Here is a 72089-nt window from a genome sequence, read left to right on the forward strand (position 1 = left end):
TCATTATCATTACCATCAATTACAAATTGAAATTATTATTCTTTAAGGAGAACATTTCAGACAGAAAAAAACTGACAGTCCAGAACTTTGTGATTATAAAAGCTTGTTTTTTGGGCATGCATCATTGTGATTGGGATCTATTACAAATGTCCTTACTTGATGAATGTATGGGAGTGAATGTCTCGAATCTGTTCTAAAGTCAGCAGAATTAGTTAATAAGGTCAAATGAATACTTCATTAAATTTAGCAAAGATTGCTCAACCCTTGAAACAGTCTACAGGGCTCTTATTTTTAATTAAGTTTTAACGGCTGTTTATGTAAATTCCACTTGAAATCTTTATCAAAGGACTACCTAAAGACGCTCATACTTACAGCTAATTTATTCTGCCACTGACAGACTTGTAAAATAGCTGATTATAGTACATTTTGTTGTGCCTCATTTGTAGTGTCTGGTCAAATTGTTTTTCTACTATTAGTTTTTCTGACGTTAATAAGAATTAACAACTGGAACATTACTATGAGATATTTGCATTAAAAAAGTTGGGTAAAAAATAGATAAATAATAGATAGAACATAAACAATATTATAAAGAACAGATTAATTAGAAAGCGTAACCTAACTGATTCTAATTGTTTGTCAAAGCCTAATAATGATTGGGGCAAATTTGCTATTAGTGTCTAAATGTATGACAGCCCAAAGTTGGACTGGACAGTCTTGCAAACAATAATAATAAAACTGAGGGCTTTTGGGTGAAACTTCAGAATAAACCGTAAATAAACTGTAACCTTTACAGGTGAACTTAATGGGGCAGATTTACTTACCCGGTCCATTCGCGATCCAGCGGCGCGTTCTCTGCAGTGGATGCGTGCGCCAAAATCCCGGGGCAATACAGGGAAAATCGGCGCAAATCGGAAATATTTGGGTAACACGTCGGGAAAACGCGAATCGGGCCCTTAGTGAATGACCCCCAATGTGACTATCTTTAAACTATTGAACACACATATTTAATGTATCATTACAGCTTACAGCTTAACTCACAGCTTACTGTTTTCTAACAAGGAGCTTAATGGCAACATTCCTAACAGTTTGATCCATGAATGCTTAATAAATGTCATGATTTCATTAAATTTGGAATTGAAACAGTCCTGTTCATACTTTCACATAATGAGACCAAGGCAACACGTGACAATTAAGCAACAGTACCTGACCACTGCAAGGCTTCTAGCAGGATGTTCTCAGATGGAAGTGGCCACCAAGCTTAGAATGTAATAGAATGTTTTCAGCAGTTTGCAACAGAGATACAGAGAGACTCGAAGAGTTGCAAAAAGGGATCATCCTTTGCCCTCAACTCATGCTTGTGAACGGTGCCCCCTGTAACCAGATAATGAATGCCTCACAACCTTTTTTGAGCCGCTGCACACTTTTTATACTTAGAAAATCCTGGGTCACACCACCAACCAAAACAGCACAAAATGACACTAAAACAGTCATATTATACATATAGTTAATTATATAGATTCTAAATTTATTTTACTCACTTAGTGAAACCTGGGCCTGTTTCGATAAACACAAAAGGGATATCCTGGCAGGAATGGTGGAAAGACACACACGAAGCTCTTCCTCAACAGTTCTAAGTTTCTCCCTGTTTTTAGTATATGGTGCTGATTATTATGTGGCTCATATCCTGCAAAATAAAGGGGTACAATGAGAAGTACTATGGCCATGAGGCCAGAGAACAAGTGCAAGCTCATATACTCAGCATATGAGCTGGTACTTGTAGTACTCCAGCCTCATGACTATAGTATTTCTCATTTTACATTTCTCATTGTTATATACCAGGGTTCCCCAAACTACGGCCTGCGGACCGTTTCGATCCGGCCCCCGACACTTGGCGCACCAGCGCCGGGCCCTCGCGGCCTGCAACAGTCGGGCAGGGGCCTCCGTCCGTCCGGACAGGAAGCTCCTGCCCGTCACTGTAGAGTACTTGGTGCGGCCGGAAACGGTCGCTCGAGCACTATTACTGGAGCGATGTGGCCGGAATACAACCCCGTCGTGGACGCGCGATGACGTCATCACGTGGCCGCGCACCCCTTCCTGCCCGGACGCGACAAGAAGATGGAAGACTTAGGTGAGTACAGGGTTTTTATTTTTTTATTAAAAAGGGCAGTAAAAAGATTGTGGTGGCTGGGGGGCCAATAGTTAGTTATGAGGGGCAGAATAGGAAATAATTAATTATAAGGGGCAGCTTAGGAAATAATTAATTATGAGGGGCAGAATAGGAAATAATTAATTATAAGGGGCAGCATAGGAAATAATTAATTGTGAGGGGTAGAATAGGAAATAATTAATCATGAGGGGCAGCATAGGAAATAATTAATTATGAGGGGCAGCATGGGAAATAATTAATTATGAGGGGTAGAATAGGAAATAATTAATTATGAGGGGCAGCATAGGAAATAATTAATTGTGAGGGGCAGCATAGGAAATAATTAATTATGAGGGGTAGAATAGGAAATAATTAATTATGAGGGCAGCATAGGAAATAATTAATTATGAGGGGTAGAATAGGAAATAATTAATTATAAGGGGCAGCATAGGAAATAATTAATTGTGAGGGGTAGAATAGGAAATAATTAATCATGAGGGGCAGCATAGGAAATAATTAATTATGAGGGGCAGCATGGGAAATAATTAATTATGAGGGGTAGAATAGGAAATAATTAATTATGAGGGGCAGCATAGGAAATAATTAATTGTGAGGGGCAGCCTAGGAAATAATTAATTATGAGGGGTAGAATAGGAAATAATTAATTATGAGGGGCAGCATAGGAAATAATTAATTGTGAGGGGCAGCATAGGAAATAATTAATTATGAGGGGTAGAATAGGAAATAATTAATTATGAGGGGCAGCATAGGAAATAATTAATGGGGCGGGTATAGGAAATAATTAATTATGAGGGGCAGTTTAGTAATTAATGGGGGGGAAGCATATTCAATAATTAATGGAGAGAGGTCCCAGTATATTAATTAATTAATTGGGCCAATATATAAAATAGTTCACAAGGGGGTGCAGTACCAGTATATTAAACAATTAATTGAGGGGGGTGCCAGTGTATTATGGATGTACCGCTATTTATTTTTAAACTTTAGTCCGGCCCTCCAACGGTCTGAGGGGGACAGTGAAAGTTTGGGGACCCCTGTTATATACAGTATACTGCTGGAGTACTAAAAGTACCAGCTCATATGCTGAGTATTCTGCCAACAGTTCATATACTCAGGCAAAAGCTCATATGGTCAGCATTATTGGTGGGCATTACCTTGGCGGTGGGCAAATGCGAGAGTCTCTCCGCTCTCAGGATGATGTGCCAGCCTCGGTGACGTCATTTTGTCACGCGAGGTTCAAAGCTTGCACATGTGTTATTGTACACGTCTCCTACATTGTAAGAAGCCGTGACTGCACATCGCTGCGCATTGCCGGGAAACAAAACACAGGGGCACCATAGTTTGGGGAACTTTCCCACGGCACACTGGTTGAAAATCACTGCCTTATGGAGCCATTTAAAGGAACCTTTTATCAGGTTTCAACGATTAAACTTAATGACAGGTTCCCACAGAAGTCTTTTACTGTTTCCTATTCAGTTTCAATTGATTTAATGAAGATATGAGCAATGGCTTTTTATAATAATAACTGAATAGGGAACAGTGAGAAACAGGTTCTTTTTAAGGCTGCCTCTGCAGGCTTGAGGAGACTTACAGCCAAAGACAGGAAAATCAAGGCTGGACAAGGGGCTAGTGGGCCACAGTGCTGTTCACTGATGAAAGTTAATGAAAGTCCTGCTGAGTGGATTTGATAGCCTCCAAAGATATTTAAGAGATCAAGGAAAATGCTGTACTTCAGCCAGGGGTATCACCAGATGAATCTTTGGTGGTGATGGTGTTGCAGTGAGGACAGGTTTGCCTAGTCAATGCTGAATTGCACTACAGTTTGTGAATGGTATCGTGACTAACCCATACTTAACATCATTAATCCAGTCATTGTACCTCTACATGAACAACAGAGGCCAAATTTCATCTTCATGGTAATCAATGCACCAGCTTAACGAGGTCGCACTGGAGTTCGAAGGTGGGTACAATGGGGCAGATTTACTTACGGTCCATTCGCGATCCAGCGGCGCGTTCTCTGCGGTGGATTCGGTTCCGGCCGTGATTCATTAAGGCAGTTCCTCCGACGTCCACCAGGTGGTGCTGCTGCGCTGAAGAGCATCGGAACGCACTCAAGTTCACCGGCCTATTCCTAGTAAGGTAAGTGCAAGCTCCGTGACACATTTTTTTTTAAAATGCGGCGGTTTTTCCGAATCTGTCAGGTTTTCGTTCGGCCACGCCCCACGATTTCCGTCGCGTGCATGCCAGCGCCGATGCGCCACAATCCGATCGTGTGCGCCAAAATCCAGGGGGAATTCAGGGGAAATCGCTGCAAATCAGAAATATTCGGGAAACACGTTGGGAAAACGCGAATCGGGCCCTTAGTAAATGACCCCCAATGTTTTTATTTTCTTGGGGTGTCATGGCTGTGCTTGGGCTGTCACTGCTGGGGAGGTTGTGTATACAGGGGGTAGGAGGCTGTGTATACAGGGGTGGAGAGGCTGTGTATACAGGGGACTGAGGCTGTGTATACAGGGGTGGAGAGGTGGTGTATACAGGGGGCTGAGGCTGTGTATACAGGGGGGATGAGGCATACCTCCGAACCGTCCCGGTTTCAGCGTGACAGTCCCGTTTTTTGAGCTCTGTCACGCTGCCATGGGCAGCTGAGAGAATGTCACGGGCCCCGCCCACTTTTCCCGATTTGTCCAGTCTCCTCCAGACCCCGTAGTTTAGAGCTGCAGAGCAGCCGAGGCATGGGGGCCAGGAGGAGGCGGGACCAGCCCCTGTTACCTCCTCACATGATGTCTATATGAGCCATATGAGGAGGTAGCTCCACCCCCGGATGGCCACATCCCCTCCGCGAGTCATTCAGACTCCAACACGGGAGAAGTTGAATGACTGCAGGTAAGAGACTGAGGGGAAAGGGGGGACTGGGGCACAGGAAGAGGACAGGGGGGCTGGAGCACAGGAGGAGGACGGGGGGGGGGCTGGAGGCTACCGGAGGCGGACAAGGGGGGATGGGGCACAGGAAGAGGAAAGGGGGGACTGGGGCACAGGAAGAGGACAGGGGGGGCTGGGGCACAGGAAAAAGAACAGGGGGGGCTGGGGCACAGGAAGAGGACAGGGGGGGCTGGGGCACAGGAGGAGGACAGGGGGGCTGGGGAACAGGAAGAGGACAGGGGGGGCTGGGGCACAGGAAGAGGACAGGGGGGCTGGAGGCTACAGAAGGAGGACAGGGGGGCCGGAGGCTACAGGAGGAGGACAGGGGGCTGGACGCTACAGGAGGAGGACAGGGGGGCTGGAGGCTACAGGAGGAGGACAGGGGGGGCTGGGGCACAGGAAGAGGACATGGGCCGCTGGAGGCCACAGGAGGAGAACGGGGGGCTGGAGGCTACAGGAGGAGGACAGGTCGGCTGGGGTACAGGAAGAGGACAGGGGGGGCTGGAGGCTACAGGAGGAGGATAGAGGACAGGAGACTACAGGAGGACAGGGGGCTGGGGCACAGGAAGAGGACAGGAGGGGCTGGAGGCTACAGGAGGAGGACGGGGGGCTGGAGGCTACAGGAGGAGGCTGGAGGACAGGAGACTACAGGAGGAGGATAGAGGACAGGAGACTACAGGAGGAGGCTGGAGGACAGGAGAATACAGGAGTAGGATGGAGAATAGAGGAGGAGGATGGAGGACAGTAGACTAGAGGAGGAGGCTGGAGGACAGGAGGCTATAGGTGAGAATAGAGGACAGGGGGGCTGAAGGCTACAGGAGGGGGACAGGTGGGGCTGGAGGCTACAGGAGGAAGACAGGAGGGGCTGGAGCCTTCTGGAGGAAAGGTGGAAGCTGGGGGGCAGGTGGAGGCTGGGGGGCAGTAGGAGGAGGCTGGAGGACAGGTGGAGGATGCTGGAGGACAGGAGGAGGAGGCTGGAGTACAGTAGGAGGAGGCTGGAGGACAGGTGGAGGCTTTGTATACAGAGGGCTGGTGGATGTGTATACAGGGGGCTGGAGGCTGTGTATGCAAGGGGCTGGAGGCTGTGTATACAAGGGGCTGAAAGCTTTGTATACAGGGGGCTTGAGGGTGTGCATACCAGGGGCTTGAGGCTGTGTATGCAGTGGGGAGGAGGCTGTGAATACAAGGGGGAGGAAGCTGTGCATACAGGGGACTGAGGCTGTGTATAGAGGGGACTGAGGCTGTGTATACAGGGGGGAGGATGCTGTGTATACAGGGGACTGAGGCTGTGTATACAGGGGGATCTGAGACCGTGTATACAAGGGGGCTGAGTCTGTGTATACAGGGGGCTTGAGGGTGTGTATACAGGGGCTTGAGGCTGTGTATACAGTGGGGAGGAGGCTGTGAATACAAGGGGGAGGAAGCTGTGCATACAGGGGACTGAGGCTGTGTATAGAGGGGACTGAGGCTGTGTATACAGGGGGGAGGATGCTGTGTATACAGGGGACTGATGCTGTGTATACAGGGGGATCTGAGACCGTGTATACAAGGGGGCTGAGGCTGTGTATACAGGGGGCTGAGGCTGTTTATACAGGGGGCTGAGGCTGTGTATACTGGGGGAGGGGGCTAAATTAGGGCACCTTATAAGATGTGGGTGTTGTATATACGATCATTTATTACTACTACTAGTGTGTGAGGTAGCTTCTTCGGGTGCACAGGCAGCAAAAAGACTAGAACCTTGTTCCTTCTCATTCTGTAGGCTGCAGGCTTATATTTGTTCAGGCTAAAACTAAGAAATATACTGTATATGTATTTACTGTGTATATATATATATATATATATATATATATATATATATGTATATTCCCTCTTTGCATCCCTTAACCAGTTCGCGACCGCCCCCCGTGTATTCACGGCGGCGGTCGGGTCGCGCTGCATGGAGAGGGCTCACGGGCTGAGCCCTCTCCATAGCTGGTAAGTCTTTGCTGCATATTGCAACAAAGGCTTACCGGTAACATCCGCAATCGGTGCTAGCAACGATCGCGGGTGTTATCACAGCGATGGCTGCCGGCAAAGCTGCCGGCAGCCTCAAAAAGATAGCGGCGCATTGGCGCCGCCATCTTTCCTGGGATCGCCGCTCCCCGTGACGTCATCGGGGAGCGGTGATCCGTCTCCATGGTAGCCTCGGGTCTTCCGAAGACCCGAGGCTATTTCGTCCTAACCCCTTCATCACAATGTGCTATAATGAATGAGGAGGAAAATCCCCATATACTGTAGTATGGCAGTATATGATAGGATCGATCAGACAACCTAGGGTTAAAGTACCCTAGGGAGTCTGAAAAATAGTAAAAATAAAAATAAAAAAAGTTAAAAAAAATGATAATTAAAAAACCTAAAATTTCAAATTACCCCCCTTTCCCTAGAACTGACATAAATATAAATAAACAGTAAAAATCATAAACACATTAGGTATCGACGCGTCCGAAAATGCTCGATCTATCAAAATATGATAACGGTTTTTCAATGCGTTTAACCGCGTAACGGAAAATAGTGCCCAAATTCCAAAATGGCACTTTTTTGCCATTTTGAAAAAAATAAAAAAATCTATAAAAAGTGATCAAAAGGTCGTACAGTCCTAAAAATGATATCATTGAAATTATTATCAAATTTCTCAAAAAATTACACAACCCACAGCTCCATATACCAAAGTATAAAAAAGTTATTAGCGCCAGAAGTTGGCAAAATCAAAAAAATTATTTTTGTACAGGAGGTTTTAATTTTTGTAAATGTATGAAAACATTATAAAACCTATACAAATTTGGTATCACCTTAATCGTACCGACCCAAAGAATAAAGTAGACATGTCATTTGGGGAGCTCAGTGAAAGACGTAATATCCAAGCCCACACAAAATGGCGCAAATGCGTTTTTTCACCATTTTCACTGCATTTGGAATTTTTTTCCCGCTTCCGAGTGCATGACATGGAATATTTAATACCATCACTATGAAGTGCAATTCGTTACACAGAAAACAAGCCGACACACAGCTTTTTATGTGTAAAAATAAGAAAGGTATAGATTTTTGAAGGTGGGGAGTGAAAAATGGACATGAAAAAACAGGAAAGGGCCCAGTCCTTAACCGGTTAATCAGATTTTCCCATCTTCCCTCTTATATTTTCAGATCCGGATGAATGATAACTATATACATTAGGAGCCTCTTCCCTCTTACTAAACATGAATAAAATACTGTATATGATCATGTAAGATACAACTTCTATAATCGTTATAAATGAGAAAAGCAAATGATGAACTTTGAATCGGCATTCACCAATTACTGCAAATGATTTTGCTTAATTTTTTAATGATTCTGTTTATTTTAATTTAACAATATGATTTATTTCAAGGAACCCGCTTAGTTTAAATCGGATGCACAAAATTCTACTCAATGCTCTTGTCCTTGACCAACCAGAGCTGATCCTGGAAGAGTCCCCCACTTAATGGCTTCACAGGGCACAATCATGCCTCCTGCAAAGCTCGCTTCAGCCACTGTCGATACTTGGGCCCCTTAGCCTACCCGGACCATCCAGAGGTTCAGCGTCATTTCCAGCCTCGATCCACTGCCAGGCCAGCTCCAGCCCGCCTGGAGGGAAGGCAGGGAGGGGAGGAGGAGCGGCCGCATTGTCTCTCCTATGTCATGCCGTCATGTGTCCATCAATTTATTTCAAGGAAGATATAATTTTTATACCAATGAAAACAGTCCTGCTGTATAATAAAATCTAAATTTAGCATGTAATGTAACAATTTATCATTCTATAGTAAGTCTATTCTTCATCTATTTTATTGGTATATTAACCACAATTGCATTTACTTGTTGTCAAATCTCTATTATAAAAAACCCAAAGCACATTTTATCCTCTATCGCGCTTTATAATAAATCTGCCAGCATGTTTAGATTTGTGTTCCTGATAAGTTACAGAAAACTTCAGCAATGGATCCTTCTCCATCGCTCGCTGTCTCTCCATGTTTACTAGTTGTTGAGAGTGAAAAGCGAAATAACTTGAAGGTCAGGCAATTGTTATCATGGACATAAGGGGATTAAGCTTCTGCCATAAGGAATGATATTAATGCTGCCTAGAAAAGTTTGTGCTTGAAAATTGATTGCGAAGAACTGAGTTTTCTTTCTGGCCGATTTCCACACAACACAACGTGTGAGGCGGGAGAGGCCTCAGGTGCAGCCTTATGTATTCCATGTATTCAAAAATTCTGATTTAATGCTGTTGTTCCATCTGATTTTATTTCTGGATCACTGCATTGTTGTCAGGATGAAATATCTGCCATTTTCTAAGATGAATTATAAAGTTACCTTTCTGACAGAAACTCATATTTTCCAATATACTTTTTCATTTTCCTAATAGGCTCCGGCGTTGTCATACATTGTCACCTTTATGCATTTTTTGCAATTTTTCTCGCAGTGAGAGAGATTTTGCAGGACTAGCATTTCTAGAACTAGTTTAGCTTTGAAACAGCCACTGGCAACTTTTGCCACATATTTTAGTCAGAATCTGGCTAAAAATAAGTGTAATTAAATCTCCATTTAGAAGCCTTTATGTACCTATTTTCTGCACTTGCTGATGAATCTAGGAGCTAAAGGACAATATAAAATTGGGATTTCAGGCTTGAAATAAGCTTACAGTTGGACTGAGCTATAGTTCTGTTCTCCAGTGCACCTGTAATACAGGGAGCAGATATAAGAACACAAAGGGAAGAGATTCCTGACACTGAACCCACCAAAAACCCTACCTGCTTGACTCACAAAGCTGAGGGGGTATGTAACAACTAGAAGGTAGTCCAAAGACCAAAGTGCAAAACGCTGATACAAGTATGAAATTGTACAAACAAATGTTAGAGTATCTGAAGAGGTTGTATTCCATCTGTAGGTGTGGATAAAATGTCAGTCCCCATTACTGAAGAAATCAGCAAAAAAATGTCATGCTCAAGTGCTCTTCAAATATTTTTTGACCGTATGGTGGGAACACAATGGGGCAGATTTATAAAAGTGTCTAATGCTGGATGATCTCATCCTATTAGTTGGCTTACTTTATTCCAGAAAGTTAGGACACAATTCTATGGGGTCAGCAGTATTTCTGGCGACAGACCTTTTATTACTTGCCACAAGGCCACACCCCTTTTCTTAAACCACGCCCCTTTTGTCGAGCTAGTCGTCAGAGAGTCAGAAAACTGTTTACAACCCTTTATAAATGTGGTGCTGACAGTTTTTTTTATTGCAAACTACAACAGAATCCTGTTGTGGACAGATTAATAAATCTCCCCCAATGTACTTCACAATGCACATCCCCCTCCCACGCTGTACCGAAACTTCCTCTGCTGCAGTGAGCTTTCACCAGGAAGAGGGAGCAAGGAAAGTGCCAGGGGAAACACTGTAACAGCCTGTGAAGCTGCAGCACGAAGGGGCTCTAGGAACAATCCCTGGGAGCCCATGATGTTCATAAGCACAATTTTAAAAGTTTTCTCTAGAAAGAAGGAGGCAATCTATAGCAAATATAAGAAAATTACCCCCTCATGTTGCCTGGGTCTATGAGTAATGGATGATGGTAGATCTCCTTTAAGAAATATGCCTGCTTAGGGACACATCAATTGCTAAGTAATGGGGACTTGGGCAGGTATACTACAATAAACCAAAGGTCTAAAGCAACATGCTGGTGGTGCAAAACATTTATAGGTGGTATAAATTAAGACCATTTTAAGGTCATTTATTATCCAGCAATAGTCCCTGTTATCCACAAAATTTACTGTACGTCTTCGTATTTAAGAAATAGCAAACCAACTGTTATGCAAATGACTTACTGTTAATCACCATGTGGGGCCAGCTATGAATGCCAGCCACAGTAATATCAGGAGCTAATTGTCCATCAAACATCACATTTCATGCAGTGCTCCGAGAAGGAAATACGTTGATACATTTTGCATACTGCATATTTGCTTTCTTCATATCACACGAGAATATATTTGTAAAATCCTTCTCCATAGTATCTTGTCTTCCAGATGTGTAAAAAAGTTGTATTCTAGAGTACAGTCTATTCAAGGACTCATTGTGCCGCCCGCTGTGTAGAATTGCCAAATCATTGCTTTCGAATTATATCTCTCCATCTAACTGCTGTGTTTTATAATTCTAGGTACTATAGGTAATATAGGAACTATATGAAAGACTCCTACTAGTCAATGAATATTAGTTAAATGTTGATGCAGGATATCCTGAGCTTTAATTAGGCTGACATGTTACAATTGTGCTGAATTTATTAGTTACACTTTATCTTGTGATTGAAGCACAATAAGGTAGACAACCTGAAGTTGATGTACGATAATTGAGCTGAATATAGCAACCACACATATCAGTTCATCAAGTGTTGTGTTCTATGCCACCATCATATATCAACTCCATAGTGACTCATTATTGAGTGTCACAGATATAGCCAGTTCCTGTGATATCCATTTCTATCGTTTTTATTTATTTATGGTGTACAAATTCTTCCACACTAAGAAATCCCTGCCTCTGGCACTCTGTCTTTTCCTACAATATGAGTTTATTCTCTATGTATAGTTAAAAATAATAAATAGCAGTAAAAAATAGTAGTGGTAAATGGTTTTCACTCACCAAAGAGCAGCTGCTCCAAATATTACATACTACTAACACTGAGCCAATGACGCGTCATTTGGCTTGAGAATGCGCTAGATTAGCGCGAAACGGCCCGTCGCCGCCTGGCCCCGCTCTGTACCTGTACACACCTCAATAAAGTACTCTTCGCACTGAATGGTGAGTGCCGCTGAACTTCTTTATATTTCTACTAACACTGAACTACTATGGATTCACTCAGTGGGCAGAAATCTAGTATTGGCCAGTTTACTGAATACTCGTTCTAGTCTGATCTGTGGTTTTGAATTTCATATGCACCATTAGTCATTTTTATTTTAGTCATTTGAAAGCAAAGATCTTTGACTGTTTTTTTTTGCAGATACTTGAATTGAATGCCCTTCCGAGCTAGTGGTCCGTTATATAAATTTTGTGAAAAATAATGGCACGCTTTACATCTTTTGAATAACCATAGTATGCAGTGAATGAGGTTTATTCTAAGAAAAAATGAGCAATAGATGGAGCTTATGTTGAAGGGGTATTTCCTTTACAGCAAATTAATGTTATTGTTTGTATTACAAAAAGTTATAAAATTTTATACAAACATACTTTCTGTATCATTTCCTCGTGGTCTTCTAGATCTCTTCTTGCTGTCATTATATAGAAAGCTTTTTATGTTTACTTCCAGGGTATAGAAATCCGACCACGGTTAGACGGGTGCACGGCTCATTATATCACAAGACTGTGATTATTCTCTATAATACTGTCACGGGTATCCCATGTCCCGGGTCGCAGGAGTACCTGTGTAACACCCTGTGCCCCCTCACACCAGCAGCAGGTTCACTTACCTCGCCGTGCTCCAGCGATGGTCTCCTCACGGTCTCCAGCGCACATACCCACCTCCTAGGACGGGTGCGTTGGCCGTCTGAGATTTAAAGTGCCAGCGCACTGCTAATTGGCGGTGGCCACCTGGCAATGTATAAATAGCCAACCTCTTCCCTCATGCCTCGCCGGATCTTTGTGCTTCCATGCTATTGAGAAAGCTGTGTCCCATACCTTCTGCGTTTAGACTGATTTCCCGTTGTGATCCTGGCTTTGTTCCTGATCTTGCTCCCCTGACCTTCTGACCTGCCTCTGATGTTAATCCTTTGCTGCCTGTCCCGACCACGATTCTGCCTAACAACTCTGTACCTCACGTTGGCCACCACCACGGACAAAGTCACACCTGTGGAGCAACCTGGTGGTATCACGCCACAACAAGTCCAATCCGCTTTGCTGGTGAAAACTGTGTACCACTTAGTCTCCGGTCCCAGGTGTCCGCATACGTCATCGTCTGTGGTAGTACAGTGGGTCCACTACCACTGAATCCATAAAAATGCTAATAAGCCGTGCACCTGTGTGACCATGGTCAGATTTCTCTCCGCTGGAAGTAAACACAGAAGCTTTCTATAGAATGACAGCAAGCAGAGATCTAGAAAACTGTCAGGAATTGATACACAATGTATGTTGAATATATGCATAACTTTTTATCATAAAAGCAACCACATTAAATTGCTGTAATGGGAATACTCCTTTAACCCCTTCACGCTCTGTGACGGATATATCCGCCGCAGAGCTATGAAGGGTATGAAGAGGGCTCACGCGATGAGCCCTCTTCATACAGAGATGGGCTTTGCGGCATATTGCAGCAAAGACCAATCGCTATCACCCTTGGTGGGTCCTTGCACGGGTCACGGGCATTAACCCCTTCTTTGCTGTCGGCAAAGTCGCCGGTGGCACTTAAAATGTGGCGGTAATAAGCCCTCACACAGCTCTGTATACATAAACATGAAAAAGTTATGGATTTTTGAAAGTAGAGAGCGAGAAATGAACAAAAAAACCCTGCGTCCTTAAGGTTGAGAAAATCCTAAAAAGCATGTTTGTTACAAACACCGGAGAAGGAAATAAAACAGTTAATAAATACCCTTTTGCTCTCTTTAGGAGGTAAATTAAAATCTCCCTGTAAACCTCCGCACATTGACTACTAATGTGATTGGATTCTCTCAGAAAGAGGAAATAAAGTATTTAGCCGCTGATAAAGCTAATATTCGTCCTCAATAGACACAGTAATAGTGATATATCACATTGCCCCAAAATACATCTGCAATTACATTGCACCACATTTATATGATCAAACTTTAAGAGTTTTTAGACACTTGTCAGGATAGTAGGGTGTGACCTCAGAAAAAGCGAGTGCCATCCAAGGAAAAAGTCTGTGTACCAAAAATTATGCAAATTTATTACAAATTTGATGCAGTTTTCTGAAGTGAAGTAGACCAACTAATAGATGGTGCCAAATTGTAATTCTGCAGTCTTAAATTACCCCAGATTTCTCACCCAGCATCAGATACAGTGGTAAATCTAGTGCAGCTGCCTCTAGCAGTCTTACATTGCAACACATTTGCTAAATCTCCCCCAGTGATTTTACCCAGAACAAATTTTAATAGAGAGCAACTTCAAAACACAGAACTTGTGTTTTATGTCAGTAGAACAGCTGAGTAGCAGCAACACCCACCAGCTCAGAGAGAAACTTAGAGTATACCTAGGAATACCTTTATATTTTATACATTGGCACCTAGTATCTAAGCCAAGGCTCAGTATAAAATAATGATTTACAATGCTTGATAACTTTATGATATCTGCAGTTTGGGCTTCTGCCCACAGAGCCGCACAACTTTGAAATATAAATAGCCAGGAGCTATTAGCACTGTACATGTGACCTCTGCTTTGACCTATTATATATCCTGTGCATATGGCACTGCATATTACCTTTGTTGTATGTGCCCACTGCACATTATCAATTCTTTTATCTTAACCTTGTCAGGCTCAGAGGTAGTGGATCCTCTGGACCACCGCGGACAATGATACAAGCCGACACCTGGGTCCAGAGTCTAAGTGGTACCCGGTTTTCACAAGAGCCCATCGCAAAGCAAATTGGATAGGCACGACTTGTCCGCAGTGGCAGCGAAGGTCGAGGTACAGGAACGGCAGGCAATCTCGTAGTCGGGGAGAGGCAGGAGGTCAGGACAGGCAGCACAGGATCAGAGTCGGGGACGTACCAATAGGTCAGGGCAGGCGGCAGAGGAGCGTAGTCAGGAACAGAACCGGGGTCACGACAGGAAATCTCAATAACAGCGCAAGGCATAAGACACGGCTTTCTCTAAGACACGAAGCATGAAGATCTGGCAGGGTGTGTGGGGAGAATCTGGTTTAAATAGAATTCTGGGTAAGGCCAGCACCAATTAACTGCAGGCGGCCCTTTAAGTCTTGAGAAGCCGGGGTGCGCCAGCCCTAGGATGTGGGAATGCGCGTTTGCGCTCGAGGACCTGAAAGCAGGAGCGGGAACGGGTAAATGCATCGGCCGTGGTGTGGGGGTGCACGGGGGAGCCCGCGACCCATATCTCGGACCACCCCTTACAACTAGTCATGAAGATGTGTCAAATAATTGGACCCGTCTGCTGTTATTATGTATGCAAACACTTCCCTATGAACCAATGTGACAAATGGAAGAAGCTAGACCTGAAATGACAGTTTGGGTCTTTATTATTATAAAGTAATAGTACTTTACAGATATGTTCAATGGATAAATATCATGAATTGGTTGAGAGTTAATGGAGCAATCCTTTTAATAGCTTAATTTTTCAATGCATCATGTTATTTCAAGTAATTTGACTATTGTTTTGGACCCATAACAAAAGAATGTTAACCTACTACATTACCCAGCATACTCTTGGTATGATGTTACTACCAAATATGATACAATATCTTAAGGTAACAGAACTGAACTGAGATGATTGATTTTTATAAAAATGATTTCATTTTGAGGGACTTTAATTTGATCATGATAAAATTCTTACAAAAATTTATTGAGATCAATTTAATTTATTTCAAGACTTTCAACCACCAGAGTTTCAAGTCCATATTTACTGGTAACAATGATTATTTGTTCTTATAGATGGAATATTACTTCCCTTATTTGTTATTTCTTATAGATATGGTATAAAATCCACCCATTCGTCACTTTAGTCAGAGTCCCTGGAGCTACTTTAATAAATCCATCTTAATTTAATATGAGAAGAACAAGAATGAGAAGTTTATAAGAAGATTTTGTTATACGGTGCATTGGAGTCCAACATCTTCACGATGGCTGCAGTTTGTTATTCCCCATCCTGGGAATTTACACTCAGTGATGGAGCGTTCAAATCCGAGACACTGAACATCATCCATCCATATTCTTCCAGTTCCTACATAGAAAGCAAATATTCATTTATTGAGAAACCAACATCAAATCAGGGAAACAATCATATTAGCCTGTGTAATATATATAGGAGAGGCAAAGCACACGGCTGCTGTAGGATCCATACTGGGTGGCCCAATTCATACTGGTGGCCCAATTCATACTGGGTGGTAAAGAGCTTACAAAGGGCTAATTTTTCCATTATTGTCTAGCAATCTAACTCTAATTAAGCTGTGACTGACTGATGGGATGAAGTCCTTATTTCTCCTATATATACACATTTGTTATTTAGCTATGTTGTGCCCTGTCTCTAACAGGCACTGCTATGAAAAAGAGACAGGACTTAAAGTGTAACTTTGATGATATAGGGATTTTTACCAAGTTGATTCCCCCTTTTCAAACAAACGGAATGATGCCCATATTTTGTTGCTCGCCCTTTTCTTTCCTTAGTTAGGCCATTTTCTTCTCTAAAGCTCCCTGTCAAAAAACTTTCTCAGCTGCAATGAAATGGGCAGAGACAAAACTTTTCTTGTATCATTCCTACAAGTAAATCCACTTAAAAATTCATATTGTACTTAAAGGATCTATGGGGTGACAAGCCTGACAGCTGTCATCACATGTAGCATGTAAGAAGAAGAACAACCCAGCAGTGATTCAATTACATGATGTGCATAGTCTGTGCTGTGTGAGCAGTAAGGGTTAATAGCTGGTCTGATGTGCACAAAGTGAGAGAAACTGAGAAAGTTCTGCAGAATCACAAACTGGAAAGAAGACCTTTTACCTCACTATTATGTGTGGTAGAATTCTACATCCACAACAGCCAGACTCAGCTACATATAGAGAACACTGTCACATGACCTCCACCTCCTCCCTCCATAGTGAGCAGGAAGCAGCAGCCCCTCCTCCCCCCCTCTGTCCATAGAGTTATTTACATGACAGTGATAATCAGCACAGCCAGGAGAAACACCTACTACAATATTAGGCTAGACTAAGGCGGATAGCAAATAAACTGCTGCACATAGGTAATCAAGATAATGGGGCACATTTAATAGAAACTGTGCCAGGGTGCCAGATTCATGATTGGTGGTGCCTGTTCTTCATGCCCTGCAGAATGCACCACTTTTGGGTAAACCTTTAACATGGAGCATGCAAAACACTTCTGTCGGACTTTGCATGATAAATGGGGAGCGCTGTCTGACTGGCCACCAGAATGCCCATTTTAGTGCAGAATTTTGTGTTGCAAGAATAGGGCAATATGCACCACAAAGTGGCTAGAACACTTCTTAAATGAAAGCATGTGCAAAGTCCGACAGAATACTGGTGCAGGGGCTTTGGTAAATCTGGGCCAATATGCAAAGTTGTTATATACCCCAGGAGCTATTGATTTGTGAAAAAAATATTGAAGCGACACATTAAGACAAGTCCCCCCACAATTATCCACATGTTTATGTTACTTTGCAGCATAAATTAAACAAATTTGTAAATTGAGTAACGCTCTACTAGACACATCCTCTAGATAAAATTATTGTGGAACATTTTAAAACTGGTCTAGTTTAAATTTGCAATTTATAACTATTTAAAAATATTAGTAAACTTTCCCAATTGAGCTTTGTAGGTGTTGACTATTATTAGAAGAACCGTAATGTGTTTCTGAGCAGTAGGCTCTTTCTGATTCACATTAACACTGTCTGCATCTGGTAATACAATAATAACACTATAATGTCTGTCTTTTCTCCTGTCATGCCTTTCTGTCATGGTCACATCATTTATTCAATGAAGGCTGCACTATAAGTGAGAAGCAGAGATAGTAGATAGCGTAGATAAAGTGTACTTTGCTAGAAATTAAAACAGTGAATTTTTACCTGATCCAAACCTTTGGTTAAGCATGACAATAGAAGCTCCTGAATATCCCAACATCCTGCAAACCACTTGACCATCTTTTTGATCCCAATGATCATCACACACGGTACCCCATTGTCCAAGGTGAAAAACTTCAACTCTTCCTTCATTAGGAGTTCTCCCACCAACAAGTCGTACAACAGCATCTGTACACCAGACAATTTAAAAATGTTATTTCATGCGGCCAATACAAATGCACTTTCTATTTTTGTCACATTTCTGTCAAAAACTATGGAGCAAATTTACTTAGAACAGTGTAAACTGGACTATATGCATTCTGCCTGAGTAATGTGCAGAGAGCGCTAGATTCAGGGTTTCTGGCGCACATTCTTCATGAATCTGGCACCCTCTGCACAGAAACAGAGTGCACCACTATTTTTGGTGCACTTTTAGCATGGGCCGTGTGACACCCTTCTGTACTTCTGTCGAATTTGCATGTTAAACGTGGCGCATGGTCCGACTGAGCACCGGAAAGCCCCCTAACTTGTGTCACATGGTGGCTAGTGAAGCCATGCCAGAAAAGGGTTGCGTGCAACACAAACGTGGTACTGGCACTTCTTAAATACCTCTGCAAGCAGTTTGCATTGAAAAGAACATGCAAAGTTGGATAGCAAACTGAAACACGGCCCTCAGTAAATGTGCCCCTGTTTGTTTCTGTGTAGGTGTGAAGATGGTGTAAAGGGGAAAATAATCGCAATGCCTGCCAGTTCGCTATACATTAAAAAAAATTAAATGTACACCAGAAAACCACAATACAATCCCTGATAAATGTTGCCAGACAGAGGGGCAAACAGAGGAACACGAATGTGCCTTTGACCCGAGAGATAGGTCACAGCGGCACCCGTGACAATCACTAGTAGCGTTGTATTACATTTTTCTTTCAAAACAGGCTACAAATAAGGGAGGTACGACATGTAGATCTTCCATTTAACACACCATGCCTCAACCAAACCACCTCCTAGGAAACCAAACCAATTTAAGGAATTAATGTCACATTTATAACATGTTTGTGGGAAAAGCTGTATCATAACATATATTCAAGGATTCATCAAATTGGCATAGGATCTCATGAATAAAGCCAGTTTTAACAAAGCTTAACATCAACCAAGAGTTAATCAGAAAAAAAACATATCTATTACCTGTTGTTTTAGAAGTAGTTGCTTGTGTTGATGAGGCTGTTTCGCCCTTTTCTCCTTGTTCTCCTTTATCCCCTTTCTGACCCCTTTCACCTTTAGAACCTGGCAAACCAACAAAGTTCTTGCAATTTAAGAAATCTACAGGTGTGTCCCCACATAAGGTCTACAATTTTCATAAAGCCAAAGTAATATATATACATATATACATATTATATATATACATATATAATGTTATTTAAACATTTAAACAGGTCATAATATTGATGTTGATATTAGATCAGTGCAAAGTAATCTATGCGATAATGCATCATAATTATGACATTGAAAAACAACAGTTGGATGCCCAATGGGGAGACAGATATAACCAGATAATAAAACAGATATATAAATGTAGAAAATTAAACTAAAAGGTCTTTATTGAATCTTTTTTAATTAAGTACTTAGAAGCAAAAATGCATGTACTTAGTCATTAGTCCCTAGTTTCGACAAACTGTCTTTTCAGCAAACTCTGTTTTGAGTAGGGGGAATATTTCATGTATTTATAACATAGCACATCATAAATATTAAACATGAGAATACCCTTTTAATGATCCCATTTCCTTTATAGCTACTCTATAGTATATATGAAGCTTACCTGGTAGTCCACGTGTACTCATTCCTTGTGATCCTTTCAAACCTTTTTCTCCTTTTTCACCAGAAAGACCTGTAAAGCATGAGATGGAAATGAATGGAAACCCAAGTAACATGTGAACTGGACTATTGCAGGGGTCAATGAAAGTGAGTACCTTCCTTTTTATCTTAGATTCCCTACTCTGAGCAGATTTAAATATATTTTTTGATCTGTAATATAAAGAGACTATGCTATGATTACCTGATTCTGATATAACATCAGGGATACATACAAGGCGCCCTGTAACAGATGAACTTCCTACAGCTCAGTTATTTGTCATATTATGTAGCATATTATGTATAAAATGGGAGATACCCAAATGTATAGTAAGGTAGTATACAATGCCATGACAACATGATTGTTTCTTCTTCAAGGGCCATAACAACCTATAGAATTGACACCTAATTTATTATAAGAATAAATAAAATAATAAGTATCAACTTATGCAATTTCTTATCTGTGTCTTATCAAGTAAAACAATTTGGTGTGACAGCAAGAAAATATTCTATATTATGTAATCTAGATCAGAGATGAGAATGATGGAATAGCCAGTGGCATAAGGCACACTGAATACACTACAGGCAAAGATACTTTTTTGCCAATACAGTGTAAATGTAATGTTATTTAAAAAAAACACACAATACTTTAAATGCTATTCCTTTTCCACAAACTCTGCATAAATTAATAGTTCAGGTGAGTATAACTGACTTTGGACAACCTATCAATGATAAAGTGGGGGGGAATTCAATAGAGGCGTCCCACAAAGACAAGTTTCTTAAATATACTCAGGATAACAAAATGACACGTTGTATAATTCGCTGTTATTAACAAAATATAGCATTTCACAGATATAATTCTAATCTGTCTCTATCAGTCCTGATGCACACAGTTTCAGTTTCCCCTAGTTTCTGACCCTGGATCCTATGACTTAGGCCCCTTCCACACTAGCGAGTGTGATGCGATGAACTCGCATCACACTCGCAACGCAAGCTGCCGGGAACGCACGGCCCGAACGCTGCACCGCGGGAGTGAACTCAGCATGTCAGTTCACTCCCGCGGTGCAGCGTTCGGGCCGTGCGTTCCCGGCAGCTTGCGTTGCGAGTGTGATGCGAGTTCATCGCATCACACTCGCTAGTGTGGAAGGGGCCTTAGAGTCAGGAAGCATGAGCTGAGCTTCTCTCTGCTCTCTGCCTCTAGCCCCCACCCTTGCATTCCAAAATGAGCTCACACACTCCGACTTCCAGCAAACACATCACATCCTGAGAAGAGAAAAGCTACAAGCCTTAGGCAGATAAGTTCTTTTTCCTGGGGAAGGGAGGCACATCATGAAAAAAAAATTTGTGTTGCAAGATCAAGCACTCACATGCAACAGGAAGAAGCAGGTGAACTCCGGCGGACCTCGGCGCAGAAGCGACACATGCAGGAACTCGGACCCACAATGTTAGTGAATTGCGCCGGACCCGAATCCTCGTTGGACAACACATCGCGGGATCGCAACAGGATGGGGTAAGTAAATCAGCCCCAATGTGTCTGCTTAGAGTGACCATCACTGACTGACCATCACTGACTGAGAGCGGATAAAACAGCAATAAAACTGCATAAAATTGTAATGTAAGGGATTAAAAATTATTTTTATTGCGTAAACATCACTAGGGGATTGAGATTTGAGAATTTTCTTTAATGGGAAAACCACTTTAAAACCGGCATTTAGAATGCCAGTCACCGGAGATGACGCCAAACACCATGCCCCGGAAGAAGCCTGAATAGGCGAAACCTGGGTCGGGCGTCTTATGCTTTTACTATATGCGCGCTTTTAAATTGGAATGTGTGAGTATATACAATAAATACTATTTCCCTTTTGAACCTGGCAATCTGCACTATCCTCTTGATGTAGGATCGGGAACACACCGCAGACGCGGTAACGAGACAAGGATTGTGTTTCAACCCACTAAAGGAGGACGATTGGCGATGCAAGGAGTCGGGGATATCTTTTATTTCCAGTCCATGAAGAGGTGGTGAGAGGCTCTTGCCATTTGACAAACAGTACAAGGAGTAGAGCACTAATTTTATATCTTTAAAATTCCCTCGCCCGCAGTCCTGTGCCCATATTCACTCCAGCCTCTTAGTAAATATGGATGCAAACTCTGCTAGCTCTGAACTTTCTTCGCCTAAAGTCTCCGCCTGTCTTCCACTGAAAAATAGTTGTTTTTTTTTATATTTTGATAGGGCATTTTGGGACACAGTGATACCTAACACATTTGGAGGTTTTGCTGTTTATTTAGTTTTATATCCATTCTAGGGAAAGTGGGTGATTTGAATTTTTTATATTTTATTATTTTTTTGAATTTTTTAAACTTTTTTCAATACTTTTATTTTACTATTTCTTAGACCCTCTAGGTTACTTTAACCCTAGATGGTGTGATTGTTCCTACCATATACTGCAATACAACTGTATTGCAGTATATAGCGTTTTTACATAGGATTAATTACAATAAGCTCATTGTAAGGAATCTTCAGAAACCATACAGTTTTGGGTCTGAAAAAGACCCAAGGCTGTCATGGCAACCGATCCCAACTGTAGATAGCGCTGCCTTAATTGCCAATGTCTCTGCATGGAGAACTCTTACATCTCGACCATAGTCAAAAGCCTCCCAGCTAAACCAGTTCCCTACACTGTACTGAAGAGATGCAACCACATCAAAACTGTGCTGTCTACAGTTGGGAATCTGTTCCTTCAGGAATACATATACTGGTTTGGTTTAATCCAGCATCATGCCATTAGGCTTCCTGAGTGTCATGCTTGATGTTAAGGGGGCTGCCCTACAACAAATCTAAAACAGGCGTGGTTTTTCTAATCCCATCTTGAAAAACGTATTTGCATATTTTCTCAGAAATATAAGACAAATGAGAAATCACTTAAATGCAGACAATAAGATTACTCTTTACATGTCAGCATTCATGGCTCCTGTGATTCCCACAGAGGTTGCTCCCATTTTTATGGTCATTAAGATATTGGTATGGCCATGTTTCATTCTCAGCTTTTAAACTTCAACAGCAACACATGTCTGATACTTCAGAAGCAAGGTTTTGTAATACAGGCAGTCCCCGGGTTACGTACAAGATAGGGTCCGGAGGTTTGTTCTTAAGTTGAATTTGTATGTAAGTTGAAACTGTATACTTTATAATTGTAGATCCAGACAAAAAAAAATTTGGCCCTAGTGAAAATTGGAGTTTAAACATTTTTTTCTGTAATGGAACGAGGATTATCAATAAATCTTCATTACAGACACCTTACAGCTGATCATTGCAGCCTGGGACTATAGTAAAACATTCAGAAAGCTTCACCAAAGGTCAGAGGGGTCTGTCTGTAACTATGGGTTGTCTGTAAGTCGGGTGTCCTTAAGTAGGGGACCGCCTGTATACCTCTTACTCCAGGTATCCCGGGAATTCCCATTATGCCTGTGTCTCCTTTTTCTCCTTTTGGACCTGGGGGACCTATAGTAAAAATAAAAAAGAAAATGTTCAACACATCACATTGCGGGATCATAAAAAATATAGACAAAAGAAAAGTAGAAAAGTTAATAAATCATGTCAGCTCCTTTAGCTGTATTGTTACAAGTATTTTTAATTTGAATTGTTATCCCTTTTAGGACGCAGCCATTTTTTGTAATCTGACATACGTTGCTTTATATTGTTAGAACTTTTTAACACCTTAACTAACCAAAGTGATTTTGAGACGCATCTTATACTTCACGTTATTGATAATATTTTCTAAATTCTAAATTATCTCATGTCCAGACAAATAGCTTTACAGCCCAATTTAGTTACTAACTAACATTTTCCATATGTCTGCTTTATGTTTTCATAATTTTGTGAAATGTTCACTCTTTGTTTCATTGCAGGCAATTGGTTCTTTTTTCTTTCTTTTTGGTTCTTTTTCTCTCATTAATGTACACTCTGCACCCCTTCATCTTGACAGAAAGACAGAAATGCAGCTAATTTATTAAACAGGAAAAACTGAAATATCTATGACAGGACCTTACAGGCATTTGTAAAGGTCATCCCTGGGATCAGACCACAGGGTTGCCATAGCTACGTAGCAACAATCGAGCAGGGAATCTCTGTGAAGGCATTTAAATGCTGCGGTGGAGTTGACTTTAATGGGTTAACACTTGCAATCGGAACTTGCCTCAACCACAGTTGCCTCAAACATCCAAACTCGGCTTATACTCGAGTAAGCATGTACGGATCTGTCGCTGATGGAGGTAAAAAGAGGAAGGCAGGAAGAGTACCTGCAGGGGGTATCGGAAAGGTATTGACTTTATTGACTTGGGCACACTGAGGGATGGCTGGGTGGCTATATATGGGGACTGGCTTGCTATATAGTACAGGGGTCTGGCAGGCTAGTTATATAATACAGGGGCTGGCATACTGGCTATAAATGACAGGGGTCTGGCAGGTTTGTTATACACTACAGGAGGTTGGTAGGCTACTAGGGACAGGGGCTGACGGTATACTGGGGTAGGGGCTGGCTGGCTGGCTATATACTAGGGGCATGGGATGGCTATATGCTGTCCTGTGTTTTTGCAACCTTGTTTTTTTTAGCCTTTGTAAAAAATCTTACCTTGAATTAGTGTTAAATTTTTCAATGTAGCTGAATGTTCCCAGTCACGTAATTTAAGGTCATTGGTAATTTGATTCAGTGTTTTCACTTCCTTTTTCATTTCTTCTTCTAGGATTATATATTTTTGTTTTACTTTTGTTACCTCTGTTGATGCATTCTGGAAATATGAGTACTGTTGCCCAATTTCCTGACAAAAAGACAGTTCAACAATTCAACTTCAAACCTTTTTAAAGTGATTTTCCAGGAAGAAGCATATTTCATATTCAAATAGGTAATTAAAATATAAGTTAATATCTAATTAGTTGTTATTTAAAATTTAGCTACCCTCAGGAGAAAAAATGCTATGGAGAATTAAAATTGTACTGGCCCTTTAACCAGTCCTGTGACTTTTTCACTGTGGGGGAAACACAGGACAGAAGATGACTGCTGGTCACATGTCCACATCACATGTTCTGCACCTGCTTGGGCAGATCATGTGATCAGCACTATATTTGGCTGTAGTGGATTGGTTGCAGTACATCCAGTACGGCCAGTGTTGTGGTGAGACCAGTCTCAGTGGGGTAATGTGCGGTGATGATCATGGGAGTTATTGTAGATGTCAGCCATCTTGGAGATAACTCTGCCTGCTTTAGAAAGCCTATAACATTTTGTGAATCATAAAAGCAAACTATTTAAGCTCCATTTTGTGACTAATGGCATTGAGTTTTGTTGTATTCTTTTATTTATAACATTATAGGTTTTTGTATCAGATGTTCATATTCCCAGAATACACCTTTAAATTTCTTTCGTTTTGGATCTCACATACCATTTTGTGGCAGTTTTAAAAGTTATAACCAGAAGTGTGGAGCTAAATGTGCCTTACTCCAAATACTACTTGAAAAACTGTGACAAAATAGATACGCGGGATCTGACAGTGAATTTGCATACAGGATAGTTGTGTTCCAGGTTGTATGAGCATGGTTTATACTCACATGACTATGGGGGGATTTATGAAGCACTGGTACAGCGTGTGCCAGCATTTGATGCCCCCCATGCCCTGCAGGTTGTATCTTTTAGCACATCTGGAGTAAGGGGAAAATAGTCACATTTCCTGCCCGTTACCAGGAATTGCCATTTATGCTTTAAAGCATCCAAAACATGCAGAGCCTTTATCTACTATTTTGTATCCATGGTTTTTATGCAGATATGAATCATCCATATAGATTACATGAAAATTGTTTGGATCTGTATATTTGGCCACTCATCTTATATGAAAATCTGAATCTCCTCTGGGGCAGATAATGTGGGAGATACAATCATTTATGTGTGTATAATCAAAATAATTTTCAAAGCTTTCAGACATGTTTCATGATAATAATGGTGCTAATTTGTTTTAATGTACATACCGCTTCTATTGAATCGACCTTTTCAGAAATTGTGCTATTTATGTATTCCATTTTCATTTTGCTGTCATCCAGAGTAATCGTTAAGTCGCCAACTGACTTATGGATGTTTTCAATGTCTTCTTCTGTTTTTTGACACTGTAGTACAGTGTTATTTAACATTGTATATAAGTTTCTCAGTTCATCTGAGTTGTGGAAGCTTTTCTCTTGGCAATCTGATAGGTTCTTCAGTAACTCATGTATAATCTGAGAGTAATCATCTGTGTCGACTGTGCCTAGTTCTTTTGTATTTTTATTAGAATGAAGTTTTTCGTGAAACACATGATCACTTCCTTCTAGAGCAGCAACATGTCCTACGAAATGAGACAAAACAGAAATACAACATTTTATGCCGTATGTCAGGATACAAATAGCATTAGAGAAAGTTTACACACAGTGATATCTCTCCAGAAGACTCTTTACTTGACCACCTCTAACTCAGACCAGATTTCCTTTTAAAGATTCACTGTCCCACCAAATATATTACATACTGCACTGCAATCTTTGGTTAAAAATCTCCTGAAGACTTTTTTGGTTGTTTATCTTAAACTGGTTTGAGTGCCCAAACTACAACCCAAACCCCCCTTTGATGTCGCAAAGAGTCAACATGATTTATTGATCCCTACTGTATCACAAGTTTCAATCGTATGGGTGTCCTGAGGACACCAATACAATAGAAAGAAGATGTAGAAATTTGGAATTGTAGCTTTCCTCTGAAGAGGAACAATCAGGGGACACAGAGCAGGAGCTCCAACAATAATACATCTGTGTCCAACCCTTTTCGCTCATCCTATAGACCTGGCAGCCAAGGATATGTCACTTTACAAAAGCACTGAGCACAGCAGTCCTGGGCTGTCTTGAACCACAGAACACAAGAGGAAGCCTTGAATCCTGTCTGGCAAATTCTGTGCTGGGGTGATGGCCTGGGTGCCCACACAAAAGGCTCTGAGTGCCACCTCTGGCACACGTAGCATAGCTTCACCAGCACCTGCCCTCTTTCTCTGAATATCCAATATCTGGATGTCTCTGGATATCAAATATCACACTGCATTTACATATTATACATAAGACATACACATTTATAGTCAGGGGTTATTCATAATGATATATAACCACTAAAATGCTAAATGGGTATAATTCAGAATCAGTGGTTAACACTTGCAGCACCAATATACTGGACCCTGATCCCTTGAATACTTACATTTTGAACCCTTAAAAATGCCCCTTGCAATTCAAATAGGGACATACTCTTCAGAATATCTCAGTAGAGCAGCCTCAGGCTTTGTCAAGTACATTCTATGAATCACAAGTCAATTTTATTGCCTTAATGGTCTTTTACTTTACACTGCTGGGGGGGGAGGGTTCTTTGTGTAAGTAATAAGTCACGTAATGTACATTATACTTTACTTTACCATGTAGTTTGATAATGAAGACAAGTTGGCCCAATACAATTAGATACAGTATTACAATGGCGACAGCTGTAATCTTCCATTTCTTTTCAACACTTTTCATACTGTTACTGTTACCTAAAAATAAGTAAAAAAAGGTATTTTATTCTCTTTTTATTTATTATAAAAACACTAAACACTGTTGTCACTAGAAGTCTGCCCTAGTAATCCCACTTGGGACCCCTGTCTTTGTGTAAAACAAAATCTGGCATCTTAGCTATTTGACACTTGAAAAATGAAACATGTTAAATCCCAAATTAACAGTAGTGTCCACTCCTGTATATAACCCCCTCATGTGGCTTGTGTCCACTCCTGTATATAAACCCTTCACGTGGCTTGTGTCCACTCCTGTATATAACCCCTCACATGGCTTGTATCCTCTCCTGTATATAACCCCTCACGTGGCTTGTGTCCACTCCTGTATATAACCCCTCACATGGCTTATGTCCTCTCCTGTATATAACCCCTCACATGGCTTGTGTCCTCTCCTGTATATAACCCCCTCACGTGGCTTGTGTCCATGTGGATTTGAGACATTTGCAACAAAAGTCTCAAAAAGAAGCCAAAATTTGCACCTGCCAGGACAGGAAAACCTGAACATGTATCACAAGTAAAAAGACAGGATCATACATAAGGTGCAAAAACTAGCCTCCAAATGTCTCTAAAATTCACCTCAGAGAGACAAAACTATGATACATGTGCCCCAGTATATTATTGTGTGCAGAATTAAAATCAATTGTTTCATCTGTGCAGTATAATCTCTGTATTGTGTAATAAAGAAAAAAGTTTTCTTGGGTGGAGAGATTTTGTCTGAAAAAGTGAATTATGGCATGCTGAATTTCCTGTTTAGCTCCCGCAGCTTCATAGAGTATGTTCTTTTCAGTCTCATTTATGCATTTATGCAAATAAGGTATTATTTTTCCATTCTTTGTTAGTCACAAAACATACAAAAGATGACACTATAACCCAGTCAACAGTTTATTATACTGTGTTGCCAATTGTGTATGAGGTTCTTCAGGAATCCCACTCCCTATATGCTCTGTAAAATGTTTGTCTTGATTTAACATATTTTTGATATTCATAACAACCAGGAAGGGGCACTGTCTAACATCTGATTAACAAGGCTCATTTGTGGATAGAACACATGTATATTAGAGTATAAACCAATTTATTAAAAGATGAACATTATTTTTTCCCATATTTCCTATATTTCCCTGTAGTTCTCTTAAAGTGTGGCCAGTGTATTAAGACGTGAGAGAATGTCACCTGCTCTGTTTTTTATAATAATCTTTACAAAGCATAAAATACACTGCATAAAATACACCGCAATAAAGCAAATATAGGAATAAGCATAAGGATTATGGAGAAATGTATAGAAATCTAGGGTGGCACGGTGGCTGAGTGAGTAGCACTTCTGCCTTGCAGCACTAGAGTCCTGGGTTCAAATCCCACCCAGGTCAACATCTGCAAAGAGTTTGTATGTTCTCTCCGTGTTTGCGTGGGTTTCCTCTGGGTTCTCCGGTTTCCTCCCACACTCCAAAACATACTGTTAGGTTGTTTAGATTGTGAGCCCCATTGGGGACAGGGACCGATTTGACAAGCTTTGTGCAGTGCTGCATAATCTGTATGTGCTATATAAATAAAGAATTATTATTATTAAAGAACACACAAGAGCAGCATAAATGACTTTCACTCTAAACTTTATCTACTACAATAAGAAAGATAAAACATTTGCCTTCATGGAGAGCATCTACAAATAAACATAGGTGTTCTATTGAGTCAAGGTATGTGAAAAGTTTACAACTTATTACATATCTAGTGGTCAATCCCCTAAATGGGGGTCACTTATATCCATTTGGATGGATCAGCAATTCTATAGATATGCAGCCTTTCCATTCTTCTCTTTTGGACTGTTAAAGGGAACCAGTCTCCTCAAAATGTGGCATAGACCAACTATTCAAGCATGTAAATTATCTGAATTGTGTAACTATGGGTCCTCTCCGTTGCAACTTTGCTTCAGAAAAGTATTTTATTCCTCCTCTGGGTCTGTCAGATATTCAGTCAAAGAGAAGGAAGAGCTCTTGGCTCTTGTCAAGCTCCCCTGCCTCCTCAGTGCCACTCAGCTTTGGACCCCTAAACTTCGCCATCCCTCCCACTGCCCCTCAGATTGAAACTGAGCGGAAGGGTTGTGGGAAAGGGTGGGGGTATGAAGCTGAGAAGCCATGAGGTGGAGGGGAGAGTGACTGCATCCAAGAGCTTTTCTTCCTTCTTGAATGAATAAGTGACAGGCCAAAGGAGGAATATGTTTTTTAAGCAAAAGTACAACAGAGAGGAGACCTAGTATCAACATTCAGATACATCTACATGCTTGAGTAAGTCACTGTTTGCGGTTTATGCCACATATTAGAGGTGACAGGTTCCCTTTAAAATAAGCATGGAAAGTTTGGCTTTCTCCAAAAATGCCATAGAATTAACTTAAACAACTATTGTTTCATTAAGACAAAAAGGACAAGTGAATTTAGCAGCAATATCCGAGCTGTAATTTCTTTGATTTATGGTGACCAGTGTTAAATCTAATGGTTCCTGCTATTATTGATGCTTCCTACCTAATTTCCTTATTATAATCTATTTATTCATTTTGGTGGCATTAATTGTAGTTTAAATAAATGGATGAATCTATTTGGTATTATGGTAAGTTTTATGCACTATTGTTTGAATTTTCAATCAGGTTTCTATTGCATTATCTGTTCCAATATATTAATTTCTTGCCTGTAATACAGGAAGTCCCCAGGTTATATACAATATAGGTTTTTTAGGTTTGTTCTTTAGGTTGAATTTGTGTGTGAGTTGGATCTGTATATTTTATAATTGTACCTACAAACACATATACTTCAGCCCCAGTGACAATTGGATTTTCAACATTTTTAGCTGTAATGGGAACAAGGATTATCAATAAAGCTTCATTACAGACACCTTACAGCTGGTCACTGCATCCACAGAGCTTCACCAGAGGTTACATTGGGCAGAGAGCTCCGTCTGTAACTAGGGGTCATCTGTAAGTTGAGTGTCCTTAAGTAGGTATTTCTCAGTTTATAATAGTAATGAGCATTTGTAAGATTTATTCATGTTAATAAAATTTGATTAAAAAAAATTCTCTATATCTTGTTATCTGAATTTTAGTGTCTACTTTGGTTTTCTTGAGAACTATTTTCTCATAAATCTGTGCATAGGTGATACATTTGAAAGAAACCCTTCAAAATTTGGATAGTGTGTGTAAAGTGTATTGTTAAGTGGTTCATGTTAGGAAGAGACTTAAAGGACATCTACCACCAGGATGAAGGAGTGTAAACCAGGCACACTGACATACTGGTGTGTGCCACCTCTGGTAGGACCTGCTCATCTTTTATATTCTTATTCCCTTGTTTTTGCCAAAAAGAGCTTTCAAAAATATCAGCCTGAGGGGCTCCAGGCTCCATAGGTGTTAATGCCTCTCAGGCTCATTTGTATAATTGTTAAAGCCTTTTTTTTCTTTAAAACTAGGGCATAAGAAGCTTGAAGAAGAGAGGATCCTGCCAGAGGGGGCACACATCAGTATGTAAGTGTTATTGGTGTACAATCCTTCATCCTGGTGGTTGATGTCCTTTAACCTTATGTCCTAAAGACTACACAGGATCTCAACACAAGGGTTCTTTCCACTTGAACGAACAACAATAAGTACTTGCTGCATTCACTTGAAATGTTCTGGACCATAGTACCAATGATAAGACGCATTACACCAATCCTGTGTATAGGGAATAAGTGTTTTGGTGGTTCAACCTCTTTAACCCAGCAATCAGTAAAAGTTATAGGTAAAGTCACATATGGCAATCAATTTAGGGTTAAAACTAGTGGCATGTACATGGCAATTTATGTAATCATTTGCAGGTTTGTCTGAGAAGATCTTTTTAAATAGATATTAAATATTTTTTTAAGGAAAAATGTATATTGGAATTCAAAAAGAATACAAAAATAATTCCTGAAGAACCCATTCAGGTGTTAAGAAATGAAAAAATTAACACGCAGTTTAAATTAATTAAACATATACCGTAAATTGATTAGATAAATGTAAATAAATAAAAATAGTAATATGCAAATGCTTTAACTCTATACAAAATAATATAACATTATAATGAGATTGCAAACACTTACAGTTTGAAATTAAGGATTTCACTGACTGCTGATCCCAATTGCTATTCTCTAGCTTTTCAAGACATGTAATTTCATCATTGTCGTCAGTGGATTTTGACCACTTGGCCATTTAACAATCTGTGAAATGAAAGAATAAGAAACACAATAAGAAACACAAATAAAGAGGACTTTTTAGAAACATTAGTCAAATCTTACAGAGATTTTTAATATTATGTTTAGAATAGGTTAGAATACTTTTATTCTACAAACAATGTGGTTCTACAAACAGTTTGTGGTTTTATTATTTCTGTTTTTACATTAAAACATTATTGTCAAAAGCAAAAAAAGGATTTATTTAAAACAAACTTAACTTAAAAATGTATAGATATCTATCGAAATATTCTCACCGTTGTTCTAAAACTGATTTGAAGAAATTGAAGTGTATGCAGCGGCTAGAATTTCCATAGAAAGCTTGATGCTTCCTTGTGACTTATTTCTCAAGTAAGGGAAATGACTCTCCGTATGACACAGATGTTATGCAATGTGTGGAAATAAGTTATGTTTGCTGTATAATCAAAGTTTGTACATATTTCCCACGTAAGCGGACAAGTGAAGTCACAGAAAATATGCACTGTTGTCCTGCACATATCTGGAACATAAATATACAGATTATACATCACTTAACTACCAGCCTTCTCAGGTACGATTTTAAATAACCTTTCGAAAATTCCCTCTAGTAAGTTACATTTACCTTTAAAAAACAGTTCACTTCCAAGGTCATGTGCAGATGAGCTGAAATGAGTCAGGCAGAGTGGCTGAAAAAGATGGGTCACTTTAGGCACCCACTCATATATAGAAAGCGTTTGCAAGCAAGGCCCCGACTCCGATTGTATAACTTTTGTTACTCTGTAATGTCTTATTTTATTTATATATGTTCCCCAGAATCTGTAAAGCACTACAGAATTTGATGGCACTATATGAATAAAGATTATAATTATCTTGGGCACCATAGTACCCATGGCATCATATTAAAGATAAAGGGGGAGCTGCATCATATGTCTCCTGCAACTGCATATGATAACGGCCCCCCGCTTCCGGCCAAATGCATCAAGAGGCTTGTGCCACCAGACAAAACTATGCCAGGTCCGACTTGGCTTAGTTCTGCGTGTAAACCAGCGAAGGTGGCATATTCACAATTTTAATTGCAAATTCTTGCGCTGTACAATTCGGGATTATTTCTGAAAACCGGCAAAGAAGCAGTGATGAATGGTTTCATCTTTTAAATCACACCAGATGTTTGCTCCAGTGAGCTACTGAACTGAATATCAAAGCAGTTAAAAACATAGGCATGGATTGTACCTTTCGGCTTATCATATTCCCCACTGTCTTTAAAACACACAGAACCACAATCCTTATTAGATTTTAAAGATAAGATTATTATTTTTAATATTAAACAATAAGCATGGTTAACTGTTATAGATGCCAAGACATGTTTATCAATGTCCCCCTTCAACCTCTTAAACCATCTAAAAAGGCTCTTATCTGTTTATTTGCATAGTACTTTGGAAGTGATTTGTAATGGGTAAAGGGGTGAAGCGTAACATACAGGAGGCAATTCTAGAAAAAATAGGGCACATTTACTAAGAACAGTGCACTCTGTACTTAGAGTTCAGTGCGCACCAGATTCATGATTTGTGTCTGAAACGCCCAAATTTGTGCCGAAATTTGTGTCCCATGAAGAGTAGTGCAGTGTGCACCACAAAGTGTTGCGTGCACAAGAAATGTGTCTCAGACACTTCTTAAATACCTGTACTTCTTTCATCTACCTGAGGGGGGTGATATTTTAGTGGTGTAAAAGATGTTGACAAAATTTGTTTAATCCATAAACAGTACAGAGTTCTGGACTGTGCTTTAAAAATTATGGAGTTTCATTGTTTTAAATAATACCTTTTATTGGAGAAATTTATGCTTTTTTAGACACTTCTGCTTTCACAGAAATCTCATATGAATAATATGATGTATTAGTATTTGATGATGATAGTAACGAAACTTAACAGTGGTTTTTAACAATTTTTCAGTCTTTGGAAACAAGTCACTTATAAGATATACGGTAATGTGGTACCATTAAAAACTATTCAGAAACTACAAAACAAAACAGAAAGAGGGACAGCAAGAGATGCTACCTTGTCCACCGTTATAGGGATATAGACACATGAAGGATCTCGAAAACTTTGAAGAATTGCAAACTATCCAAGCCCTCATTCAATGGCTTGTACTTTTAAATGTTCCATCCTTTATAAGAAGCATTAAAAAAACTAAACTACATGATGCAGTCAGGGTCGAGTTGGAGGTCACAACAAAAAACTAAACTACAGAATGCAGAGTCAGGGTCAAGTCAGAGGTCACAACGGGAGAGCAGAACAGGAACACAGGAGGGAAGCTTTCTCAATGGCATGAAGCTCAAAGATCCAGAGGAGAGTGAAGGGAGCGACCAGTCTTTATGGGAAACCCAGAAGTACCAGCGCCAATTAGCCCTTAAAATCTGCCTGCACACGCATGCCCTAGGGAGTGGGAATGCGCATGCGGCCTAGCCTGGACAGGACCAGGAGCCTGGGGGACAGGGGCACGGATGTGCCTGCAATCCGCAGCATGGATCGCAGGGACTCCCGTAACTGTCAATTAAAGGTTTTCCCACAAATTCAAGTGGATACAGCCTAACTTGCTTATCGATGGGGTCTTAGTGAGGAGACCCCCACAGATCACAAAAATGAGGGATCCAATGGGGTCTCACGTACTTCAGCGTTTCTGTACTGCGTTTCTGTACCCGTGCTCCTGTGTCCTGTGTTCCTGCATTCCTGTTCCCCTGCTCCTGTTTGTTCCTGTGTTCCTGTTTTCCTGCATTCCAGTTCCTGTGCTTGTGTGTGTTCCAGTCCGTTCCAGTGTTCCCGTTCCCATCTGCCTGGACCTCTCGGTGCTGACCCCGGGTTGGACTTGACCTAGCGTCTCTGCCGCCTGCCCTGACCTTGTGCCTGAATCTGACCACAAGACTGTCTTCTGCTAAAGTTCCTCGACCTCGGCTGCCACCGTGGGCTAGTCGCACCTGTGGAACGACCTGGTGGTATCCGGCTGCAGCAAGACCATATTGCTTTGCGGCAGGCTCTGTTGAAGACTAGGTGCCACTTGGATTTCGGTCCCATGTGTCGGCTAGTACCACCTCCTGCGGTGGTCCAGAGGATCCACTGATCCTACACCCTATGAAGGGATAACTGTCATATTTTGCCCAACACAGGTGAATTAACAGATACTATGAATATAAATATATAACTACTGAACCAAATAGAGGTTTAAAGTGGAAAATGTAAATATTTTATAAGTTATGTTTATATTCTGTGATAAAAATAAAAACAAGTATGAACTAAACTTTTAATAAACTTGCATAAATGAATAGTACAGATGATAATAGTAAATGTTGTAATATACTTTATTTAAGAAATCTGTTCCTGTGTCCTTCTTATTCCCCTGCCTTTCTGCCTTACTCAAGCATTTCTTGTAAACCTGCTTTCTGTCCTATATCCACTGACTGCTCTGAGATAATGGAACCAAATGGAAGTTACTTTTCTAATGACTTTTTACAGGCAGTCCCTAGATAGTGTAATCACTGCAGAGAGCTAAATCATGAATGGAATTATTCTGTAGGGAAGGAAATAGTTCATCAATAGCCTCCTTTCCTTATCTTTATACTGTGTACGGGACTTCAGATACACAGGTCACTACTAGAGAAGAAATAGCAGAAAATAAGACACAAAGAAGCTGCTTTATGAACTATATTACAAAGTTTACAATTATCATTACTGCAAAATTTAAAAAATCCATAGGTTCAAGGAGGACACAAATTCATTTCTTGCAAGTGCCCATATTGCTACAAAGGAATGGGGCACTCCTTGTGCCCCACAGTACAAGATATCCAAGTTTTCTTACAGAGTAATGCGAACTAAACCCCCAGCAATTTATATTTTAGCTCAGTTGGTTCCCTGCCAAACATAGGATATTTCATTGATGTAGCAGTCCTAAATCTCACAACAAAAGTTACCAAAATTCATTAAAAATATAGAAATCATGTTAAGGTTTGTGGCAACTTTTTATGTAACTTTTTCACATTAATGTTAAAGCTTGCTACATCTGTACGTTTCATTCAGATATGATTGATCTGTGTGTTTCAGCACCTACTTTCCTTTAGCATTATTGCTTTATTAGATTGATTTGTAGGAGTTAAGATGTGTTTTTTCACATTCCCATTTTATAATAAAGTCAATGCAGTCTTACTCATTAGGGAGTACACATTAATCATGTACTGAGGATCTGTGTATCTATGACAGAACTAAACTTTACAGAGCAGAAAAATATCACCTCCATAACTTTCTACGGTCTTCATAATTAAACGTAAGGGAAAATGTCACATGTAACTTGGGGACTAGGGACCTTCCATTAATCAAACAGTCTATAAAGTTCTAGTCAACTGTGTAACATACAGTCATTGACAATAAAAGCAACAAAGAAGAATTTGCTTGAGTTGAAATTAAATAGAACTTTATATGTGTATGTAATTATGATATAAGCAAGTCATTTCAGAAATGGGGGTCATGATATTCCCCTCAACCCTACTCCACAGACAAATCAGAAGGCTCTGACCTCCTGATGTATCTGGCGAGCGGCTATGCCTGCCAGCAATTCTACGCCAAGCCCTGTCTGGTGTCAAATTGTGCTTTAACATGTGCTCATTCAGGCCCCTGATTCTCCCCCCTTACACCCCTCCACGTCGACTCAGTGCAGGGATGGCTAAAAGGGGGAAATGATCACAATTATTATTTCATTATTTCAGTGCATGTAAAAGTGCCAAAAAGCTGGCTATTATAATACATCTCCTTCATTCACCATTATATAATCACATTTTGTGTATGTACAAACACAAACATAGACAGTCTATAAATAGTTCTGTCCATATAAAGCACATCACTCAACAAAACGCTCTTTAAGTAGCTTTAACCCCTTAACGAGGGGACCGGAAAATGTTTAATGACCAGGCTTTTTTAGCGAATTTGCAAATGTAGCAGTTTGACCCCTTGGCCCTTTTTAGTTTTTATATTTTCTTTTTTTACTCTCCATGTACTGGGAAGCAGGAAAAATATTCCAAATGTTGTGAAATTGGTGAAAAAAACACAGTTGCACCATTTTATTGGGGGTTCAGTTTTTACGGCTTTCTCTGTGCACTCCAATTGATGCATCTCCTTATTCAATGGGCTTTACTGTGTTTAACATATTTCAAAAAAATGTTAAACAATTAAAACCTCCTGTACAAAAAAAAAGTATTTGTTTCGACAAATTCTGACTCCAATAACTTTTTCATACTTTGGTGTACAAAGCTGTTTAAGGTGTCATTTTTTTAGGGACACGCAGACATTTTCATTGCTACAATTCTGGGCACTATGTGACCTTTTGATCACTTTTTGAAAAATGGCAAAAAAGTAAAAGGGTGTGTGTCTTCGCCAGAAATAACCCATGTGACACAAAATAAAATAAAATAAAATTTGGTGCAGCAGACCACACCAACTAAAAGGAGGTACAAAGTAGGCTTCTCCAGTCTTATTCTGCACCAGATTAATCATCCAGCATCAAACACAGTAGTTCTCTGCTGCGCCAGATTTATCACTGTGTCTGATGCTGGATGATTATCTGGTGCAGTATAAGACTGGAGAGGCCTACTTTGTCCCTCCTATTAATTGGTCTAGTTTGCTGCGCCACAATATTGAATTTTACAACCAATATTGGAATGTACAGTATGTTTCAATCTGTCCATTCTAGTATGCTTCATTCATTCTATAGGAATTCTAGTATGCTTCATTCATTCTATAGAAAAGATGATTGAAAATGCTTAGAAGTGATAATGGCTGTTTAGACTTGTACACAATGGATAATATGTGCTTTTAATGTTGTAGTCTTTATAGTTGTAAAGAATATATCATTGTATGAAAATTCAGTTGAGTTTTAAAGTGATGATTGATGTCACGTCTACCAGCTTTACTGTATCTTACAGTATTCTAATGTACCTATTAGAGATGACGCTTTCACTATAAAATCTATGGTCTTTTCTAACATACAGCCATAAAACAAGTGTCATTATGTTCCTGATTGCTATTACAGCTACATGCGAATAAAAGGCAGGCTCGTATCGAGAACGCCAAGAATGAATGGCACTGACTTCAATTTTGTCTTTCATCAAAAAGCTTAATGTGGCTTTAATAGCTTTCGCAAAACTTGGTCATTAGATGTTAGGAAAAGAAGTAGGTTGATTGTCTTTTAATATTTTCTTTATCTGTGATATTGGGAAATCAATAGTATTTTGTCAGTAAAAAAATAAAGATAATTTTTTGAGCACAATAATGATATTTAGCATCACAAAGGTCAAAATTTTTAATAATACAGGTCAATGTGGCAATCTGCAATCTGTTTACATATGAGAGTATATGTCACAACTCATACAGTACAGGCAGTCCCCGGGTTGCATACAAGATAGGGTCGGTAGGTTTGTGCTTTAGTTGAATTTGTATGTCAAAACTGTATATTTCATAATGGTAGATCCAGGCAAAAAATTTTTTTGCCCCAGTGACAATTGGAGCTTCCAAATTTTTTGCTGTAATTGGACCAAGGATCAATAAAGCTTCATTACAGAGACCTTACAGCTGATCATTGCAGTCTGGGACTATACTAAAGCATCCAAAGAGCTTCACCAGAGGTCACAGTGGTCAGAGGGGTCCGTCTTTAACTATGGATCGTCTGTAAGTCAGGTGCCCTTAAGTAGGGGACCGCCTGTATACAGAATCATTTTACCTTCTATCTCATTCTTGTATACACTTGGTCAAAATCTCAAAAAAAAAAAAAAACATGTTGTTTTATTGTTGCTATAATGTTGGGTACACCTATTTCTTTAACAATCTGTATCTCTGGTGAACCACAAGCCTGATGTGACCTGAAAGATGAGATTCTTATATTTAGTATGATGCCAAAAGAGTCTAATAACTAGTATTAGGAATTCCCCCAGCACAAGATGAAGTGAAACTCCATGGAGAGTTATATTTCCAAAACAGCAACGTTTCGACTACAAAATAGTCTTTGTCATACTTGACAAAGACTACTTTGTAGTCGAAGCATTGCTGTGTTCTGAATTATCAATTTGTGGAGTTTCACTTCATCTTGTGCTGTGATGCAGTCCTTTTATTAGTTACTGTATTATATTTGGACCATCACCAAAGTCAATTGGCTTTGGGCACTCTCCCCAATATATCTTTGAATTTATGCCGTCTTCAAAAGAATCGAAAATAGGAGTGTCTCAAGTGACAGTCTACCTACAGCTTCTAAACCTGTCTTATATGTCATTTCTGTTCCTTTTTACATGAATTTGGAAGATATTTTTTTCTATGTTAATGGGAGAGATTACACATAAGAGGGAATTCTAGAAATGAAGTTTCTTACCCTAGCTGAGGGGCTAGTAATTTAATGGGGAAAATTCTGGTGAAGGGGTTCCTTTAAGGTTCTTAATTTTCTACCAACAACTATGGCTACAAAACATTTAGTTTTGTTAAGAAAAGCAAAAACCTGTTTGATTGTTTGTAAGCTTCACGCTGGGCTTTAGCTGTTACCCACTTCTCTAATATCTAATGTAGGAAACTGCACTAAAAGTGCTCTGCCCATGTATAACACTTGGTGTGCCAGATTCATTAAGAATGTGCACCAGAAATCATGAATCTAGCGCTTCCAGCTCACCAAATTTTTGTGGTGCACCTTTAACAAAAGGCATGCAACAGACTTTGCATGTTAAATCTGGTGCACAGTCTGACTGAGCACCGAAAAACCTTGTAATTTGTGTCGCATTGTGCTTAGTGCATCTGTGACACCAAACGGTCACATGCGACACGTTTGGTGCAAACACTTCTTAAATATCTGTGCAAGCAGTTTCCACTAGAAAGAACGTGCAAAGTCTGACTGGCACAAAGCCCTTCGTAAATGTGCCCCTGTATTTTTAAATCCACACCAAGAGATTAAACTCCAAAGGAAATATCTGCAACGACTTATTCAATTTCAAGTGTGCAGACATAAGTCAGGACACAGGTCCTGGACATTTTCAGGGCCTTCTAGCTTGGAGGGTTGGGTTATGTTGTTATCTTATTTGAACAATTGTCATTTGAACAATTGTCTAAGGCAAAAAGTGGCATTGTAGTGACTTTGTAGGCGTTTCTTACATAGGTAATGGGGAATTCTTAAAATCAAAGCATCAACGTACCAGAAAGAATATTTCATACTCTACGAAGGTGCTTTTGTGTTGTAAAAGCCGGGACAAGTTCCCCTTTAAGGACTCCAATTTGTCATGAAAACTATTGAATATAAAAATTTGATATGCCAGAAAAACTCATTACAGATTGCAACAGACAGGAGAACTAATGGAAAACCACCCAAGGGGACACAACAGATACTGGGTATTAAAATACTGCAAATCATGGGATTTTGAAAGGCTGGTCATCACATACACCAGTAGGACAGGGGTATCGTCATGGACCCATTACTAAAGAGAACGCTTTTTTATTAATGGAAATTCTGAATATTTCCTTCAGCACATTTTAAAAAGAGAGAATAATTTCAAGGTTTCAAATAAGAAAAAAAGTCAAAATAAAAATTATCGTGCCTAATCTTTCTAAAGATTCTTATTTTCAAAGGTCTCATTACTTCATTTTACTATTATTTTAATTAAGAAAATTAATTTTCCAGAAAATACTGGAATCAGACATTTCTAATTGAAATTCTATACGACTGTATGAAAGTCTTGGAGTTCCTATAAATGATAATGTTTAGGAATCCATGGATAGTGACAAATATTATGTGCTGGAAAAATGAACTGTATTTAAAATATCAAGATTGTGAGATTAAATGATAAGTGCATTTTCTAAGAGCTTTGCTTACACATATATGTAATATTAGTTAAAGGTAATAAAATATATTACAATATTGCTGTGTTCAGCACCTTTGGAAAACTTGCCTTTATTTGTATAAGTCACATCATCTAAAATTAGACTCTTCTTAACTCAGCAAATTATAAATATATTTTGCATACCACAGCTACAAAAATTGTCCAACAGGCAAATTCTTTAAATTGGTTTCAGATTTTAGTGCCATGGTATTTGCAGAATCTTATATATATATAATCACATGTTGTGATTAATAATCCTTGGAAATTTAGCAACAAATAACACAGCTTTACTGTTAATGGTTCCACAAATGTACTGTCATAGGACGTGCAGACTCCAGAAGAAATTGTCAATTCATTTTTATAGGAAGAGCAGTTATTTTGAAAGGTATCAGTAACCATTTTTGCTGAAGCTTAATGTTAATTTCCTGATATACTAGAAGTGAAATAAATATCAAATTACCGTATATACTCGAGTATAAGTTGACCAGAGTATAAGCCAAGACCCCTAATTTTAACACAAGAAAACTGGGAAAACCTATCGTCTCGGGTATAAGCCTTGTATATAGCTTGCCAGCTCATGCCCCCAGTATATAGCCAGAACCTCAGTATATAGCTGCAGCCCCTGACCCCCAGTATATACCTGCAGCCCCTGTCCCCCCCAGCTTAAAGCCTGCTGCCCCTGCCCCCTCAGCTTATAGCCTGCAGCCCCTGCCCCCCAGCTTAAAGCCTGCAGCCCTTGCCACCCATATTATAGCCTGCGCCCACCCCCCAGTTTATAGCCTGCAGCCCCTGTCTCCCCCAGTATATAGCAAGAAGCCCCGCCCCACAGTATACAGCCTGTAGGAAAACAAAATGTGTACTCACCTTCCAACGCCCCCCGGCAGGTCCTCATTGATGTCCAGGATCGGCTCTGTGTCGCAAATGGCTGACATCATTATGCGATCGACAGACCGGGCACCGCCACTGAGCCGATGCCGGACATCAATGGAAAGAAGAGGACCTGCCGGGGGAAAGTGAGTACACATTTTGTTTTATTTCTTGACTTGAGTATAAGCCAACTTAGGGCTTTCAGCAAATTTTTTGTGCTGAAAAACTAGCTTATACTTGAGTATATATACGGTAGACCCCATCGCCACCACCAGAAATACATGATTCTTCCAAAAATATAGGTCTTAATGGGTCCCTGCTAATGGACAAGAATTTTAAAATCCCAGACAACCCCTTTAACCAAATTTGAGCTGAGATATAGACACATCTGTACTGCATAGTCATCTGATGTACCACCACCATTCTCACACAGTTTTACAGTGTGGACCCTATAGACTTACCTTATTTTTTGGAATATAAGACCAACGTTACAATAAGACACACCTGAGAAAAATCTTTGACACCAACTACAAATTTCCTGTTGGTCAAACACAAGCATAACATACCCAGCTCTTCTACATCTATACACTATCACACAGCTCTGCTACATATATTCATGCTACAATCACTGACTCTGCAACATATATTTGCTCACAGGAACACACTCAACACTGAAAGACCCCAAAAACTATTAAGAAAATTATTCCACACTGCAATCTATGAATCAATACATCCTTATTTGTCATAAAACATTATAAAACACAATGTAAACCATATAACAAATCCCAAAAGATAGGGTGCTCGAAAATCCCCTGACACAGAAAAATTGGTGTTAGACACAATATAAAATATTATATAGTATAATAAAGTGCTAGTACACAATGAGAAATATATATCAGTAAATATATATGGGGAAAACAGCATCAACCCAGATCATGTGTTTGCATAAGCCAGTAGTCCTTTACAAACATAATATACTCAAGTGGAAGACCAAATGCAAAACGTAATGCTACAGTGAAAACACCTCACCCATATATAACACATGTCAGTCACCACCCCTACGCATTTTTCAGTGGGTCACGCCCTTCATCTGGGAGTGATGTAAGAGTGGCCCCAATTGATTTGTATAGGCGTACTCTACCAATCAGACACTTAAAACACAGAACAGAGTGCACCAACTTTTTTTTGGTGCTCCTTTAAAATAGGACGTGCGACACACTTCTGTCGGACAATGCATGATAAATGTGGTGCACTGTCTGACTGTGCATCGGAAAGCTTCTTTCAGTGCAGAAGTTTGTATTGTGTCCTGTATAATGCAGCTTCAGGTATAATATCGGGTACAGTGTAGCTGCAGACACTTGTGCCAGCAGTTTGCACTAAACTGAACATGCAATGTCAGATAAAAAACTGGCATAGGGGCTTTAATAAATGTGAGCCACTCTGTAACATAGTACCAAGACATACATAATAAAAACGCACTGCTGCGTCCATTTAATCTCACACAAATTTTCTTTACCCCTTAACGACTTGCCCCTTTTTTTGCATGTTAATTTTTTACTCCACACTTTCAAAAATCTATAACTTTTTAATTTTTCCATGTAAAGAGATATGTGATGGCTTGTTTTCTGCGTAAAAAAAAATTGTGATGATATTTAGTATTCTATGCTGTGTACTAGGAAGCAGGTAAAAAATTCCAAATGCAGCAATATTGGTGAAAAAATGGAATTGTGCCGTTTTCTTGTGGGCTTGGATTTTACAGCTTTCACTGTGCACCCCAAATGACATGTCTTCTTTATTGTTTGTGTCGATACGATCACGGGGACACTAAATTTGTATATGTTTTATAATGTTTTCATACATTTACAAAAATTAAAACTTCTGGCATACGTCGGTGTATGGAACTGTGGGTGGTGTAATTTTTTGTGAATTTTGATGACGTTTTCCATTTTTAGGACTGTACGGCCTTTTGATCACTTTTCATTGAATTTTCATTTTCAAATTTGGTTGCCATTTTCCGTTACGGGGTTAAACACAGTGAAAAAATGTTATTATATTTTGATTGATCGGGCATTTTCAGGCACAGCGATACCTAATGTGTTTATTATTATTAATATTTTTATTACTGTTTATTTATATTTTTATGACTTCTAGGGAAAGGGGGGTGATTTCAATTTTTTTCAATATAACTTTTTAACAACTTTTTTAAATTTTTCAGACGCCCTAGCTTACTTTAACCCTAGGTTGCCTGATTGATCCTACCATACATGGAAATTTTCCTCCTTGAAAATATGCAAATCGCAATTGTAATGAATAGGATTAAAATGAAACATGGCAACTGATCGCCGCCCGCCTGTGACCCCATGGGGAGCGATGATCTTCAACAAGATGGCGATGGACTAAAGCAATATACAGCAAACACTTACCGGCTATGGAGAGAGCTCAGCCCGTGAGCCGTCTCCATTCACCCACAGCCGACAAATGACATACTTTTACACCATGCATCAGGAAGGAATGATGGAGTTAAACCCAGTTTCAGCTTCTTCTCTGTCTTCTAGTGCTAGACCGGAAACCCACACAAACATACACTGCCCACGATCAAACTCTACCTCAGGAATGTAGAAGAGCAAAAAGTGGGGAAAAAACCCCTGCAAACTATCAAACATACAAATTATAAAATGTTATAGATATGGCATAGTTGTTAGTTTTACATGAACTAGAAAATAATGTGAAAAGCTAAAAACACAAATATATAGAGAAAAGAATGGAAACCTAAACATACAATAAAAGTTGTGGCACTGTACTTAAGTAATGTCATTTGAAGTACAGAAATTCATGTTTATGAGAAGATGTTTTGAGGCTATTTGCCGAGCTCTTGAAAGTGACATTGATAGATGACAGAATAGTCCATAACCGTGAGATGGCATTGGCCATAACAAAAATTAGTTATCAAAAAGCCCCGATACAAAAGAGGTTCGTTTCTAATAATAACTGTAATTATTTAAGTGTAGAAAGCATCAAGTGCAGTTATCAGAAAAGGAAATTATCAGAAGCAACTACAGAGGATCGGAAATTAAATTGAGGAAAATGACAAGGCAGCCAATGCAGTTTTATCAGACAAGCCATTTGTCTTAACAGCCCCAATATTCCCCATAGGATTTACTATCTAAAAGTCTTGAACAGTTGTCAGCAAATAGCAAATGTCAAACTCCAACTTCTGACAGGAATTCATATAATTAAATGGCAAAACTTATAACCATAGTAATGGATTCTTAAGGAAATGAGGACAATTTATTCTGGCATCCAAAAGGAGATAAAAGTATTGAAAGGTTTAACAGAAGACATTGTAGTAAGCATAAAATGCATCAATATGCCACAACACAGCCATAATATGACTTGTATAGACTTAGGTGTTCCTCCTGTATTTCAGGTCATTTACGACAATATATGTGGAGGCACATACAAGTAGCATCCTATTATTCACTTCAATGTCTCTCCTAATGATGGGAAAATAACCTTTCAAGGCAGCCCATGTCATAGCAACTGACAACATGGAAAATAGTATGTTGACAACACTTCCAATTAGTGTAGTTAACCTTTTTAGTTGCGAAAAACCGAGCATACAGCCCTCAATTGTCCTAGACAGACAATCAAGTAGAGTCGATTATAGTGAAGAGCTCAGTCCTTTATAACATGGCACATGGCCTTTTAATAGTGTATCAGCTTTCTACCAAGTCAGTCTACCAATTTCTACTCTGTCAGTCACAAGTATAACTGCTGCTACTGTGAAGTCAACATGTTAAGAGGCAAAAACTGTTTCAAACAAAGTGGTAGACCATTAAAAAATAATGGAAGTGCAAAGAAGAGTAGAGTAAATCAAGCATAGTGGTATTCATAGCTTGGATATATATCAGTGTTCCCCAATCACCGATCCAGGGCCCAAGACTGGGCTGTGGAACACCTGGTCGATCTTTGTAAACAAAAAATAAATACTCATCTTCTCTGTTCCCCTGCAGGAGTCTTCTCTTCCTTAACTTCATTTCTAAATTAATGCATGGCTCTATTGCCAATGATCATGATGATGTCATCATATTGTGTCTACTGACAATAGAGCCATGCACTAATGCAGAAGTAAAGTGAAGGAAGAGAAGACTGCTTCAGGGAAACGAGGAAGGTGAGTATTTACCAGAGTTCAGCTGGTAAAGGGGACATTGGAAATGGAGGATGGGGGTATCTAAAGGTTAAGGGGACATGGGAGGGGGGCATGCTGCAGGAAAAGGAACAGTATAAGTTAAAGAAATGGGACAATATAAGCTAGGCACACAGGGACTATGGGAGTGCTGAAAATAGCCAATGTTATTTGCTCTACTATTTTCATTGCTCCCATGGATTTGAACAGTTGGGCATCTGCAGCATCTCTCCATTCATGTTTATGGGAGTGCTGAAAAAACTTTAATATATTTTGATAGATCGGACATTTTTAGACGCAGCGATACCTATGAAACTTTTACACCAGACAGCATTCCCCCACCCTCCAGTCCCTGGAGAAATTTTATAAAGCCAGTGCCAGTGCAAAAAATGGTTGGGGACCACTGGTATATATGACATTTCCTCCTTTGGCTTCATTAATATCTAAGCGTGTTACAAAATTAGCAGATTGTACAGTCTTGGCTATTTCCAGCCCTCCCATAAACATGAATGGAGAGATGCCGCAGATGCCCAACTGTTCAAATCCATGGGAGCAATGAAAATAGTGGAGCAAATAACAGCTCTCTTCAGCACTCCCATAGAGCTGGAAAGAGAGAGGTCGGGCATGCCCAATAAACTGTCCATTACACTAGGTTGCCACAAGTGGGGTCAGTGGATTCCTGTTCTCGAAAGAGCTGAGTTAAAATGCTGTATCAAAATATTGTTAACACATTGTTAATCAGGTAAATAGGGCCTCATAAAAGGAAATCTTTCCTTTTTCCTTTACTTGCCTTAAAGACAAATTTCTAGTGTTACATTTTGAAGCATATATATTTCTTAGTCGATAGACACAGTAATGTGTTCTTTTCTAACTATTATTTGTAAATCATTGGCTCGACAACTTTTACCTAAGTCCATTGAGTCCATTGATTGTTCTAGAACTTACAGTATTGCTTTGTAAAATAAATACTGTAGAAGAAAAGCAGAAGCCGTATGGATCAATATCATCTATATCACTCTTGATGAGAGTAAGGAGTAGTCAATGTACTATGTATTTATATCCAACCGAGAGGAACAGTAGGTGAATGCTGTAAATTACTGTTTTTTGCTCAAAGTCTCTGCTCAAACTGAATCATTTTTACTCTATAACATGAGTAAAATAAAAAAAATTAAAATGAATTACTCAATCTGTTGAGTAACTAGGAATAGAAAATACTGCTCATTCTACTACTGAAAAAGACAACACCTGCAATGTGGACAATGTTTAGAAGGGAAATAGAATTCCATTGGGAAAAAAGTTCCTAAACTCCTTGAAAACATAAAGAAAACTTCACATGTCCTTCTAGTCTAAAAAATGTATAATATAAGCTCATGTCGCTCCCTGCCACGGTCATTAAAGAGAACCTACCACCCCGAATCTACCTATAAAGGTAGATCGGGTGGTAGGTGGATGTAAGGGACGTGAGGATAGCTCTTTTTAGAGCTAATCCTCACGTCCCCGCTAACTTTTGGGAAACTTTATTGACCTAATATGTAAATTTTGTTATGCGGCTACTGGGGCGTGGAGTAGCCGGCACGAGGCTACACAGCGCGGCTACTCCACGTCCCAGTAGCCACATTACTCCTCCTACCCTGTTGTGTGCGGCGCGCAGCTCCTCGTAGCTGCACGCCCTCGTCCGACAAGCCGGCTACTGCGCATATGCGCATACTGCTACATATTAGGTCAATATTAGGTCAATAAAGTTTCCCAAAAGTTAGCGGGGACGTGAGGATTAGCTCTAAAAAGAGCTCTCCTCATGTCCCTTACATCCACCTACCACCCGATCTACCTTTATAGGTAGATTCGTGGTGGTAGGTTCCCTTTAAGGCACTGCATCCATGGAGGTGTAGAAACCATGGGGGAGATTTATCTTTTTTCTTTCTAGTTTTCTAGTTGTCTAGTTCCTTTTATGTCCAGTTTCTTAGTCTAATTTCTCTTCGGTGGATTCTCCTTGTGTTAAATAAGACATGGTGTGGAGGATGCAACTTTATTTTTTAAACAAAGCTAATTTTTGTGAAAAAAGCTCCACAATCAGCTGTCTGATAAATCTACCCCTTTCTTTATATAGTGCTTTTGTTTATGCTGTCTGTATTTTGCAGCAGAAAGACAGTACACTGACAGTCCATTTGTCAAAATTTGCACAACTTTTGATGTGTCTAAATAAAGCATTTTAGATCTAAAATGATTTTTATGCATTTTTATATTGCTATCTAAAATGAACTTTAAAATGTTTTTTTTTAACCAGAAAAAGGTGGAGAGGTAAGACAGGTCAGTGCTGTCTAGCATTGTTATCACAACTTTTAAAACAATTCCAGTTGCCAAATACATGTAACTTTACGACGAGTTGTGGTGCACATTTGATAAAATCACAAAAAAGCTAATAAGTCTCACAAAAAAGTGCAACTTTTTTGTTCTAACATCTCTAAGAAAGGTAGTGATAAATACCCCCCCTTGGTTTTTATTACACTTAACCACACAGCATGTTTTGGCTCAGAACTTGCGCCAAGTGAACATGTCCCTGGTACAATGCCAGCGGTACAAAGCAGCTTTGCCGTATATACAGATGTCATTTAAGTATGATGAACCTATATTTATTATAAACGAGGTGAGAGTCTTTCTTACAAATGTTACCCACTTGCGTGTACGTATCCTGCACCTGAATCCTCTGTGCTTTGTCCTTTTCTTTCTTCTTCCAACCACCGCTGAGATATCCGATCACCCAGTTATTGTTTGATGTCCTTATCTTTTTTGGGCACTTTGGGGATCCTCTCTTTAGTGTTGTGGGCTGTTTACTTCCTCATGAAAGCAGCAAAAGATCGGATGAACATTTTGATTCAAATGAGCATTTTATGCAAATGAGCCTTAGCGGTGCAAGGTTCCATAGGTGTGAATGGAGCCTGGAGACTCTCAGGCTCATTTGCATAATTTTAAAACCCTTTTTTCTTAATAAAAAGAGTATAAGAAGCTAAAATAGCAGATATTGCCAAAGGGGGCATACACCAGTATGTCAGTGTGCTTGGTTTAGAATCCTTCATCCTGGTGGCAGATGTCCTTTAAAGATATTTTAATTTTATGGATTGGAACATCTATCTTTTATCAGAACTCAGTGACTACATTTAGAAATGAACACCGCCTTTCATGTTAGCATTAATCATACCTTAACATAATATTGTAAAAATGAATCCTGCTGTGAAACTCAAATGTCAATCTCATCACAAAATGACAATGTAATTGCTGTGTGGGGAATCTTGTGTACTTGGCTATATGATAATTTATGTTTTTAGGGAAAGAAACAAACATGGGGCAAATAATTAATGAATTCATTTCTGACTGATCACAAAATGTCAAGAAATTCCATACAATTAACATTTAAAAAGGAACTAAAATTGCCCATTAGGAAAAACTTTTAATAAAATGTTATATTGTTTCTGGGAAATAAGAAAAGATGTGAAAATCCCAGTGGCAAAGACATAAAGTGAAATCTAAAGTTTGTACAAAACTTCATAGCAGAGGACGCTGTGCTAAATGTGATATGTGTGATGCTGACTGTAATGCACATGGACCTCACTTGCCTTGTGGTTATCCTTCCTTATGAGATCTTAACATGGTCATTTATATTATTACATTACTTTTATTACTATAATATTTGACAGTAATTTTTACAGTAATAATATTACATCCTAATTAGTCTCATGAGGATATGAGTGGCAATGTAGTTCAACCATTTAGGCTTTTTTTAATTCCTATTAACCAGAATGTTTATTGTAACTTTAAATCTTTAAATCAATTTATTTTAAAGTACATCAATGGGGGATTCTCTTCTAGGCATTCACATTCAGTTTCATTAATCTTCTATATATAAACATTTCTTCAATTAGATGTTATTAAAAATGTACCTGGGCGAAGAAGAATTTCTCATAAATGTAGTAATCTGGTCCCTTAGAAACAAGACTGTGTCCTTGGATACGGCCACCTCTGCTGGAGGGATTGCACAAAGATGCAAAAATGTTTGTACATGAAATGTCCGGGAGTTACTGCATGTCCCACAGCCGTCCTGTGGTAATGATCGCTGAAGCCAGGTGGTCAGGCAGGACTCGATAGTGCATGTCTGGCCACCGCTGCCAAAATGTGAGGTGGTCGTATCCGAGGAAGCTATCTTGTTTCTAAGAGACAACATGGCTACATTTATGAGAAATTATCTTCACACAGGAACATTTTTTTAATAACATCCAATTGAAGAAATGCTTACATATGGCAAAAGAATTAAATTAAATGTAAATGTCCAGAAGGGAATTCCCCTTTAAGTCTCATAACAATAAACTTTCCAATATCCTTAACCCCTTTTTGACCTGAGCCTTTTTTGTTTTGGTGTTTCCGATATTTTCTGCACGCCTTCAAAAATCTGTAACATTTGTATTTTGCCATGTACAATACTGTTTGAGGCCTTGATTTCTGCATTAAAAAACTTGTACTTTCTAGTGACATTATTTTCTATTCCATGTCGTGCACTGGGAATCAACAAAAACATTTCCAAATGTTGTGAAATTGCCAAAAAAAGCATTTTCTTGTTGGTTCTGTTTTTATAGCTTTCAATGTGCACTCCAAATGAAACCTCTCTTTATTCTTTGTTTTGGTACAATCACCGGGATATCAAATTTATAAAGGTTTTATTAGGTTCTAGTAGATTTTAACCCATTAATGGGTGCAAAATCACAGGTTTTTACACTGTGCAAGAGCATTTCCCCCTCCCACTGTTCACTCGCACTGCTGTCATGATTACTGGAAGTCCAGGGGGCAGGGTGTGACTGAGATGGACTGCTGCAACCATTTGTGTAGCTAGAGCACTGATGGCTTCTGTAACATGCCCATTGCCCTAGTGGCTCATTAGCATAATTTTAAAAGTTTATTTTAGAAGGAAGGGGGCTATGGATAACAAATATAAGACGATTACCACCGTCACAGTGCCTGGATCTATACGTAAGTGTCTCTAGTTTTTCATGCTTGACTTTGATATCCTTTAAAGAGGATCTGTCACCCATAACTTGGGCACTAGGAGCTTCTTACTAAAGTAAGCAGCTCCTAGTGCTTAAACAAACACCTCAGTGTTAGAATAATAGCATTACCAGAAACCTCCAGTAACACTATCTAACACTGGGGCGGAGTACAATGTAAACACTGGACCACTCGCCAAGCAGTCCGGCGTATTCATGAGGGGGTGGTCCGAAGTGCTGCCTCTTTCCCGGACCACCCCGCTCGCTCCATAGACCGGCGGTGACTGGGTGCGTCATGTGGCAGTCACTGCCCCTAACCACACCCCAACCCCGCACCCTCATGAATACATCGGACCGCTTGGCGAGCGGTCCATCATTTACATTGTACTCCACCGCAGTGTTAGATAGTGTTACCGGAGGTTTCCGATAACGGTATCATTCTAACACTGCGCAATTTGTTTAAGCACTGGGAGCTGCTTTCTGTAGTAAGCAGCTCCTAGTGCCCAATTTATGGGTGACAGGTCCTCTTTAAGTAACAAAAAAACAGATTTACTTTCACTTTAACTACTATCTGAAGATGTGGAGACTGTGTATGTAATTTCTTTTGGGTTTTGTGTACTTCATAACAGCCAGCACCCAAACCAACCAAATAGAAGTACAGTAAGAAATGAAGGGCAAGCTCCCTGGACAAGTGTGTAAGCACCCATGATACATGGGTTGAAGTACATTTAAGGACATACAGTGGGAATTTTATAGGAATGCAGAACTAGATTTCTGTAAAACCCTGTGCCAAAATCTCATCTCCCATTGCTTTTCACAGTAGTTTGCATAAAACGAAGTGCCATACCCAATATACTGTGGAAATTTTACTAGAAATATAGAAGTTTGGGTCTTGTGTTTGGATTTGGCTCAACTCCCCACCAGTAACACATTGATCGGTGCTAGCACTGATCATGGGTGGCATTAATTGAGTGCATGCGTCCCAGCACTAACATGTCAGTGGCACAGATCACCACCATTTTGGATTGTTGCTCCCCAACAATGTAATCAGGAGTGTCAACCCACCCTAAAATAGCACACCACAGGGACACCAGCATATTAGTTTTGGCACCTGTGCAGCCACAGTGATGTAGCTGCTGGTGACCTTGCTCACGTCATTTAAACAGTTGACTCCCGCGATTGTAGCAAGTGGGTGTTGAATCCAAACAAATTTTTCAAATTCAGAATTTTCACTGTTTTGCTCACCACTTCCTACCACCTGTTTTCTCTTTGAGTAGAGTTTATTTATCATATATATGTCTTTTGGCTTAGTAGTTTATATAAGCATTATAGGGCACATTTACAGTGCAAACTGCACTAAATGGAGTTTGCCTATGTAGTGTGCAGGGGGCGCCAGATTCAGGATTTCTAGTGCACAGATTTCATGAATCTGGGGCTACCTTCACAGCTTCAAAAGAGTGCACCACCTTTTTGGTGTCCCTTTAACATGGGGTGTGTAATACAATTCTGTAATACTTTGCCCCCTAATTTGTGTTGCATGAGGAATAGTGCAGCAGCGCCACAGAAGGGTCCCGTGCGACACAAATGTGGCGCAGACACTTCTTAAATACCTGTGCAAGCAGTTGGCACTTAAAAGAATGTGCAAAGTCCGACAGAAAACTGGTGCAAAGCCCTTAGTAAATGTTTTTCTCATACTAACCATTTCCCCAGCTACCTACCTCCAAACCTTCATTGCTCACTCCTCGTAGTCTTTGTGTACTTTTCTCTCTCGGAATTGTATTGGATTGCAAGTAAATAAATTTACTGTGGTGAAAAATCTGTTGTTCTATTTAAACAAGGTTCATCAATTTTATTGCACATAAACATCATGTTGAGAAATTCCTGAACGTTGTCAGCATAGGAAGACACTTTCCAGTGAAAAGCCTAATTGTTGCTGTGTTTTAATGCTTCCAATATCGATTCTTAAGAAGATATACTTTCCACTTGAAAGCATTTATATACAGTACATCCAATCATGGTATCGTCACATTGACCACTTGCTTAGGGTATAGGTAACTATTTGCTGCATTTTCGCTGTGCTACTGTTGTGTCCCTTTACTTTTATATGAATATTATGCAAAATAATTGTAAACGTATGATTTTAGATAGTTATTCTCATTTTTCTTTTTTTGCAAGTTTAAATCTAATGAAGATCCAAGAGAAGGGAAATGTAACAAGAGTCCTATTTTGTAAATGCAACTCAATTTATCATCTATTGTATATGATTAACAATATACATTTGTTAAACCTGATATATTTATTTCATTATAAGATAAAATACATTTTAGTATGGTTTACTTCTATCCCTAAGAAATCAGTCCTTGTCTCGTACTCCTTAAAAAGTTAGGCGCTCTGAAAGGGTTCCTACTAGAGATGAGCGAGCATACTCGTACTCGAAACGGCTCATTGCTCGGACGAGTATTTCGCCTGCTCGAGGAAAAGCTTTCACTCAAGGAAACACAGTGAAGAACAGTGAAAAACACAGTGAAAACAGTGAACACAGTGAACACAGGATCATGATAAGTTAGCAGATGTACGGAAACATCTGCAATGTGTTCTTCAGTGAATCTTCAAACATATTGTTCTTCACATACTATTGTGAAGAACACCGTTTGGTGCAGCGTGCGCCGTTTAGTGAACGCTCATCTCTAGTTCCTACCCCATCAGACATCCAATGAAAATTCCAGGCACACCAGTTATAAGTAGAAAATGTGAAACACAATGGGGCACATTTACTTACCCAGTCCCTGCGCGATCCCCGATACAGACTGTCGTGTGGCCGATATCCTGAATGTGTCGCTTCCCCACTCAGGTCTGCCAGGATTCACCCTCTTCTTCCCGGTCCATGTAAGTGCTTGGGCTTGCGCACACAATTTTTAAGTTAAATCTTGCAGTTTGACCGAATCCGTTGGATCGTCCGATGGCCCGCCCCTGATTTGTGTTGCATGAAAGTCGGCGCGATTGCGCCAAAAACCCCTTTTATATCCCTGTCTCAGCGGTGCAAAACGGAAATCGCCGGGATGTCCGGCGAAAGTGCAGTCCGCGGGGCCCTTAGTAAATGAGCTCCAATCTTTATTGCGGCAGCTTACAGAAAATGAGTAACGCTTTAGCTTAACTGTTACCCTTTGTCAAACTCTGTAACAAAAAAATAAAAGAAAGATAAGTATTTACATATGACAAATAAAGTTGTCAAGAGTTACAGGTGAGATATCAGAATGGGCACCCTGCTTAGCAATGTCCACTACCCATATACCTATATGTACTATACTGTGAACCTTGTCTGTACAGGCAGTCCCCAGGTTACCTACAGGATGGGACCTTTGGTTTGTTCTTAAGTAGAATTTGTGTGTAAGTCAGAACTGCATTGTTTATAATTGTAACCCCAGCAAAAAAAATTTTTGGTCTCTGTGACAATTGGATTTTAAAAATGTTGGCTTGTCATAAGAACCAGGATTAATAAAAAAGTTTAATTGCAGACACCTTTGATAGCTCTTACAGCTGTTTATTGTAGCCTAAGGCTAAAGTACACTAAATTTAAAAAATCCAGAGGTCCATTTATAACTAGGGGTCGTCTGTAAGTCGGGTGTTCTTAAGTAGGGGACCGCCTCTATATATAAGTTTGACTCTTGACAACTGTGTAAATACTTATTTTTCTTATGTTTTGATTATTTGTTACAGAGTTTGACAACGGCTGCCTGGAATTTTCCTTTGGATTACTCCTATCCATAGTTTTGAAAAAAGTTTTTATGTTATTAGAAAACAATCCTGACCCACTAAATACTAAATACATGATTTTTCAATAATATTGAGCTCGCTCCGCTAGCTGTGACAAATTAGCATTTGTACATTTGGCTATTAAAAGAATTTTAGCAAAGGAAAGTATTTCATTTCTAATATTAAATACCACTATAATGCATTTTTAAATTTATTTTACACATTGTGCCCCCCAAAAAGGTCCTAGAAGACTTTGAAGGACATTTAAATATATTTTATAACATTCATAAGACTGACATATTTTTCCTGGTTACAGTACCAAAAACTAATCTGTTGGGACCATCAGCTCCCGCAATTAACTGAGACCCCATGACCATGTAAGTACCAGGATTAGGATGAGAAAACAGTATGGACTCTTCCTGCACGATTCTCACTGGGAGGAATTGTCCACCAGTTTTCGGCCAGACCTGGCTCATTAAAATCAGCATTTCAGCTTATGTTTTGCAAGATTATACTCAAATATAATCCAAAATTTTTAGTACAAAAAATGTGATCCTCAGCACAACAGGCTGACGCAGATAGAGTTAAAGTCCCAAACAGAGGAAGCAGGGAGTAGAGTCAGAGGCGACCAGGGGTGGAGTCAGCAGCTGCCAGGGGTGGAGAGATCAGGTGTCGGGGGCCCACAGGTGGTTTCACCGACACATCAAAAACTACAGAGAACATGCAGGCTAACAAGGCTAACATGTAACGTTTGAAGCTAGGATGTATTCATGTGCTTACAGCACAAAATGTAACCTATCATTTAACAAAATACCAGTAAGTTATCAAAAAAAACATATTAAAAAAATATGATGGGAGCAAAACTTGCTGACTGCACATACACAAATGGAACAAGATGAAATCTAAAAATGTGATTTGGAATTGCAAGATATATTAAAAGCATGTTAATTGTTCCAATTACATTAGCAAGAGAACACTGACAACACACATTATAGAAAGTAGTTTAGGAACAAGTTACAAATTAGATTTTTGGTTAATACAAATAAATGGAGTATAGATTTGTGCATATTTTTAAAATGTAGTCAGTTATGATACTTTAATTTGCAGTCTTTGGATTCAATTGCAATGTAGAATTATCCATGCACTATACCTTATTTAGTGTATTTCCCAAAATGTACAATTATTTAACTCTAGAGTGCAGAATTGTGTTGCTTTTCTATTTAACACAAAATCGTGTAGAAGGGTCATAATTTTAACCAGAGTAAGTTATTGGCAGTTATGTATTTAGCCACAGATTTATCAAATAAAACATGCATAGTTCTTAGGCGAAACTTTAATGTTGCTAGTGGCAAAGCTGACAACACCTTTGACATGTTTGGGCTTTGTGTATTCTACAGTTTTGTAGATATGTTTTCTGTAAAAAGTTTTCCCTTTCTCTTTTTCAATTCAAATATTTGAATTGAATAATCTAATAAAAGTTGTATTTTAAGGATAGTATTGATGAAATTTTTTTTTTTAGGGGAATCCAGAAACAAATAGCACAACAACTTATTGTTGTTATCCGCATCTATTAGACAGGTTTGACACGTCCAATGGGTTTGCTTTCAAGGTGAATAACCCCTGGAGTGATGTTGATCTACTATATGTACAGTATGTCACATATATTTAGCAACAACAGATGCATGACTCCGAGTTTATTGAAATCTACGTGATTAACATGAAAAAAAGGGAAATAATATGCCATGATCTATGTTATATGCACACACATCAGAAAATTATCTCACAGTTCCCATTTTTACGTTTGGAATATTAGTCTCTATCAGCAAGCAAATGGTATGAATATTGCCTACTGTGAGACACAATTACATTTTTATTCTACATCTCAGTAAGACCTCACGCACACAAGTATATGTATGTTGCATGCCCTGTGTGACCTTCTTGCATCATAAAGTCGCAAATTATAGAGATGAAACTTTGCAACCAAAACAGCCCAGCACACCCCTTCTGATCCAATATTTGCAGCACAAGTGCAAGTTCTCATCAGTGATTCATCTCAAGGGTCACGCACTGCACTTTTGTCGGACCGTGCATGTTCTTCATGGTTAAACGGCTTGCACAGGTATTTAAGAAGTGCGACCTGTGCAGCTGCGCTGGCTTCCACGTGACACAATTCACAGGGCCTGCCGTTGGACGGTGCGACTGATTTGGACTGAGCGCAGTATTTAACTTTCAAATTGTGTCACACATCCTATGTTATAGTTGCACCACAAAAAAGATGGTGAACTCTGTCCGACCTGAGCAGGGCTACGACATATTCATGATTTCAGGTGCACAATCTTAGTGAATCGCCGCACTCTCCATTATATAGATTTATCAAGGCTTGTATGCCACTTGTATGGTGCACAAGGCCTGTAATAATTCCACTTCCAAAGGAATTGCCATTATTTTCTTCCTCATCCCACCTCTACGGCAAGTGGACATGGAGGGGCATGAAGAGGGCCGTGCCAGACTGCAGATTGGAGTAGCCTGGGATGTTGCTGCCCCGTGCCTGTGCACAAGCAATAGCCTACACCTGTTCTGCCAAAGGATATTGTGCAACTGTAAGACTGGCAGGACCTAAAATAGAAATTATGGGAGCACAGCCACCCGTCATATCATGATACTAGAGTATCATAACTTATTCAGCACGGAGGAAGGACAGGGTTTACATCAAAGCTGGCGTATGTGAATATAAAAAGTGTCATTTTTGTGTATACAGAATGGTGCATTCATGTTTTTCTTCAAATTTGCATCCATTGTAATTTGAATACCTAATGAAAGTTATATTTCAAGCATAGGGTTTTTTTCTCTAGGGAAATTAAATAAAAAGCACATTAACAGAATTGGGCATTTTTAGGTTATCACTTGTGTGGCATTGCCATTTTAACTACAACATGAATACCCAATGAAGTGATGTTGATCTAATGAATAACATTTAGCTGATTTATGTATTCAGCAGAAATTTATTTTGCAATAACAGATGTATGACTCCAAATTTGTTGAAATTTACATAATTAATGTAGAAAAAAGGGAAATGAAATGTTATGATACATTTTATATGCACAAACATCAGAAAGGCAGTTCCCTTTTTTACTTTAGTGACCATAAGTGGATTAAATACTTCATACTCTGACACAAAATTACATTATTATTCTCGACAGGTATTCATATAGTTTAAAGTTTGAAGTGATTCACCTCCAAGGTCAATATCCTGCTATCTTTACATGCAATTACATGGCCTCTCCTGGGCCAAAGCATATGTTAGCATAATTAAAAATTTGGTACTACCCCTAACACATTTCTCTATAATATTACCCAGTGGTATCCACTACTGCCACATTATATGTTGCAAAAAACTATGGCCAGGGTTGCAACTAAAAATGCTTGAGTCCCATAGTAAATTTCTGTCTGGACCCCCCACTTCCTATTATATAATGTGGTGTACAAATAAACAGTCTGCCGCAATATACATATACCTCTCCATAAACACTAATCTGACCCTGGTCTTGACCCAATCACCTAGTTTGCCGACAAAGTTAAGTACTACTCCTAGTAGCCCTGACATAGTATAATGCACTTTTTATTTTATTCCACTGTTATAATTTCTCCATTAGGTGTCTGCCAACTTATAAAGATCATTTTCTTTAACCCACTTAGAATTAAGTTTTTATTGGTACCTCACTTCTGATAACCCTTCCACCATATTGCATATTAAATATAGCCCCTCAGCTGTACCCCCTTCCCACATTTTCTTTGCTTTTTGCTGTCAAATTAAAACATGATAAAAATAATAAATAATTAATAATCAGACACTTATCTCTCCCTATTCCCCCATAGCAGTCCTCTTCTCTTTTATATGGATACTGTGCACAAGACCATCTACAACACATAATGACTGGCGCATATTTGTAGGGTTTTTCCACATGAAACCTGCAGAAATATAATGAACTTATTCTCACACCATAACCAGAGCATAGAACTGCATAGAGTTCGCTATAACCCATAAACCATGTAATTGAACAATGTTAGTTACCTCTCTGACACATTATCGGTCATATATAAGAATTAGCCCCTTTTAAGAAATACTCAATATATACCGCGCTTTCCATGAGCAGAGTTTCATAGATGAGAATCTAATTTACTTTTTTACACCATTATTTGCAATTACTTTTACTACTCTGAACTGCTTAGCAATACTTTAATGATCTATATAATCTAATTATAATCAAACCAGAAATGACACAGAAAATGAGAATATGTAGGAAACTCAATTGCAGGTAATTCCAGCCTTGCCATAAATCAATTTTATTAGTCTCCAGCTGGTAACCACTGTAGCATTTCTAACAAATAGCTTCACTTTAAATGGTGAACAAGAAGAAGTGAATTATGCCGTCCAGTCAACATTATAATAATCATAGAGGGAGTTTGACTTGCTGCATAGATCGTACAGGATGTATATTATCGAGGGAACCGCATGGGTTTACGTATTACATGGACCCAATTATTGAGGTGGTCAAATCATTTTTATACATTGAAATTGACATTCTACCCTTTTTTGTTTATGCAGGTTTTAACATATTCCCATAAATTTAGCAATTTATTAAATATGCTGAAACGCTTTTTTAGCTACTGTATCTCAATGCCTAACAATTTTAGTACAAAAGCGCTGTTTCCTCCTAATGCTTTGTACAAATGATAATGAGGGCATTGAAATAAATGCTTTCATACAGAAAAGAAGCCTAATGATATATTGAGGTTGAAGGAAAATGTAATTAAGGTAGACCATTCACTTCCCATAAAGTTAATAGTTTTACATTCAAAATATTCCATAAATTATCATCTAAATATGTAAGTGGAGAATAATTAAAGCAGAATATTTATATTTGTATTGGAACAAAAGATGAAGTGGATGTTTTAGTAGTAAAAACAAACCAATTAAGAATGCCCATATATTACTGAAATAAATTCCGGGTCATCTTGTGTATTTCCATTGTTACTAATTATATCAAGTTTACAATGCCACGGCTTTCATATTGTGTTTGAGAAGTATATTAAAGGGGTTTACTAGGAATAAAAAAATAATAAATGGTCGGGGGGACTGTAAAACGAATAAACCACGTATACTCACTTATTCCTGTGCTCCTGTTCAGCCCTTACAGCCTGTCTCTGTTTCTATACAGAGGCCATTGATGATGTCACATCAACAGCCGCACAGCTATAAACTCCTGTTGTAGCAGGTATGTGGCTGTAGAGTAGAAGTGGTCTATTATTTTTACAGTCCCCACTTTTTATCACTTAAAAATATTGTGCAGTTTGGATAACAGATGGTATAAATAAGACAATAGTCTTATATGTTTTTTAGACTGTGTTGTGCTATTTGGGCTAATATAATGTCTTATTAACAGAGGGCAGATCAACATTCGTACCATGGTGCTATCCCTGCATCAGAAAGCGCACAAACAACTAAAGGAAGCAGCTCCTAGTGCTACAACAGATGTAGCAGTGTTTTACTGCTAGCGTTATCGGAAACCTCCTATAATGCTAGTAGACACTGTTGGGCTGTACAATAGATACGCCAGCCCATGCTCAAGGTGTGAAGTTCAGCAGTCACTGCCGGCCTATGGAGTGGGAGTAGCGGTCCTGGGGAGAAGCAGCACCTTGGACCACCCTCTCATGAATACGCCTGACCCCTTTGAGTGCGGTTGCAATCCCTCCCCTTCCTAGGTTGAACTTGATGGACAAGTGTCTTTTTTCAACCGTGTAAACTATGATATCCATTGTACAGTGCGGCAGTGTCTCCTCCTAGCTTTATTGGAGGTTTCTGATACCGCTAGCAGTGTAACACTGCTACATCGGTTGTAGCACTAGGAGTGGCTTACTTTAGTAAGTACTCTAGTGCCTTTTTTATGAGTGACAGGTCCTCTTAAAGGTGATGGAGTGGCAGAGAAAACTTATGCAGGGAGTTGAAGCTCCGAGTAGCCTACCAATAGCCTCAAAATCTTAATGATTTACAGATGATCTACATAGACCAATGGACCAAAATTCTTCCTGACATGCACAAACCTTATCAACAACTACAAACCTCTGACTGCTGCGCTTGCCAACGAGGATTTTGCCACCAAGTATTAAGTCTTGTTAGCAAGAGGGATCAAATGCTTATTTCTTACTGCAAAATTCATATACATTTATATAATGCGATTTTCGGGATTTTATTTTTGATATTCTATTTCTCAATGTTAAAATTAACCTACCCTTAAAATGATAGCCTGTTCATGCCCAAAGCCAGGGATCAAATAATATAAATAATGTTTTATTTTATTTGTATTTGACATCCAATGATTTGTAAGGATGCAGCAGTATATGATGGGTCTATATAAATCAAGAAAATATGTATTATTGTTATTATTATGTACCAGACATATCTGTCAGTATCTTATCTGAAAACAAATTATTTTGTCACATTCAGCTGCCTAACTCTCAAAGATGCCACGGCTGGGGAAATTAATATTTATTTCCTTAAACCTAACTTACCATAAGGGCCAATACGATAGTTGCTTCACAAATCCTATAACAAGATGCCTTGAAAGATTTTTTTTCCCTACTCAAACCATATATTCTGAATACACAGTTACAAGGCACATGTAACACTTCTATTAACACATTTTCTACTCTTTTAGCTTTCTAAAACATTTTATACAAGTTTAGTTAATAACAGTAATACTTATTTGCATACATGTCTCTAGTGGAAATGTAAAATGCATTGAGCACCTGAGTTAAAATTTTATAATGAGAAAAAAGATATCACTTCTTCACCATATCAGTGTTCATTATTTCAGTCCCAAGAGACCAACATCAGGAAATAAGATCCCATAAGTCATCCTTGGTCCAAGCGCCATTTATTACAATCGGAAAAAATTCACACAATGCATGAAAAATTCAATTTATCATTCATAGCATGAGACATGAAAGTTTATATGGTCCATTGCTTCTCTCCCAGGTTTATTTTTTATTCTCCTCTGCATCTCTCTTTATTTGGCTATCATGTCAGGCACTATGAACGATTCTAATAGTGAAATGCATTATGGGGTTTCACAGAAATATAAATGAATAATAAACCCAAAGTCTTTTCTAATAGCATCGCATGGAAATTCCACTGGCTTTATTCTGGATGCACTCAGTACTTTCCAGAAGTGCGGAACTAATATTTTATGATAAATAATACAGTGACTTGAAAAAGTACTCAGACCTCATAAAACTGTCACATTCTGCGGAATTGAGATGATACATTTTTAAATATTTTGGAAAATGTGGCAGTCCTGCTGAAAATGTACAACTCAAACAAGTTTTAAAGGGTTTATTTCACAAAGGTGTTTCATTCCCCATGCACAGGATAAGGAATAAATGTGAGAAGAGATCTTCCCAATGGGGTCCCATCATCTCTCCACTTAATGGCAAGGAAAATAAACGCAGTGATGGTCACATGCTGCTACTCTACTCAATGTCCATAAGACCGATTCTACAGTACTTGGATGTTTCCATAGCCTCATAAATGTATCATGACCTAAAATGAAATTTAACTGGTTGGATAATTTTTGTCAACATGGATTGGCTTAAGATTTTTCTTTTTGCTATTATATGTCTTGAAAAGTTATCCTCAAAAAAATATTCATCACCTAATTGGTTACCAAAAATAAATTATCATTAGAGATGAGCGAACACTAAAATGCTCGGGTACTCGTTATTCGAGACGAACTTTTCCCGATGCTCGAGTGCTCGTCTCGAATAACGAACCCCATTGAAGTCAATGGGAGACTCGAGCATTTTTCAAGGGGACCAAGGCTCTGCACAGGGAAGCTTGGCCAAACACCTGGGAACCTCAGAAAAGGATGGAAACACCACGGAAATGGACAGGAAACAGCAGGGGCAGCATGCATGGATGCCTCTGAGGCTGCATAATCGCACCATTATGCCAAAATTATGGGCAACAGCATGGCCATGACAGAGTGACAGAATGAAGCTAGATAGCATCTAAAACATCCAATAATTGACCCTGACACTATAGGGGACGGCATGCAGAGGCAGCGGCAGCAGGCTAGAGAGTGTCATGGCGACATACCCTAAATGGACTCAGGCTTCAAACCAATGGGTGGCAGAGAGGAACCAAAGGAGGTGAGCAAGAAGCGCTCAAATAATATCGGTACATGATAAAAGTTTGCCAGTATATTTTGTGGATTACACAGCAGGGTGGCGACAAAGTTAACATGGAAGCCATGAAAACAACCCAAAATTCTGCCTGACACAGCTCGTTTGATAAGGGGACCATGTATGGAGGCAGTGAACTAGTAGTAGATTAAAGGTGCTGCAGTTAAAACTATGTTAGTTGGATCTTGGCATGGAGCTGGCGCTCCGCTGCCAGGCGAGCTTTCGCCAATCCAAGCCCCTGTCTATAGGCTACTCCCCAAACAGCACTTCTAAGAACCTTTTGTATAAGATCAAGTGTAGTAGCGTTCTTATAAGTTTAGGATATGGCGGGTGAGGGGAATGTAAACAGATGCGCAAGAAGCGCTGAAATAATATCCCTAAATGGTAAAAGTTTGCAAGTATATTTTGGGGATTACACAGCAGGGTGGCGACAAAGTTAACAACTTTGATGTGGAATGCCCTGTAATAGCTCTTGGGCGGTGTGCCTTTTATCGCCTAGGCTCAGCAGTTTCAGCACCGCCTGCTGTCGCTTAGCGACGGCACTGCTGCTGTGCCTAGAGCTACCGACTGATGGCGCCATGCCCACGGATGGTAATTCGGAGGAGGAGGAGGTGGAGGAGGGGTGGGAGGAGGTATAGTAGGCCTTTGAGACCTGGACCGAGGTAGGCCCCGCAATTCTCTGCGTCGGCAGTATATGACCAGCCCCAGGGTCAGACTCGGTCCCAGCCTGCACCAAGTTAAGTGTAGTAGCGTTCTCATAAGTTTGGGATATGGCGGGTGAGGGGAATGTAAACAGATGCGCAAGAAGCGCATGATGCGCATGGAGCTGGCGTTCCGCTGCCAGGCGAGCTTTCGCCAATCCAAGCCCCTGTCTCTAGGCTACTCCCCAAACAGCACTTCTAAGAACCTTTTGTATAAGATCAAGTGTAGTAGCGTTCTTATAAGTTTAGGATATGCCGGGTGAGGGGAATGTAAACAGATGCGCAAGAAGCGCTGAAATAATATCCCTAAATGGTAAAAGTTTGCCAGTATATTTTGTGGATAACACAGCAGGGTGGCGACAAAGTTAACAACTTTGATGTGGAATCCATGAAAACAACCCAAATTTCTGCCTGACACACCTCGTTTGATAAAGGGACGATGTATGGAGGCAGCTATATGGACGACTTTTGGAGGTAGCAATGGAGACAACGTGTGGAGGCTGCTATGGAGACAATTTAATTTGGATAGTGCCTGTATGTGGCAGTCCCAAACATTTTTCAAACCAGAGGAGCAGGTAGGTGGCCCTCCAGTAAAATGGGATAGATTGAGTGCCTGTATGTGGCAGTCCCAAAAATGTTTCAAACCAGAGGAGCAGGTAGGTGGCCCTCCAGTAAAATGGAATAGATTGAGTGCCTGTATGTGGCAGTCCCAAAAATTGTTCAAACCAGAGGAGCAGGTAGGTGGCCCTGCAGTAAAATGGAATAGATTGAGTGCCTGTATGTGGCAGTCCCAAAAATTGTTCAAACCAGAGGAGCAGGTAGGTGGCCCTGCAGTAAAATGGAATAGATTGAGTGCCTGTATGTGGCAGTCCCAAAAATGTTTCAAACCAGAGGAGCAGGTAGGTGGCCCTCCAGTAAAATGGGATAGATTGAGTGCCTGTATGTGGCAGTCCCAAAAATGTTTCAAACCAGAGGAGCAGGTAGGTGGCCCTCCAGTAAAATGGAATAGATTGAGTGCCTGTATGTGGCAGTCCCAAAAATTGTTCAAACCAGAGGAGCAGGTAGGTGGCCCTGCAGTAAAATGGAATAGATTGAGTGCCTGTATGTGGCAGTCCCAAAAATTGTTCAAACCAGAGGAGCAGGTAGGTGGCCCTGCAGTAAAATGGAATAGATTGAGTGCCTGTATGTGGCAGTCCCAAAAATTGTTCAAACCAGAGGAGCAGGTAGGTGGCCCTGCAGTAAAATGGAATAGATTGAGTGCCTGTATGTGGCAGTCCCAAAAATTGTTCAAACCAGAGGAGCAGGTAGGTGGCCCTGCAGTAAAATGGAATAGATTGAGTGCCTGTATGTGGCAGTCCCAAAAATGTTTCAAACCAGAGGAGCAGGTAGGTGGCCCTGCAGTAAAATGGAATAGATTGAGTGCCTGTATGTGGCACTCACAAAAATTGTTTCAAACAGAGGACCGGGTAGGTGGCCCTCCAGAAAAATTAAATGCATGAAGTACTATAGCAAGAGCCAGTGGGCCCTGTCAAAAAATAACAACCAAAAAGAAAAAAGGGAGAGCCACATTTAATATCATATAGCAACAACTCTCAACCGCTCATAGTTCACAACCCAAAAAGAGAGTCGAAGAAACCATCGCATAAATAAAATAAATAATGTCTTTTATTCTGAATATAATACACAGTACATAAGAATTGTATCACATAGGGAGAGACAGAAGGGGAAAGAGCCACGAAAACCTAAGGAATCCTGCGAACACCCCAGACCTAAAGATAATCGATTAGTAACACGACCAAAAGAGGTCCAAAGTATAGATAATGGTGCAGACGGGAATATATTTGAAAGAATAGAATAGTTCCTCAATGGGAACCTATGTAGAGTAGGGGACCGGAGGTACCATCCGGCTCCCACAGTACACAGACTTAATATTAGTCCTTACCCGTAGGCATGGTATTAGGTGCAGAGGGGGTCCCCAGGAGACCAGTAGGCTATACCCCGACGCGCGTTTCGCTGATGCTTCGTCAGGAGGTAAAGTGTATGTGTAGCGTCTCCTGTTTTATATCTACCGTCAGACGTCCGGCTGAAAGACGCGCCCGTCACGTGACGCGACCGCCGCGCGGGGACGCGCACCGGAAACGCGTCACCACGGCACGCCCACCCAGATCACATGATCGGAGGGGAATTGCCATGGGAACGCGCCCGGAGCGCGCACCACCACACGAACGGCCGCGGCGCACGCGCACAAGAGCGTCAACCGGACATCGTAGGCAGACACCACAGGTAGGTGCTATAAACAGCTGATAAAAGTGAAATAGGAAACATATAAGATCAAGTCAAATTGAAACGCCTACAATCCATATAGAGATATGCATAAAACCTCAATTAGTGGTAAAGTTAAGGGTATAATCAAAGTATATATTGTCGGAGCCACATTACAGCCCAGCATACAGAATAATTGCTGCTGTGTGGTATACATATAAAGTGCTAGAGCAAAGAACAAACCATATATACATAGAAAAGTGCATAAGTGCTATTGATTACAAAGTGTAAATATTAAAAATAGTGAGAATGATATTACAGACTATCTATATATAAAAGGTACTGTAAAATTTACAAATAAAGTGCTCATAGTAGACGAACCACAATTAGTATACAAAGAGAATGCATAATAACATACATAGCAAGTGTCATGGACTATATTCCATTTACACTACGTGTGCACATGTATAAGCAACGTGCTAAAAAGTGACAATTCATCTGAAAAAATAGCAAAATCCAAAAAAGTGCATATGGTGAAAATGAAACATACATATAGAACAAAGCTGAAAATGACCAATTAGATAAAATACATATGTGTAAAGAACAATGCTCAGAATGACCACAAGCATGGCACTACTACAGCCAGGTCTAAAGCTGGGGAGGGATTCCATATAAAGTGCTGGCGTGCTTAAAATTATATCACCAAGGGCAGACAAAATGGATGTAAATATCACAGGACGTGTTTTCTGTGCCTTAGCATCTTCGATTCCTTGGGGCATCCAACGGGTCACGAACGAAATCAACAACCGTAGTAACCACTGGGATTCAACATACATCTATAACGGAATAGGCGAAAAATAAACAATTACTAAAGAGACACTCAACAACAAGAAATACAATAAAAATTCATAAAAAAGGTTTGAAGCTGGTGGCCTCATTGAGGCCTTTCGGTTGTACTGTATCCAGGAGGGTAATCCACCTAAGTTCCTTCTGTAGTAGGCGTTTCTTTACATCCCCACCCCTGGAACCCATAAAGACTCTATCAATTCCTCGTACCGTAAGTCCTTTCGGGTTACAGTTATGTACATCCCGAAAATGTTTGGGGATAGGCTGCAACTTTTTCAAATCTCTCAGGGGGCCCATACTCGTCTCATCTCCAGCTGATTTGATGCTCCTGATGTGCTCTAGCACCCGTACCTTCAATGGTCTCGTTGTCATGCCAATATATATTTTGCTGCATGGACAGCGCAAATAGTACACCACCGCCTCCGTGTTACAGTTGATATGATACACAATTTTGTACTGCTTCTTACAATCGGAGTCGGTGAAGTCATACGTGCGCTCCATGTAGCGGCATGCTTTGCACTTCCCACAGCAGAAGGAACCCCACGTTGGGCCCCTGCATCCCAACCAATTTTTTTCAATGGGGGGGACATAATGGCTGCGAACCAACATGTCCCGTAAATTACGGGACTTCCGCCATGTAAGGGAGGGATACGTTTTTAGGCTCTGTGCTAGATCGCTGTCAGTCAAGAGGACGGGCCAGTGCCGCTCCACAATTTCCTTAAACTCCCTCCAATGGGAGTTGAAGTTTGTTATTAGTCGCACCGGTTCATCCTCTCTTTTCTTTTTTGGCTTACTCACCAGTAATGTACCGCGGGTCTCGTTCTTCGCACGATCATAGCCCCTTTCGATGGTAGTATCCTTATATCCTCTATTGCGGAACCTCCTGGTGAGGTCTCTAGCCTGATGTTCAAAGGAGAGGTCACTGGAGCAGATGCGTCTCATCCGCAGGAACTGTCCTACTGTCCTGTCAAAAAATAGCCAGTTTCCTCTGCTTTACTGTACAAAGAGGAGGAGAAGGAGGAAAATGAGGAGGAGGAGGAGGAGTGGATCAATTATTCAGGTTGAGCTTCCTTCACCTGGTGGAGATTGGAAATTCTGAGAAATCCAGCCTTTATTCATTTTAATAAGCGTCAGCCTGTCAGCGCTGTCAGTCGACAGGCGTGTACGCTTATCGGTGATGATGCCACCAGCTGCACTGAAAACCCGCTCGGACAAGACGCTAGCGGCAGGGCAGGCAAGAACCTCCAAGGCGTAGAGCGCCAGTTCGTGCCACATGTCCAGCTTTGAAACCCAGTAGTTGTAGGGAGCTGTGTGATCATTTAGGACGATGGTATGGTCAGCTACGTACTCCCTCACCATCTTTCTGTAAAGATCAGCCCTACTCTGCCGAGACTGGGGACAGGTGACAGTGTCTTGCTGGGGTGACATAAAGCTGGCAAAAGCCTTGTAAAGCGTACCCTTGCCAGTGCTGGACAAGCTGCCTGCTCGCCTACTCTCCCTCGCTACTTGTCCCGCAGAACTACGCACTCTGCCGCTAGCGCTGTCAGAAGGGAAATACTGTTTCAGCTTGTGCACCAGGGCCTGCTGGTATTCATGCATTCTCACACTCCTTTCCTCTCCAGGGATGAGAGTGGGAAGATTTTGCTTGTACCGTGGGTCCAGGAGAGTGAACACCCAGTAATCGGTGCTGGAATAAATTCTTTGAACGCGAGGGTCACGGGATAGGCAGCCTAGCATGAAATCTGCCATATGCGCCAGAGTACCAACGCGTAAGAATTCACTCCCCTCACTGGCCTGACTGTCCATTTCCTCCTCCTCCAACTCCTCCAACTCCTCTTCTTCTGCCGATACACGCTGAACAGTGAAGGACTCAACAATGGTCCCCTCTTGTGTCTCGCCAACATTCTCCTCCTCTTCCTCCTCATCCTCCTCCACCTCCACCTCCTCCGATATGCGCTGAGAAACAGACCTCAGGGTGCTTTGGCTATCAACAAGGGAATATTCTTCCCCCGTCTCTTGTGACGAGCGCAAAGCTTCCGACTTCATGCTGACCAGAGAGTTTTTCAACAGGCCAAGCAGCGGGATGGTGAGGCTGATGATGGCGGCATCGCCACTGACCATCTGTGTTGACTCCTCAAAGTTACTCAGCACCTGACAGATATCAGACATCCACGTCCACTCCTCATTGTAGACTTGAGGAAGCTGACTGACCTGACTACCAGTTCTGGTGGAAGTTGACATCTGGCAGTCTACAATCGCTCTGCGCTGCTGGTAAACTCTGGATAACATGGTCAGTGTTGAATTCCACCTCGTGGGCACGTCGCACAACAGTCGGTGAGCGGGCAGTTGGAGGCGGCGCTGCGCTGCCCTGAGAGTGGCAGCATCTGGGCTGGACTTCCTGAAATGCGCACAGATGCGGCGCACCTTCGTGAGCAAATCAGACAGATTGGGGTATGTCTTGAGGAAACGCTGCACTATCAGATTTAACACATGGGCCAGGCATGGCACATGTGTCAGTCTGCCGAGTTGCAGAGCCGCCACCAGGTTACGGCCGTTGTCACACACAACCATTCCCGGCTTGAGGTTCAGCGGTGCCAGCCACAGATCAGTCTGCGCCGTGATGCCCTGTAATAGCTCTTGGGCGGTGTGCCTTTTGTCGCCTAGGCTCAGCAGTTTGAGCACCGCCTGCTGTCGCTTAGCGACGGCACTGCTGCTGTGCCTAGAGCTACCGACTGATGGCGCCGTGCCCACGGATGGTAGTTCGGAGGAGGAGGTGGAGGAGGGGTGGGAGGAGGAGGAGGCATAGTAGGCCTGAAACACCTGGACCGAGGTAGGCCCCGCAATCCTCGGCGTCGGCAGTATATGAGCAGCCCCAGGGTCAGACTCGGTCCCAGCCTCCACCAAGTTAACCCAATGTGCCGTCAGCGATATATAGTGGCCCTGCCCGGCAGCACTCGTCCACGTGTCCGTGGTCAGGTGGACCTTGTCAGAAACGGCGTTGGTCAGGGCACGGATGATGTTGTCTGACACGTGCTGGTGCAGGGCTGGGACGGCACATCGGGAAAAGTAGTGGCGGCTGGGGACCGAATACCGAGGGGCGGCCGCCGCCATGAGGTTGCGAAAGGCCTCGGTCTCTACTAGCCTATAGGGCAGCATCTCCAGGCTAAGCAATCTGGAGATGTGCACATTAAGGGCTTGGGCGTGCGGGTGGGTTGCACTATATTTGCGTTTCCGCTCCAGCGTCTGGGGTATGGAGAGCTGAACGCTGGTGGATGCTGTGGAGGATCGTGGAGGCGACGATGGGGTTTTTGTGCCAGGGTCCTGGGCAGGGGGCTGACTAGCAGCTGACACAGGGGAAGGAGCAGTGGTGTGCACGGCCGGAGGTGAACGGGCTTGTTGCCACTGAGTGGGGTGCTTAGCATTCATATGCCTGCGCATACTGGTGGTAGTTAAGCTAGTAGTGGTGGAACCCCTGCTGAGCCTGGTTTGGCAAATGTTGCACACCACAGTCCGTCGGTCATCCGGTGTTTCCTTAAAGAACCTCCACACTTCTGAAGATCTAGCCCTCGCCGCAAGAGCCCTCACCACGGGAGCTTCACTAGTTGACAGTGGCGCTGATGCACCAGCTCTGGCCCTGCCTCTCCGTCTGGCCCCACCACTGCCTCTTCCAACCTGTTCAGGTCGAGGACTCTCCTCCGTCTCAGAAGCACTGTGTTCACCCGGCCTCTCAACCCAGCTTGGGTCTGTCACCTCATCATCCTCCGATCCCTCAGTCTGCTCCCCCCTCGGACTTCCTGCCCTGACAACAACTTCCCCACTGTCTGACAACCGTGTCTCCTCATCGTCGGACACCTCTTTACACACTTCCACTACGTCAAGAAGGTCATCATCACCCACAGACTGTGACTGGTGGAAAACCTGGGCATCGGAAAATTGCTCAGCAGCAACCGGACAAGTGGTTTGTGACTGTGGGAAGGGTCCAGAAAACAGTTCCTCAGAGTATGCCGGTTCAAATGCCAAATTTTCCTGGGAGGGGGCAGACTGGGGGGGAGGAGGCTGAGGTGCAGGAGCTGGAGGAGTGGCGATTTCGGTGACATGGGTGGACTGCGTGGAAGACTGACTGGTGGTGGACAAATTGCTCGAAGCATTGTCAGCAATCCACGACATCACCTGTTCGCACTGTTCTGGCCTCAACAGTGCTCTACCACGAGTCCCAGTAACTTCAGACATGAACCTAGGGAGTGTAGCTCTGCGGCGTTCCCCTGCTCCCTCATCAGCAGGTGGTGTCTCACCCCGCCCAGGACCACGGCCTCTGACCCCTGCAGTAGTTGGACGCCCACGTCCCCGCCCTCGTCCTCTACCCCTAGCCCTCGGGTTAAACATTTTTAAAATGAGAGTTATAACTTTATTTTTTTTTTTTACTTTTTTTTGTTTTTTTTGTGTTTTTTTTTTTTTGTGTGTTTTTTGTTTTTTTTTGAGTTTTTAAAACCAAACAATGCTATCCTATTGCTATGGCTATTTTCTAGCCAAGTATCAAAGCACACTACTATGCCAGATGAGATGACACTGAGTTATTGGCTAATAGAAATCCAACCCCTACTGAATTTTGCCACTTCGGCCTTTGCTATGGATATGTGCGCCACTAAGCGCAGAACACAGCGGTCGCAAGTCTCACTACAAATTGCTCAGAATTGGCAAGTACATGCACTGCAGAAACTACAGCCACCAGCAGATCAACCAGAAATCAAATATATAGAACGCTACTGTAGGCTTCAAGAAGCTGTTTGTATTCTCCTATGGCTATTTTCTAGCCAAGTATCAAAGGAAGCACAGTACTATGCCAGATGAGATGACACTGAGTTATTGCCTAATAGAAATCCAACCCCTACTGAATTTTGCCACTTTGGCCTTTGCTATGGATATGTGCGCCACTAAGCGCAGAACACAGCGGTCGCAAGTCTCACTACAAATTGCTCAGAATTGGCAAGTACATGCACTGCAGAAACTACAGCCACCAGCAGATCAACCAGAAATCAAATATATAGAACGCTACTGTAGGCTTCAAGAAGCTGTTTGTATTCTCCTATGGCTATTTTCTAGCCAAGTATCAAAGGAAGCACACTACTATGCCAGATGAGATGACACTGAGTTATTGCCTAATAGAAATCCAACCCCTACTGAATTTTGCCACTTTGGCCTTTGCTATGGATATGTGCGCCACTAAGCGCAGAACACAGCGGTCGCAAGTCTCACTACAAATTGCTCAGAATTGGCAAGTACATGCACTGCAGAAACTACAGCCACCAGCAGATCAACCAGAAATCAAATATATAGAACGCTACTGTAGGCTTCAAGAAGCTGTTTGTATTCTCCTATGGCTATTTTCTAGCCAAGTATCAAAGGAAGCACACTACTATGCCAGATGAGATGACACTGAGTTATTGCCTAATAGAAATCCAACCCCTACTGAATTTTGCCACTTCGGCCTTTGCTATGGATATGTGCGCCACTAAGCGCAGAACACAGCGGTCGCAAGTCTCACTACAAATTGCTCAGAATTGGCAAGTACATGCACTGCAGAAACTACAGCCACCAGCAGATCAACCAGAAATCAAATATATAGAACGCTACTGTAGGCTTCAAGAAGCTGTTTGTATTCTCCTATGGCTATTTTCTAGCCAAGTATCAAAGGAAGCACAGTACTATGCCAGATGAGATGACACTGAGTTATTGCCTAATAGAAATCCAACCCCTACTGAATTTTGCCACTTCGGCCTTTGCTATGGATATGTGCGCCACTAAGCGCAGAACACAG

General features: G+C 40.6%; 1 protein-coding gene across 1 annotated transcript; it reads right to left on the reverse strand.

The window, feature by feature from the left end:
- Positions 1-15295: 15295 nt before the first annotated feature.
- On the reverse strand, positions 15296-31922 carry MSR1 (macrophage scavenger receptor 1). The gene is made up of 10 exons (XM_072122154.1): positions 31780-31922; positions 31394-31510; positions 27170-27283; positions 25722-26071; positions 24337-24523; positions 23136-23207; positions 19677-19745; positions 19046-19144; positions 17870-18052; positions 15296-16014 (listed from the first exon to the last, which is right to left on the reverse strand). The coding sequence occupies exons 2-10, from the start codon at positions 31500-31502 to the stop codon at positions 15881-15883; spliced, it is 1317 nt and encodes a 438-aa protein (XP_071978255.1). The 5' UTR covers positions 31503-31510; positions 31780-31922; the 3' UTR covers positions 15296-15880.
- Between the last annotated feature and the right edge of the window lie 40167 nt (positions 31923-72089).

This window comes from Engystomops pustulosus, chromosome 1 (genome assembly GCF_040894005.1).
Source record: "Engystomops pustulosus chromosome 1, aEngPut4.maternal, whole genome shotgun sequence".
In the NCBI taxonomy this organism is placed as follows: domain Eukaryota; kingdom Metazoa; phylum Chordata; class Amphibia; order Anura; family Leptodactylidae; genus Engystomops; species Engystomops pustulosus.

Excerpts from the sequence above, each read along its gene's own strand:
- MSR1 (XM_072122154.1), bottom strand. The coding sequence starts at position 31,502 with ATGGCCAAGTGGTCAAAATCCACTGACGACAATGATGAAATTACATGT. Across the intron at positions 24,524-25,721 it reads AGGTCGATTCAATAGAAGCG|GAAATTGGGCAACAGTACTC; the intron begins GTATGTACATTA and ends TCTTTTTGTCAG. Across the intron at positions 19,145-19,676 it reads GAGTACACGTGGACTACCAG|GTTCTAAAGGTGAAAGGGGT; the intron begins GTAAGCTTCATA and ends TTGGTTTGCCAG.